Source organism: Carassius carassius, chromosome 12 (assembly GCF_963082965.1).
Source record: "Carassius carassius chromosome 12, fCarCar2.1, whole genome shotgun sequence".
Taxonomy (NCBI): domain Eukaryota; kingdom Metazoa; phylum Chordata; class Actinopteri; order Cypriniformes; family Cyprinidae; genus Carassius; species Carassius carassius.
In genome coordinates, this window is record NC_081766.1 from 30,527,738 (window position 1) to 30,599,826 (window position 72,089).

Sequence of the window (72,089 nt, forward strand, 5' to 3'; positions counted from 1 at the left end):
CTAGAGCAAGTAGCAGAGCGGTTTTGAGCGTTAGGGGCCGAAGGTCAGCTGACCGCAGCGGTTCAAAGGGAGGTCCTTTGAGTGCTCCAAGGACCGTGTCAAGGTCCCAAGTGGGAACGGTGAGAGGACGTGGGGGCTTCAACTGCCTAGAACCTCTCAGGAAACGCACAATGAGGCTGTTTCGACCCACTGATTGGCCAGCAATAGGAGCATGAAATGCTGCGATGGCTGCTACGTAAACCTTGAGCGTGGAAGGGGTGAGACCCTTGTCTAGACGCTCTTGGAGAAATGACAGTATCGGAGATACGTCACACTCAACAGGGTCTTTGTTTTGTGCTAAGCACCAGTCAACGAAGACTGACCATTTCTGGGCGTAGAGGCGTCTTGTAGACGGGGCTCTTGCCTAAACAATGGTGTGTAGCACATCCCCAGGGAGGCTCAGAGGCTCCCATCGAGGGACCATACATGCAGAGCCCAGAGTTCTGGCTGTGGATGCCAGATCGTCCTGTTCGCCTGAGAGAGGAGGTCCCGTCTCAGGGGGGTCGGCCATAGGGCTTTCATGGAAAGCCTGAATAGCTCCGAGGACCAAACTTGGCTCCTCCAGAGTGGGGCCACTAGGAGAACTCTGTGCCCGTCTTCCCTGACTCATCTGATGACCTGAGGGATCAGAGCGATCGGGGGAAAAACATAAAGAAGGAGGCTGGGCCAGTCGTGTTTCCTTTGAAAAATAAGCTGGGCAATGAGAGTTGCTTTCTGAGGCGAAGAGGTCGACCTCTGCCTTCCCGAAAATCTCCCAGATTTTGAGAACCGTCTGGGGATGGAGCATCCACTCGTCCGAGGGGACATTGCTCCGCGAAAGCATGTCTGCTCCCAGTTTCTTCTTGCCAGGTATGTGTGTCGCCTTGAGCGATCGCAATCTGGGTAATGCCCATTCCAAGAGGCGCTTTGCCACTGCGCAGAGGCGGCTGGACGAAAGGCCGCCTTGGTGATTTATGTAGGACACATGTAGGATGTGGCGCCCTTCCAGGATCGCCTGAAAGGATTGAAGGGCTCGTTCTACTGCCAGCATCTCGAGGCAGTTGATATGGAGATGGCTTTCCTCGTGCGACCACGAGCCAAAGGCTGGTCTGCCCTCACACAGAGCACCCCAACCCAGGTTGGACGCATCTGTTGAGAGCACTGTCCTTCTGGAAACCGCCTGTAAGGGTACTCCACGACTGAACCAATCCGGGTTCATCCAAGGCTTGGTGATTTGGCTTGGCTACTAGACAGGCCTGGTTGACCCTGATGCGAAAGCGGCCGTGCCGCCAAGCATGAGGTGGGACCCGGAGTTTCAGCCAGTATTGCAGGGGCCGCATTCGTAGGAGGCCGAGCTGTAAAACTGGGGAGGCGGAAGCCATCAGCCCTAGCATCCTCTGAAAGAACTTCAGAGGGAAACAGGCTTTGTTCCTGACAGAGTCCGTGAGCTGCTGAAGTCTCAGAGCGCGCTCTGGTGATATGACTGCCCTCATATTGACTGAGTCGAAAACTGCTCCCAGGAACGTAATACGTTGGCTGGGGAGCAGTGAGCTCTTGGCGAAATTGACCCTGAGTCCTAGGCACTCTAAGTAGCTCAGGAGCATGGATCTGTTGTGGTCTAGCTCGGTTCGTGACTGGGCTAGAATGAGCCAGTCGTCGAGATTCAGAATGCAGATTCCCATCTCTCTCAGAGGGGAAAGCGCCTCGTTCATGCACTTCGTGAATGTGCGGGGAGCTAGAGACAGCCCAAAGGGAAGGACTGTATATTGGTAAGCCACACCCTCGAACGCGAATCTCAAGAATCGTCTGTGATTGGGGGCTATCTGGATGTGAAAGTAAGCATCTTTCAGGTCCAGCGAGAAGAACCAGTCCTCGGGGCAAATCTGCGTGAGGATCTGCTTCAATGTCAACATCCTGAACTTCCGTTTCATGAGGGAGAGGTTCAGGTGTCTGAGGTCTAAGATGGGTCTGAGACCGCCATCTTTCTTGGGGACAAGAAAATAACAGCTGTAGAACCCCGATCCGCTTTCTGAAGGAGGAACTATCTCTATGGCTCCCTTCCTTAACAGCGTCATCACTTCGGTGCGGAGGACCTGAGCGTCGTCCGGCTTTACCAAGGTGGGAATCACCCCGCGAAAATGTGGGGGTCTTCGGGCGAACTGCAGTGAGTAGCTGCGTTTTATTATCCCCAACACCCACTTGGACACTCCGGGGATGGCCTGCCAGGCCTCGGCCCGCGTGACAAGAGGCTGGATGGTGTCGGATGGCAGGCCGCTGATTAGGGGCCTGAACACTGACGAGTGTGGAAGAGGAAAACTGCTCTCTCTTTGAAAATGTGAAATATTTATTGTGTTCGCCATAACAATGGCGCTTTGCGTGGACGCAACAACGGTGGGCCCAGGTCGCATAGCAGGCAGGTGAGAGAGCTTCTTGGGTGGTCTGGCCGTAGAAGGGACAGGTTTACTCTGGTGCTGAGTCGGCACAGTCCTGGGGCGACTCGGGGCAGAGGTGGAGCGCTTGGGCATGAAGTGTCGCATGGCTTGGGACGACTTCTGTGCTGCAGTGAAGCGCTCTGTAAACCCTTCTACGGCTGGCCCGAAGAGACCTGATGGAGAGACTGGGGCATCGAGAAAGGCCACTTTGTCGCTCTCTTTAACCTCTGTTAGGTTGAGCCAGAGGTGGCGCTCCAGCACAACCAGGTTGGCCATGGATCGTCCGATGGCCTGGGCCATGGCTTTCGTGGCGCGCAGGGCCAAATCTGTGGCACTGCGGAGGTCGCAAAAAGCAGGTTCACTAGGACTAGACTCATCCAGGGAACGGAGAAGCTTTGCCTGTAACACTTGTAATATGGCCATGGTGTGTAGTGCTGAAGCGGCTTGGCCCGCAGAAGTGTAGGCTCTGCCAGCCATGGCAGAGGTCGTCCTGCAGGGCTTGGAAGGAAGGGCTCTCTTATTTTTCCCCCCCACAGCCGCGGGGGGACAGAGGTGAGCAGCCACAGCCTCGTCCAGGGGCGGCAATTGCTCATAGCCCTTCTCCTGACAGCCATCTACTGAGCTGAGAGCTGCATAGGAAGTGCGTAGGCGGGTCGAGTAGGGGGCGCGCCACGACTTTGTCAGCTCATCATGAACCTCAGGGAAGAACGGGGCAGAGCGCTGGCGGGGGGCCTGGCGGCGTCCTGGCAGGTACCAATCGTCCAGCCTGCTGCGTGTCGGCTCTTCAGGGGGGGTCCACTCCAGTTGGAGTTCCTCAACGGCCTTTGTGAGGATGCGGAGAAGCTCGGCATCCATCCCAGCTCTGGCGTCGATGGGCTCTAGTGACGGCAAGTGGGCGGGGTCAGAATCACCGGCCCAGTCCTCTGTTTCAGAAGCCGGGAGGAAAAAGACGGGGGGGCGCGCAAGGAGCGGGATCGCTTTCATTAAGAAAGCAATTCGCGAGCGCAGAGAGGCGAGACTCATGCTCTCACAAAAGCAGCATGAAGTCTCAGTGAGTGCAGCCTCGGCATGGGGTCTTCCCAGGCAGAAAACACACTCACCATGGCCGTCGTCATCATGCAGAGGGGCTCTGCATGTGCCACAAATAAGGTTTGAGAGTGTCATGGGACAGAGCCAGCGGTGCAGGGATAGTCCCTCTTAAACGGGTCATGAACTGAGAAATTAAAATACCCTTGATCTTTTGACATATAAGAGGTCGTTTTACTATTAAAACTTCCTGTAAGCTTCAGAATTCCAGACTTTCTCATTCGTCTAAAAACAGTTTATATTGAATCCAATCAAACTTTATGACATAATAGTGAGGCTAAACCCCGCCTCCACAGGAGATCAACCCCTATATCTACATAACTGCCTGTTTAGCCCCGCCCACATTTGCACATGTGGTGTACATAAAGAGAGAGGCAAACGCATTCTTAAAATTTTAAGAAGTCCATCAATGTTAACTATTCCCTATGTAAAAAAAAAAAAAAAAATATATATATATATATATATATATATATATATATATATATATATATTTCCCTTGACCTGGCTTTCGCTACGCATACAGGATCAAAAACAACTTATTGAATTCCTGTTGCATGTCCAACAATTTCTTTTGACTTCATCATACACATTAAAGCACACAAAGCCCCCTGACACAGAATGCCGATCAGAAAGAAGCGGAAATCTTTTATGCAATTCCAAATCAGGCTGTTGGCCTTTAGTGTTTCCTCCGCGGATGTGAGTAGATTTTTTTCATAAACCCTTTGAAATGTCAATCCCCGTGATTTATCCATCTGTGTTGACTCAACAAACCTCCTTCATGTCTGTCCATATGTGAAACACTTCATCAGACATCAGATGGTTTGACAGAAGCTTCATCTAAAAATTAGCCACTCTTTTCACAGTAATCCTCCATTAAGGAAACATTTTCAGATTAATCTGAAATAGAAAAGCCGAACCATTCAGAGCTTAAATCCATCATAGTCATGACATGTAGAAATGGCCAAATGTAGGAAAAAAACAAACATTAAATGTTAGGGCAGCAGTGAAAAATGATCATAAACTTTTTATTTTGTATTCATATTCAGTGTATGTAAATATGTGTGTGTTGTAGATTGTCCAGCCTTCTCTGTGACAGGTTTTTAGTGTTATTGAGATGCTGTTACAGTTTGTATTAGTATTTTGAAATTGTTCAATTATTTTGATTTCAGGTTTAGGTATTTTTGTACAAATGTGCAAGGTAAACTAAATGAAATTGAGAAATCTTGCCATGTCAACTAGCTGAAATAAAATGTGTTTATATTATATTACTTATTTTATGTGGTTGTTATATTATTATTTCTATTAATAATAACTGTTATTAATGTCAAATTACAATGACTGTATTCCTGGTTCTGAACTGGTTCAAAAGAGCTAATTGTTTCTTAATTAGACATTAAGATTTTTTTAATGGCTATAATAACCCTGATCAGTAAAGCCCTAATTTGTTAATCTTGTATTCTTTTTTCAAGAAAAACTAAATATAACTGGGAATATGGGAATGCCCATGAAACTTCAAAACCTTCAGCTGACAGCTGGAAAAGCTGTGAATCTCCGTCTCTTAATGAACAGTGAAGATGTGTTTTTGGAGAGATGTTAGACTAGTAATTTCTGAATAGATATTTTTTGCTAAAATTGTATAAATGAAGTTGTTAACTATTACACTGTAACAGTGAGTCTGTTGGTTATTGCATAAACATAACTCCACAAAGAATACTGTATGTTACTAACATAAATGAAAGACAGAGGCAGAGCATGTCAAAAATGATCCTACGTAATAATAATATTATGATATATATAAAGATATCAAAGTAAAGTCGCCATTGTTTAGTTGTAGTTAGTACAGTAAATCACCACTTGAATCGTGCAGAGGAACATGGAGTCTGACCTCTCAATTATATAAAGTTAACTGTCCTATAATGAGCATCTAACTGACTAATATCAGTTTTATCATTACATTTCAAACTATGCCTGCAGAGGCTTATTTTGATCGTTTATATATAATTTGTAGTCAACTGAATTAAAATTAAAGCTGAGAGTAACAAACTTTGATTCAGAAATTTTCATTGAATCATCAAATGCTTTAAGAGCGTGCGTGTTGGTATATCGTCATTTCAAAGCATTTTTGTATTATTGTATATTATAACACATATTTCTTATAAATATTTAATTTACTTCAAAATATGCAGTCATTTCCTGGAATGTCTTTTTTATGTATTTACAATATTGTAATAATTACAATATAGACTCTGCACTGATAGAGTAGCTTTTGCATTCTCACTTTGCAACTAGTAAAACTTAACCATTTTCTTTCTTCTAGGTCATTCTTGAATAACAAAGAGTTGGTTTATTTGGAAGTGCACTTTATTTTCCATAAGCTGAATATGATTCATAACTCACCTGCTGAACTTTTATCCTGAAGCTGTCTGACCTACAGAAGCTGACTTTAAACTGTAACTGTTTATGGATACATCCTTCATCTTCATCTTCAGCCTTCATCAAGCAGGGTTTGAGCTGCTGTACTGTATGTGTCCATCTACCAACCTCCTGGCCTTCTCCTTCTGCTCATCTCTGCAGTCGTTCCTATGACACATCCACATGCTGCTGTTCTGCTCTACTGTCTGGATCTTAAGCAGTTAAACCACCAGTGGCCAGAATAATTACACCACACCTCTTACATACAGGCAGACAGGGGAATGAAATCTAACAAAATGAGCAAGTTTGTCTCCTGGCTGCTATTCTCGGTTATGAACATTTGTAATGCCATTACTTTCCATTGACCATATCATGGGGGAACTTTTAATAATAATTATTCTTCAAGTTAACCCACTGGATATATGGATCTACACAAACCTCAATAATATGAAATAAGGTGTACAGAGTGAGTCATGATTGAATGGAACTTCATTCAAATCACAATTATTACATTTTACATTTTTCATAAAAACAATCCATAAAAGTTCTGTAAGGCTTTGAGAGTGTGTGGCATGAAGTGTGAGTCCATAAAGCCCACTTCTGGCAAATTTCACAAAAGTTTGGGTTCAGGTTGACCCGGCATCTTTTAAACACTAGAAACCATTGTCCTGAAGAGTTACAGGTCTGGAAACTATTTTCATAAGAGCAAATCATTGATATTTAATTGTTATTTGATGTTACTAGATGTTAATATACAATCCAAACATTTGGGGTTGGTAACAGTTTCCCTCAGTTTTTTTCTCTCTGTTACTGAAATAGAGAACTTAAAACAGAGAAACCTTTAAAAAGAACATTTCTGAAGATAAAAAGAGAGAGATCTCAGCAGCACATGATGTACAACATACCAAAATAAAACAACACCTATTCCACAGACAAGCTCTCCATGAAGATCGTTGTTCTTCTCTCCTACGGATCACAGGGAAAAGACACAATGACAACAGCAATCTATCCCCAAACACTTCAGCAAGGAGCTCAGCCAACCAGGGGTAAATAGCATTCGGAAAATCCCCTTCACTTGTCCAAAGATTCACCAGCCCTGATCGCTTCAGCTTCCCGTCGTGAAATTCCCTACAAAGACATTCACATGCATTCAAAATCCAAAGCAGAGAAAGGAGAACGGCTCTTGGTCTGTGAAGGAGTCTAGACATTGGTCTCCAGACCGTTCATGTCAATGGTACAGTGGTCTTTGTCTTTATAGTCTTGTTTGTAATGGTGTGGAGACAGATGAGGGGACTTCGTCTTGTCAGGGGGCCTGATGCCCTCCTCCAGCTGCCTGAGACTGGCCACGTCGGGCGACAGGTGCTCGGGTTTCCTCGTGGGACCTGGCGGAGGGGGCTGGAAGCAGCCGTTTTTCTGATAGGACATCATCTGCTGGAGGCTGATCATGGGCTTGGTCTCACAGATAAGAGGAATCTGTAAATAGAAGAGACCAAATCTGAATATTATAGTGAAATGGACATTAGGGTCCACATGCAGCGCGTTATTATTTTGAAGAACCTGTACGTATAAATGCCTTCTCACCTCCTCGCCCTCCTTCACAAAGTCTTTTCTGCATATGTGTGCCATGATTCCTGTGGCCAGAGCATCACCCATCACGTTCACCATCGTCCTGAACCGATCCCTGAAAGAAACAAGTAAACGTTGTAATCAAAAAGTAAAAAAAAAAAATCAATCATAAATCTTTATGATTATCGAACATCAGTGTTGCCAAGTACCGTATTTTCCGGACTATAAGTCGCACTTTTTTTCATAGTTTGGCTGGTCCTGCGACTTATAGTCAGGTGCGACTTATTTATCAAAATTAATTTGACATGAACCGAGAGAAATGAACCAAGAAAAAACATTACCGTCTACAGCCGCGAGAGGGCGCTCTATGCTGCTCAGTGCTCCTGTAGTCTACCACTGAAGACATAGAGCACCCTCTCGCAGCTGTAGATGGTAATGTTTTCTCTTGGTGCTTGGTTCTAAATAAATGCAATTTATAGTCCAGTGCGACTTATATATGTTTTTTTCCGCGTCATGACGTATTTTTGGACTGATGTGACTTATACTCAGGTGCGACTTATAGTCCGAAAAATACGTTATGTGTTTTTCCCATGGAATTGGGCTGCTTTTATACTGTTGCTGCATGTCTCCCCACTGAAACACGAATTCAACCGAGGTAGGAATCACCCAGAAGGAGGTTTTGACCCCCCCAGAACACGATTTGGAGGGTTTCTGATTGCCAGTTTGCCCTGGAAGGTGATTAGGCTAGTTTGGGCCATGATCTGACTAGTTTTGAGTAGCTATTGGGCTGGTTTTATAATGCAGACCTGGCAAGCCTGTCAATCATAAACATACATCTACATTTACAATGGAAACACCTGAGAGAGACTTACAGGGCCCAATCCACAGCAATAATTAGAGTGATGTCATCTGTAGGAAGTCCCACTGACGTTAACACTATCACCATGGTTACCAGGCCAGCCTGCGGAATGCCAGCAGCACCGATACTGGCTGCTGTAGCTGTGATGCTGAAGAAAGAAAAAAAAAATATTCCAATAAAAAATAATATGAAATACAGAATGCCTGGAGTATATTATATAAATATTTTTTATGTTATATTTGAAATTAATCTTTATTATATGATCAGATTAATATATGTATTTTAACACGTGTAATAAAATTGAATATATTAATAAATTGAGTGATTTATATTTTAAATTATAATATATATAATATTAAATAAAGCTTTATTTACTATATAAATAAATTGAGTGAATTCCATTCAATTTGCTTTATGGATTATAATCATTAATAAAGATACTAAATATGTTAATATAAAATAAAATTTGAATAATTAATTATTAAATAATAGTAATAATAATTACAAACCATGTTAATACTAATATCCACCGGAAAAATTAATAAATAAATAAATAAAAAACTCTTTAGCTTGAATAACTCACAAACTCACAGATGTCTTTCCCTACCTGATTGTGATGATCTGTCCAAAGTCTAGCTCGTAGTTGTTGACTTGAGCTATAAAGATGGCTGCCACGGCCTCATATAGGGCAGTGCCGTCCATGTTGATAGTGGCACCAACAGGAAGTACAAAGCGAATGATGCGGCGGTCGATGTGGTTGTTCTCCAGGAGGCACTTAAATGTGATAGGCAGCGTGGCAGAGCTGGAGGAAAACACAAGAGTTTGTCGTCTACATTTGTGCTACTTTCAGTTCAAGGCAGGAATTAACCACTCAACTTGATTTTGATTTTTGCCCCAATTTGGAAGATTTCAGAATTTACATTTTGGACAGTCAGAGTTGACAGATTTCACAAGATGTTGCATAGAGTATGATATCGGCATGGACTCCAATATGTTATCTTCAGACTATGATTCCATCTGGTTGGAGCGTATTAAACACTTTGATATTTAGAGTCGATTTTAGAACATTTAGAACATTACAAATTGTTTTCAAATGTCATGCATCTTCTAGCAACGTCTGTTGTGTTTGGAACAACTTGAAAGTTTGGTAGTGTTTACTGTGTGATGCCCAGTTAGTAAGTGAATGATGCCACGTGTGTTGATTTGAAGTTGTGTAGTGTATTCCTATCTTTAGTTTGTTATCTTTTAGCAGGACTTATCTCAAAATATGAATTGCATAAAGGGGCTGTTACCTGGAAGCAGTAGCTAATGAGATGAGCAGGGCCTGTAAAATCCCTCGGATGTAGACGATGGGGCTCTTTTTTGTAATGAAGAAATACATGGAAGGCAGAATGAACAGGCCGTGAAGCACCAGCCCCATGACCACAGTGATAGCGTAGAAGCCCAGTTTTTTTCCCATAGCTGAAGGGTCGTCCATTTCCAAGATCTTTCCAGCCACCAGAAACACAATTCCAAACGGGAAGTACCTGTAGTGTTACACCAGAAATAAATGGCATTCTGAGGTGGGATTGACCAAACAGTTGCACACGGTATGTAGGTGCCAATACTGGGTGCAGTACGGATTTTATTTAAAAAAAGAATTGTGCTGAAACTGTGCTGCATATTCAGTATTTAAATTAAGTCATTGATATTACTTTGATATTCACAAACATGCATTTTTCGATGTACAATAGGCTCATTGGAGGCTAAAGATGTGCCTAGCACAATTTGCATCATGGTTTTACCACCAAATGAAACTACATGGTAAATTAACCTATATAAGTTCTATACAAAAGAGCCTGAGCACACATTCTATGTGAGTAAAAACATTATGAACAAGAATATCATAGTTTCACTTAAATGAGATTGAAATTATTCCATTTATACATTAGTGTCAATCTTAATTGGCCAGTGCAAACTGGCATTGGTGCTAATTTGATGTGTGTTTGCGTCATTGCCTAAACTACTATATTTGCTGTGAATTGGGTGCTAAATTAAGCAGTTAGCATATGCGGAAAAAACTTTGATTTTAGCACAATTACATAATTTTTTTTTTCGCTTTAAGTTTATCTACCCTTTAAAGTAGTTGCAACAGTGACCTTTAAAATCACAACAAATTAGCCTTTTGAAATATTTGTGGTCTTCTACTTTTAAATATTCAATGTCTACCATAAAAAAACAACAACATAAAATTAAATAAATTGTTTAAACAAAATATTTTCAATACTGAAAATATTTTCAGTTATCATTCAGTTAAAAAAAATCTAAAATGCTTAATGCATTTCTCAGAAATTAAATACTTTAAAAATTAAAAAAACTAAATCTAATTTAAGGCACAAACGGCACGGTTTGGTGAAAATGACTTAAACATGAAGAACATTGGAGAACTACAGCACATAACTCTCTGTGTAGTGATTTGGTTTACTGTCATTGTCTGACACATTAATTTTGGGTTTCAGTTACAAGATGACGCTTGTCTTTACCATATAACAATGGCCACAATTTTCAGCACAGCTTCATTCAGACTCTGGCAGAAGTTGACAAGAGCGCTGCCATTTGGTCCCATTCTTCCAAGCATGATTCCTTAATGACAAGAATACTTGAGTATTTATAAAACAGACTGGATAAAGCTGTGGAATTTCAGACACTGCTGCTACAACTCACCCATGGTAGCTGAGAAGATCATGATACCGAGGACGTTCATGCCCTCACTGGTGCCAGGAAGCGTTCTGAAGACCACATCCGGAGGTGGCGTCAGGTCAAGGGAGAAGCTCTGGATGTCTGTGCCATTGTCATCCTGGATTCCATAAATGAAGACCCGTCTGGTGCTGGTGTCTAGTACGTCCTGACCAATGGTGGGTTTCGACTTTATGATAGGGATGCTCTTTGTGCGATACTACAATTCATAATTAACATGGCATACATAAAACAAAATAACAACAAATTCATAGTAATGCGAAGTAATAAAAGCCAAAGGTACAGTACACAAAATTATGTATGCAACTTTGGCTGATATTAGCTGATAATTATTTCAATGTTATGGCCAATAATTGATAAACAGCTGATTTTGTCAAAATAAATGAAATAATACACTAAATGCTAAAATAAATCAAGTAAATTAAAGGGATCACAACATTGTGATGTGCAGTATGAAAAATGTATATTGATTTTGAGAACAGTAAAGATCATATTTAACAGTTTTTAATTTATTGGTGTTTAAAGGTTGACTTACAGTGCTGTACAATTAAATAGGCAATAATAATGAATACCAAAAAAAAAAAAAAAACCTTTCATACTGACCAGTTACATATCCTGCATCTTCAACTAAAATGACATTCTTATGTGGATGGTGTGTATAAAAGATAAATTTTCGGAAACTTTTCGAGTCAATATCAGTAAATGTCTTTAATATGACATTTTTCTGGTTTAACAGCTCAAGCATTGAAGGCAAACACTAATGGGAAAACATAAAAACTCACTTGCTGAAAAGTTGCTTGGACAAGGTTGGCTGGGAACATGTTGCTGATGGAGGAAAGAGAGTTTTTTTCATGAATATTATTATGAATATTAAAGTTTATTACACAGAATCAGTGGCTTTCCTAACCTGCTGAAAATACTAAACTGGTTTATTCTGATTATTTACTAATTTGGTGCTGGTCAGGCTGTTACGCCGGCAAAACTAAACTAATGAGGCGGGATAAACAAGAGGTTTTGTTGATTAAGCTAATTTTGTCAGTTATGGGACCAACTTCCAAAACAAAATTTGTTGTTGATCCACCATTTTTTTCATCTGTAAAAGATTTTACACCCCTTGCATAAAAGAAGAAGAGGTTTTGTATAAATTTGCTATAATAATATATATAATAATGTCAGCAAATCCTAATCCAAGTGTCTTGCTTTAGTTTGCTTATCAACAAACTGTCTGGTTAGCACAGAGGGCCCAAGAAATGCCAGTCCCACTAACCTCTCAATGAAGGTCACAAACATCATATGCAAATGTGGTACCTCTCTAATTCTACCTACCTAAGAGTTTCAACATGAAATGCACTCTTAACAAATTGAGATAAACTTGTGGATTTATGTAAATAGTCTCCTCTTTTTTCATCACTTCAATGAGGGCCATATGGTCTAAGGCTCAGATTAGTAATCAGTTTAGGCTCCAGTCTTCACCCTACACTCCAACGACACGGGGCCATGATCTGTCACGCACCACAGGTGACAGGTGGGGCAGGAATTCTCTATTCCTTAGTCCTCAGCCAACCTTAAACTGAGCCATGTCTAAGCTCTCCTGATCCCTCAACATCACAGCCATTGAACATCTCCCCGGAAATTCAGGCTGAAATAAAGTAATTATGTCTGGTAATCAACATTGGGCAGGTAAATGTGCAATGCACTTGCCTTTATGTATAATGTGATTTATGTTTAGATTTCTGAGGAATGACTATTAAGTAAGTAGATAAAAATAATTATGCTCATGATCAATAAACCCATAGACCAGTGATCCTCACTATTTTTTTCACAAGAGCCACATTGGCAGAGCAAAATCAAAAGGCGAGCCACTTTTACAACAACATACTAAGTCACCTTTGCACCTTTGCACCTTTGCATTTTCGTTTAAGAACAGATTTACTTTAATAGTGGGATGAGCGAAAGCTGGCATGCATGTCAAACAAAATGCCCCCAAAAGAAAAAAAAATCTCTATGTTTTCAGTGCTGATGCATTCATGTAACATTTAAGGGCACCTAAAAGCTGTCACAACGAACCGGCAAAATTAATGATTATGAATATGTTAAATATAGCAGAAGACAATTTTTTTTTTTTATGTCTGTCGGCTAGAAAGATGCTGACTCGTGATCTTCGCAGTAGTGAACGCGCCTGAGAGAAATGCACATTTCATACGGGAGGGAGACATGGGCGGATCTACAGGGGGGCACTCTAGAGCCTTGCCCCCCCAGCTGCCCCCCTAACTTTAATGATCCAAAAACTGTACTTACAAAAACAACCCACCACTATGTCCAATACATTTACCAAAAGTGAACAATTTAATTTTAAATTTTAAATGTATTATTCGCCCTTCCCCCTGCCCCTCAAATACTTAGTTACGTCCCTGATTCAAACGTGCAGAGCGGCGATCGCTCAGTCTGGCTCATACACACAGCGAGTCTGCTTCGGTGCGGTGGCCCTGCAACCAGAGACTGAACTGCCCCGGTCAGATCCTCTGAAGGTAAAGTGAGTTTCCCCAGGTGTAGTTTAAACACACGTTTAACTTAAAGTTACATTTGTAATGAATGTATTGTATGCTAAAGACGATTCAGCATCAGCAAAAACAGCGGTCAAATCGCTCCCTCGTGATTTGTAAGAGCACTCTTCTCTTTGATTAGCCTGATTTTGATTTTAGTAAAGACAAGAACAGCTTAATAAAAAATATAAAATATTGAGGGGCAGCTCTAGGGCTGGGCTAATGGGGCTTAAGCCCCGAAAGTTTTTAGTAAAGCCCCGAATATTTTGTTAAATTGTCTTTCTCACAGAGTAAAACAATTCATCAGAAAAACAAATGTGAATAAGATTACAGCGGCCGCGATTAACTAATCATGAACAGTGCATACTACATTTTTATTTATATTTTCCCCTTTGCATTAAAGGTACTTTTGACGTGCTTTTGCAACGTTGAGCATTGTAGCCAATCACAGACATGTCTGTTGATCACATCGGCCAATCAGAGGCGTTTAAATGAGTCGCTGTGCTGAAGATGTGTTTTGCGCGAGCTCACCGAGTTCACGTTCGCAAACCTGTCATTATTATTGGCAATAAACTTAAGATGCAGACAAGAGATTCACTTGATATTATTATTGATGCTGCTCTGATGCACTACATTACGCAACGCTCTGTTTGTTGTTAGGAAGACTAAAAGTTCAGCAGTCTAGCTCATCAATGTCAAAATTATTAAATAAGTTAACAAATGCCTGGTAAAATGTAAGTAGATAATTTAATATTTGACTGTTTTACAATAGAAAAGTTCAACTTTTTTTATTTATTTATTACATTTTGCCTTTTTGAATTGAAAATATGCTATAATTTCCTTGATTCATTTATGTAAATTAAAAATAAAATATTAGTTGCAAATAGCTACAATTATTTCACTAATACAACAAGCCTTTCTTTTTCTTTATTCCCTTAAATCGCTTTAATAATTAATTAATTACTTTAAATAAAAATACCCAATTTTAGTTTGGGCTGTTACGTTACAACACACAATACAGTGCCAGTTAGGAGATCTATCATTTGATTAGCTAAGCCTAAGCAGTCCTATTAAATCCAATTCCTCTCAGATATCACAGCAATGAAACCAGGTTACAACTGGGGAAATAACAAATACAATAGAATTAAGTAGTCTAAACATAACTGGTGTGTGTGTTGTGAATTAAAAAACGTTGTAGTGTGTAAGGGCATGATTAAACAATAACTACTGTAGTTTAAAAGTGTTTTTGTGTGTTTTTTTTTTAAAGCAATTCATATATAGGGATTCCATGTACCCCTGCCACCCTGCCAAGACCTCTTGCCACCCCTTTGCCCCCCCATGCAAAATTTTCTAGATCCGCCACTGGAGGGAGAGCAGTCTGTTTTCTTTCATTTTGAATTGTTTTGTTTAAAAGTAGACATTTCAATCTTTATATATAGCCTATTTGTCGTGTCTGTGAGGCAAGTAGGCTATACGCTGAGTTTCGGTTCATTCATGAGACAAACTCCAGGTTCACACCGGCTCCTTCGTATCGTGGTTATCTATTTTCTATTTACTTCTTATTAAATCCAGACAATTGGTTGATGAAACCTTGATTAAAATTAAGATACAATTAATACAAAACGAAATCAAATTTAAAGACAGGCTTTGTGCTTTCAGTTTGAGGTCTCAGTGAAAGTTTTAAAGCAGTCTTAGTGCCGCTGTCAGAGCGCTCACGTCCGTAACGGAGAACTGTCCCGTCCATAAGATTTTTTTTTTTTTTTTTTTTTTTATACATTTCTAAATAAATGCGACTTATAGTCCAGTGCGAGGCTAGGCCTATATGTTATTTCTTCTTCATGGCGCATTTTTTGACTGATTCGCCTGCTACTCCGGAGCGACTTATATTGATAGGCTACACCTGTATGAATTCTCATTTTACTTTTTGAACTCCATTATTGAGCCGAGTTTTGCTTGAAAATAGTCTACTGTTGATGACTGTGCAAGACGAATGGATTCAGGGTCAGGCTTGAATGAGCATGCTTCAGACTCGTGGTGTGAGCAGAGCGAAATTGGAGCGGGAAATGCGACGCTCCGTCCACCGTCCTTTTGAAATTGCCGCTCTGCGCTCTGTCCAAGATCCGCCCGCTCGCTTCCCGCTCGCTCCCGCCTCACATGCTCTGAAGGCAAGTGGCAGTGTGCTATGCGAGCCGCCAGTTATAGCTTGACGAGCCGCGCAATGAGTAACTGTGCCATAGACAGTACAACACATGCATCCTTGCATACAACTTGTGTGGCTCGTTTTTAAAGAACACTGTCCTCAATACCTATGCTTAACTAACTAACTAACTAACTAACTAACTAACTAAATAACTAACTAAATAACTAACTAGTATTCCCAACAGTCAACCCTGTCAATAGGAATGTTAAGGTTTGGGTTGTCTTGTATAACTCCATATGAATTAAAAACTAACCAACTAACTAACATTTGCAACAGTCAAGCCTGTCGATGGGAATGTCAAGGTTTGGGCTGTCTTGTATAACTCCATATGAATTAAAAACTAACTAACTAACTAACTAACTAACTAACTAACTAACTAACTAACTAGTATTTCCAACAGTCAACCTGTTGATAGGAAAATGTCAAGATTTGGGCTGTTTTGTATAACTCCTTTTGTATAAACGAACGAACTAACTAACTAACTAACATATTTAACTAACTAACTAACTAACTAAATAACTAACTATGTCCACCAGTCAAGCGTTATGGAATGAATGTCAAGACATGACTTTCCCTACACAAGGACTAACTGCCATTTATTCCCAATGGTCAAGCATGTTGATAGGAACGTCTAGATTTTTTCTCCTAAGGACTCCATATGAATATGTAAAACTAAATTAAAACTAAATTAAAACTAACCAACTAATCGTTTTCCAACAGTCAGGCGTGTTGATATGAATGTCAACATCTGTCTTTCCCCTTTAAATCACTCCATATGAACTTAGTCAAGCATAGTGGAAAAAAATGTATGAACTAAATGACTGATGGACTGACCGACCAACCTCAGTAGAACTAACTAAGCTCAATAGCCACGAATGGTGGAAGAAATGTATGAACTAACTAACTAATTGACTGACTGACCTCAGTAGTCGGAAAGAATAGTCAATCTATCAATCTATGCATGTCCTTTTTGATAATAACTGTGATAAGTTCCTGACTAAAGGTTCCACTAACCGACTGGAAGAGTGACACAGTGTCACTAAACTCTGGGCCACCTTTACTCCAGCAAACACTAACTGGCTTATAATGAGCTTTACTCACAAGGTTTAAAAGACAGTTCAAAGCCTTATCATGTGAGGTCTCTGGAACCCTTTATATTCCATCACTGAAAACATGAGGGAAGTAACTGCATATTTCTCTGCATGGGTTAACTGAAGCTAACGCAATAGCTATCTTAGCAGCAAACAGACTGATCACAGATACACAATAGAACAGACTTACCGGATAAGGTCAAGTAGAGCATCAGCTGAGCTCATGATGGGCTTCCCGCTGTCCTCTGAATCCTCCTTCTGGGCAGCTCCCCCCGGGTGGATGATGATGACCATGACGATGCCCACCACCACAGCCACAAACGTCGTCCACAGATAATAAGAAATTGTCATGATTCCCAGTCGACTAGAGCACTTAGCATCCAGTGCTGCCAAACCAGACATCAAACTGAGGAGAGAAAAACATTTTGATAAAATAATAAATACAATCTCGACAAATGGTCAATTGTGTCTTCATTGTTTAATATATAGACAGTTAATATACTTTATTTATATATATAGTAAATATATTAAGTATCTCCTGATATACAGTAGCTTAAAAAAACCCACATGCTTTGATATGAATTAATGGTGCATCACAGAATCTATCATCAATCACTGTGCATTCAATCCATTCCATACCAGTCACATGATGGCAGTTCAAAACAGAACAGGAAGAAATTAAGCTTTACATTGGAAGTTTAGCTTTACAGAGTCTACTATAGCCACTTCAAGTAGTTCTATGGCCATTATTGTCAATGAGTTCACAGGGAATGTCGCTCTATGCTGATCTCAACATAATACATTTTGGAACCAGATTGGTTAAGAGCCATCATTTTTTAGGTCAAGCAGGTGGTGGATTGATAATTTCTGATAATTAATCAGTTCAAGATCAAATTAATAAATAGCGAACATAGCATTTGATGAACGTTACGCTTTGTTTTTATTTAACAAAACGTAACTTTGTTATTTTGTTGTATTTTTCAGGTTTCCTTACATCACTCAGGTGGTTCCTCTGTACTAAATCATATACGCAAATGCACACTCTTCAAAAAAATTATTTAATAGTCTTAACAAATTAAAAGACATGGAATGAAATTTATACTGCATGTCAGCTTGCTTATTTTGCCCAAATGAATGCTAACAAAAAACTCTGCACTCTCATAAAAAAAGGTAAAAAAGCTGTCACCGGGGCGCTGTACCTTTTCAAAAGGTATACATTTTTTACCTTTTAGGTACTAATATGTACACTTTAGGTACTAATATGTACCTTTAAGGTACCAGTATGGACTCTTTAGGGACAAAGGTGTGCCTTTTGAAAAGGTATTGCCCCAGTGACAGCTTTTGTACTTTTTTTCTGAGAGTGTGCTTCTAACCACAGGTCGAGAGCTGTAGTTCCTAACACAAATTTTTGTATTACTATTTGGGTATATTCATTGGAATGTGGATTCAAGAAACAATCTCTAAACTTCACAATGTGCACTGATAAATCATTTGCAGTAAGTACAGGAACGTGTAAGATCATTCAACAGCATTTCTGGTATAATGTTGTTGCAAAGAGTAAGTGAACAGGGCCAATTTTTTGGCTAATTTAAAATAAATATAAAGCTCATAGTTTCATTAAAGCACTGAAATTAATTCCTCTGTTCAAAGTTGCATATTATTTGAGCTGTAAAATAGTTGTAGGGTTTTAGGTGTTATGTTGTCATAATAAAGTTACAACCCGAATTCCGGAAAAGTTGGAACGTTTTTTAAATTTTAATAAAATGAAAACTAAAAGACTTTCAAATCACATGAGCCAATATTTTATTCACAATAGAACATAGATAACATAGCAAATGTTTAAACTGAGAAAGTTTACAATTTTATGCACAAAATGAGCTCATTTCAATTTTGATTTCTGCTACAGGTCTCAAAATAGTTGGGACGGGGCATGTTTACCATGGTGTAGCATCTCCTTTTCTTTTCAAAACAGTTTGAAGACGTCTGGGCATTGAGGCTATGAGTTGCTGGAGTTTTGCTGTTGGAATTTGGTCCCATTCTTGCCTTATATAGATTTCCAGCTGCTGAAGAGTTCGTGGTTGTCTTTGACGTATTTTTCGTTTAATGATGCGCCAAATGTTCTCTATAGGTGAAAGATCTGGACTGCAGGCAGGCCAGGTTAGCACCCGGACTCTTCTACGACGAAGCCATGCTGTTGTTATAGCTGCAGTATGTGGTTTTGCATTGTCCTGCTGAAATAAACAAGGCCTTCCCTGAAATAGACGTTGTTTGGAGGGAAGCATATGTTGCTCTAAAACCTTTATATACCTTTCAGCATTCACAGAGCCTTCCAAAACATGCAAGCTGCCCATACCGTATGCACTTATGCACCCCCATACCATCAGAGATGCTGGCTTTTGAACTGAACGCTGATAACATGCTGGAAGGTCTCGCTCCTCTTTAGCCCGGAGGACACGGCGTCCGTGATTTCCAACAAGAATGTCAAATTTGGACTCGTCTGACCTTAAAACACTATTCCACTTTGAAATAGTCCATTTTAAATGAGCCTTGGCCCACAGGACACGACGGCGCTTCTGGACCATGTTCACATATGGCTTCCTTTTTGCATGATAGAGCTTTAGTTGGCATCTGCTGATGGCACGGCGGATTGTGTTTACCGACAGTGGTTTCTGAAAGTATTCCTGGGCCCATTTAGTAATGTCATTGACACAATCATGCCGATGAGTGATGCAGTGTCGTCTGAGAGCCCGAAGACCACGGGCATCCAATAAAGGTCTCCGGCCTTGTCCCTTACGCACAGAGATTTCTCCAGTTTCTCTGAATCTTTTGATGATGTTATGCACTGTAGATGATGAGATTTGCAAAGCCTTTGCAATTTGACGTTGAGGAACATTGTTTTTAAAGTTTTCCACAATTTTTTTACGCAGTCTTTCACAGATTGGAGAGCCTCTGCCCATCTTTACTTCTGAGAGACTCTGCTTCTCTAAGACAAAGCTTTTGTTCTCCCAGCTGAATCTTTTCAAAACTGCTTGCTTTTTTAGCCATTTGTTGCCCCCGTGCCAACTTTTTTGAGACCTGTAGCAGGCATTACATTTTAAATGAGCTAATTAAGTGGATAAAAGTGTAAAATTTCTCAGTTTAAACATTTGCTACGTTATCTATGTTCTATTGTGAATAAAATATTGGCTCATGTGATTTGAAATTCCTTTAGTTTTCATTTTATTAAAATTTAAAAAACGTCCCAACTTTTCCGGAATTCGGGTTGTATATAAACAGAAAGTTTTTTTTTACTAAAATCATGTTCACATATCTTGTAGCTACTGAAACAGTGACTACTTTAATGTTTACATGCACTTCCACTCAAAGTGAAAAATAAAGGTCAAATTGTTTTGCTAATCAATATTAGTGCTGTCAATTGAACCTAAACTAAACTATATAAATATATAAAAAATTTGTTATTTACAAAAAAAAAATAATAAAAATCTGCCAATGTGGTAAGAAAAATATTCTTAATTCAAAGGGAAACCAAGAATCCCTTTCAGTCGGTCACTCTCAATGTGATGTCAGATGTCGGATGACCAACGAATTGGGATCTCGCTTAGAGAGACCAATCTACTTTGAGTGTAAACTAAACGAGTGAAAGGGAAACAGGTCAATTGAGCTCAAAGGGAATCATTTAAGATTTTAAAGGGAATTTGAACAGAATCACTGTTTCACGGCTGATCACTGAGACGCCCTGCGATTCACTGAATGAGCCGTTTAACATCAAATCTGCACTGGATGTTAATATCCAAACTATAGTGAAAACACTATTAATTAGCACAGTAACTGGATCGGCACTTTAAGACATTAACTTGTAAGCACAAAACACAAGATACTTCTCTTTTCAATATGAATAAGGCTTTATTAGATAAATCTAAGACATATAAACTAATCAAACACATAAGCACACGCACTCACACATTCACACAAGTTGCAGGAAGAGAGAAAGTTAGGGAAGAATGAGTTTAAGAGAATGAAAATGTGGAATCCCAAGGTTACAGCAATACGTGAAATTGCATAGACATGAACAGCCATCAATCACTTAATTAACCCTCGCATTGAGTTCCTCAATGAGGTTAAAATTATATTAGATACACCAGTACAAATGTCTGGAGGTTACTTGCGTTGCCTGTGTAAAGGCTGTGTTTGTCATCACTGAAAAGGGGGTTTCCCGAGGTCGCTGATTGGCTGGAAGTTAAGTAGTCATTGAAGTGACGTCTTGGGAAGCCCGTGGTTGGGCGTCCTCTGAAGATGCAGAGTTGTGGGCTGGTTGAAGTTGAACTGGCACTCAAGGTCAGACTCTGAGACACAGCGTTACAAAACTTAACTCAGAACACGAAACTCTCAACGGAAAAGAAAAGAAACTAAAGTAAAAGAACAGAAGTGAAGTTTGACGAGACTAGGTGGTGTTTCTTCTCATCGTGGCTAAGTAGCAGCAGACGTGCAGGGCGAAGCATGCTGGAACCGCGCTCAAAGAATGCTAAAAGTGATGACTAAGAGCATGAATAGGAGCAAAAGCTAAAAGCAAGCTAAAAGAAGGCTAAAACTAAAAGCAAGGTAAGCACAAAATTTGATGGTGTCCTGAGTATTTAAACTGGCCTTTTGGCCACACCTCAAATGTTGTCTTGACCAATTAGATATTGTCTTTGCTCGGGGTATCATAAATCATATGTTATCATATCAAGCACGTGGTCCGAATTTTCCCGCTCTTGCAGGGTATAATTTTGGACATGATTCCTATAACAAGAATATGATATATTTGACAAATAACTGATGGTCAGAAACGTTTCAAGCATACAAAGACATAAAAAGACATACACAATAAGTGATTAGAAACATGATAGTCAAATGTGTGGGTTACATATAAATGAATATAGAGTTAAGCAATGGACTGATATTCATTTATAAGTCCTTTTGAGTTCATTTTGGTGCATCTACATTTATTAAAGACAGTTCTTGTGCCATTCTCTGACATAAGGATGTTCTGTGGAGACCAGAGGTTAAAAGGTCCCCTTAGGAATTTCAGTCTGGTTCTGCTAGGTGGGGGGGAAGTCAATCAAAGGATCTTATGGCTTTACATGTGAGGGTCAGACTGTGCATCTCTTTGATTACTTGCCCCAAATTTGACAATCTCTTTTCCAAATTGAAATTGTCAATAATTGTTCTAATAGTGTTAATGTTGAAAGCTGTGAAAGTGATGTTTGGTTAGTTATCTTGCTTCTGACTTTTGGCACTAGGAATTGATTTACAACATCCTGTTGCCTTTCTGAGGAATTCGGTTCATGTTTCAACCATGGTCCTGATCGACTCTTTAATTCTTCTGGTTCAGGTCTGATATGCTACACGAGCCAATGCACATTGGCATGTGATTATTGCATCTAGCTGTTGCTGATCACAGCGTTAGTATAAGTAGGAAACTGGTGCAGCAAATATTCAGCTTTTTGCTTCGGAGCTGAGTGACTACATCGCTACCTCTGGCATAGTGTGGACTTAACTTAAGGTGAAAGTGAGGAATTTCCCTCTGAGGAACCAACCTCCCGGGCCTGTAGGTACTCGTCAGGCCTGACTGGCAGTGCTTATGCGGCCCTTGGAGAGGCTGCCTCTGTCGTACACGCCATGGCATTGTTGCAGATTCATCAGGCCAAGGCACTGAAGGACCTGCACGAGGGTGGTCATGACCCAGAAGAACTCAACACCATTACAGACCTCGCGCTACAAGCGACAAAGGTCACTGCGTGGTCTTTGGGCTGTGCGATGTCCACTATAGTGGTCCAAGAGTGCCATCTCTGGCTGTGTCTGGCTGACATGCGCAAGATGGACATGACATGTTTCTTAAACGTCCAAACCAATTTAAGAGTAACAATTTAATTGATGTTCAACAAATAAAAAACAGATGTAATATGGATAAACAAATGATAAAGCTTGGCTTATTGAATATCAGGTCCCTTTCTACGAAAGCACTGTTTGTAAACGATATGATCACTGATCATAACCTATGTGCTCTGTTTGACAGAAACCTGGTTAAAACAAGATGATTACATTATTTTAAATTAGTCTACCCCCCAAGATTACTGTTGTAAACATGAGCCTCATCCAGAAGGCAAAGGGGGAGGTGTTGCTATCATTTATAAAAAAATATTTTCTGTATTTCTCAGAGGGCGGGCTTCAATTATAACTCGTTTTAAGTAATGGTGCTTCATATAACATTATCCAGAGAAACAAGTGTTAATGATAAATCCCCTGTGATGTTTGTAATGGCTACTGTATACAGGTCACCAGAGCACCATACAGACTTCATTAAAGAATTTGCTGATTTTATATATGAGTTAGTGCTGGCTGCAGATAAAGTTTTAATTGTTTTTTTTTTTTTTTTAATATCCATGTTGATATTAAAAAGATGCATTGGGATAAGCATTCATAGACATTTTGAACTCTATTGGGACCTCTGCAATGTTCCTGTTCCAAGTGAAACGGGTATTTTCCCAGTGTTATCCTATCCTACTGAGTGGGTAGTGCCATTGTAGCAGGAGCTGGTCTTCTTGAGGTAAGCTCTGGTCTGCGCCAAAAAGTAGGGGCACTGGTGGCTTCCGCAGGTCACTGGAAGGGGCAGTAGCTATGTCCCTTTGGTAGGGATCCCAATTAATCAGTCATCTGACGTTATGTTGAGAGTGACCGAAAGGGAACGTCTTGGTTACGAATGGTGACCCTCATACCCTAAAGGAGGGAACGTAGACCTCATATTTTCATAGCTCTGGACCACCTCATAGCAGCCGGCCTTTCCGGCTCGGCTCCTCAGTGAAAACATGAATATGCGCTGCACCAGCTGCCTACTTATACTCACGTTGTGATCAGCGACAGCTGGATGCAATAATCACATGCCAATGTCCATTGGCTAGTTTAGTTTACACTCTAAGAAGATTCTTTAAGATCTCTCTAAGATCTCTCTAAGCGAGGTCCCAATTCATCGGTCATCTGACGTGACGTCACTGTTCCTTCCTTCAGGGAACGAGGGTTACATTTGTAACTGAGATGTTATTTTTCTTCTCCCATTGGCAGATAGTTTTTCATTTTAAACAGAAACTCACTTTATTTTGATACATTCTGATACAAAGCAAAACTTTATATCTTCGGTCATTATGCTTCTCAAGTACATGTATCTTGATAAAGGATATTTGTAATGGAAAACAAGACAAAAAAACTAAGTCTGAAAAAGATTTTTTGCAGTGCTGAATATTCCTTTAGCAGAGTAAACCGTGTTTATCATTATTTTCAAGTCAACTCTAACGACTTCATTCTATTTAATTTACTTTAATCACTCAATAGTTCATGTCTAATATTCCATTCTTGTTTTCTTTTCTAGCAATATAGTATACTGACTGTTGGTTGTGCGTCAGCAGGTGCTCATGTATGCTAATAGTGTATGTACATGTGTGTTAAGCCACTTGCTGTCTGACCCTGCATGTGTTTCTGCTACAGGCGGCCAGCAGGACTTCCAGACCATCTGGAGCTTTCTGTGAAGCACCTCTGTTTGACAAGAGCATTACCCTAATCCTGCCCGGAGATGGGAAAGGCCAGATAAAGTCTCAACAGTATATAGTAGAAACACTCACACAAATACATGTGTGGGAATTGCTTGAAAACATGTTCAGCACACATTTGAGCCAAAATAATAAAAGGAAATGTAAACGGTGTAACAATTTATATAACATTATTTTTAAGATAACGCCTTATGGGGACAGTGACTCGCTGACGCACTGAAGGAGAAAAACTCTTAAGAAACAAAGATATTATTTATATCAACTTAAACTAAATATTCACAGTATTATCAAATACTTTGTAGTTTAAACTTTTTTACTTTACAATCATGAAAATGAGTTGTTTTTGTGCTTGACTTATTAAAGTGCATATTATTGGTCCTAAAGTCCATTTCCCATAAGCAAAACATGTTTTACTTTTTGGTGAACTATGGCCTGGACATGTTCTTGATCTTGGTTTTGCGAGACTCTTCTTATGAAATTCAAATATAACGGCAATTAAATATTACTATCTAGTTTAAAGAACAATTTTTAGTAATTTTGAAAGTAATTGACAGTACAAAAATAAAACTAAATACTACTACATATAATGATAAAACTTGTCTAAAAAATATAAAAAATAAAACATCTGTTGACTAATGATCAAGTTATTAATAATTCACTACAGGGGTCAAGCAACAGTTTGTAGTAATAAAATTACTGACTAGTAGAACTAATTACTGTAGATATTTTTAATCCTAAAAAAATATTTACTAATGCATAAAAACTTGATGAGACTTTAGTGCTCCTTAGCTGGAGTCGTACAAAAATATTTGGTCACATTTTAGTGAGGGGACCAGTTCTTACGATTAACTAACAATTAACTATGACATTTGCATCAATAAACTTCAAATTTGCTGCTTATTAATAGTTAGTTAGTAGTAATGTTGGATTAAGGGATCTAAAATAAGGCATTAACATGTGTTTTATAAGTGCTAATAAACAGCCAATATGCTTGTAATATGCATGCTATATATGCAAATGGAATTTAACCTGAAAACCATTCAAATATCAAATAGATTTGGATCATAGTTTTACAAACCAATACAACAAACACAAAGAGGGCACCTTGTCTCCGCATTTCAGAAGTCCTCCACACACCAAAACAAAACAAAAAATCACAGACTTTAAAGAAATTAATTCCATATGGTTCATCAATCTGCCGTCAGAGATGCAGCTGAGCTGAAAAAAAGGCAAATGTTTGATTGTTTTTCTCTATGTAGATGCAATCATTTCAGCAGCCAAAATGAAAAATGAAAAGATGTCTTAAAGCAGACTTTTTTAACATATGAGAGGATTATGTGTCCTGCATCATGCTCTGTACAGATCCACATTCTGCACATCTATGCATTCAAATGTAAACTATGTATTAAAATGTAAAGAGAAAATGAAGATTTGGATATGATTGGGGCTCCGATAGTGCCATGTTATCAAATGCATTACATCTAAATCATCCTATAGACCAATGAAAAAAAAAAAAGCCTGGCTGCTATGGTCAAAGCTGATTTTTATGGATTATGTGGCAGGAAAATTTACATTTTTTAATTTGCTGTAAAAAAAAATGTATAAACTCACATTAACTGATATAATGTTATAATATCAACATTCTAAAGTACTAAATTCTGTTTTGTACCTTTTAATATACTGACAACCACCAAAAAACACAGGTGAAAATGAGAAAGTCTCATGATGAATTAAAGCTCGTCACAAGCAGCTTTTCCACAAGCTGAGGAGGTAAATACTAATATGTATGCAGTGTCATGCACACAAATACAAAACAACACCACACAACTATAAAATAATGCGAAAACATTAGTTTAACATCGTAAGATGGTACATAAAACTTGTACTAAAATATAGATAAATGCTAAAAAAAGGAAAAAAACTAAGAAAACAGATATTTAAATGAAAACCCATCAAATGTGAAGTGTCACAAAATGGGAACATTTGGAAAAAAATTCGTAAAATATATTTATTTACATATAATTTATAAAAATAAATTGTCCATTTGTGATATATATATATATATATATATATATATATATATATATATATACACACACACAAACACACACACACACACACACACACACACACTGGCCACTTTATTAGGTACACCTTGCTAGTACCGGGTTGGACCCACTTTTGCCTTCAGAACTGCCTTAATTCTTCATGGCATAGATTCAACAAGGTATTGGAAACATTCCTCAGATTTTGGTCCACTTTAACATGATAGCATCACGCAGTTGCTACATCCATGATGCAAATCTCCTGTTCCACCATATCCCAAGGCTGCTCTAATGGATTGAGATCTGGTGACTGTGGAGGCCATTTGAGTAAAGTGAACTCATTGTCATGTTCAAGAAACCAGTCTGAGATGATTTGAGCTTTGTGACATGTTGCATTATCCTGCTGGAAATAGCTATCAGAAGATGGGTGAACTGTAGTCATAAAGGAATGGACATGGTCAGCAACAATACTCAGGTAGGCTGTGGCGTTTAAACAATGCTCAGTTGGTACTAAGGGTCCCAAAGTGTGCCAAGAAAACATCCCCCACACCATTACATCACCATCACCAGCCTGAACCATTGAGGCAAGGCAGGATGGATCCATGCTTTCATGCTCTTTACGCCAAGTTCTGACCTTCCATCTGAATGTACCATCAGGTGTGCCTTAGGCTGGCCACAATAAAAGGCCACACTAAAATGTGCAATTTTATCATACAGCACAATGCCACAGATGTTGCAAGTTTTGAGGGAGCGTGCAATTGGGATGCTGACTGAATGAATTTCCACCAGAGCTGTTGCCCTTGAACTGAATGTTCATCTCTCTACCATAAGCCGTCTTCAAAGGAGTTTCAGAGAATTTGGCAGTGCATCCAACTGGACTCACAACCGCAGACCACGTGTAACCACACCAGCCCAGGACCTCCACATCCAGCATCTTCACCTCCAAGATCATCTGAGACCAGCCACTCGGACAGCTGCTGCAACAATCGGTTTGCTTAACCAAAGAATTTCTGCACAAACTGTCAAAAACAGTCTCAGGGAAGCTCATCTGTATGCTCATCATCCTCATCGGGGTCTCGACCTGACTGCAGTTTGTCATCATAAATGACTTGAGTGGGCAAATGTTCACATTTGATGGCGTCTGGCACTTTGGAGAGGTGTTCTCTTCACAGATGAATCCCGGTTTTCACTGTACAGGGCAGATGGCAGACAGCGTGTGTGGCATCATGTGGGTGAGCGGTTTGCTGATGTCAATGTTGCGGATAGAGTGGCCCATGGTGGTGGTGGGTTTATGGTATGGGCATGCATATGTTATGGACAACGAACACAGGTGCATTCTATTGCTGGCATTTTGAATGCATAGAGATACCGTGACGAGATCCTGAGGCCCATTGTTGTGCCATTCATCCACGACCATCACCTCATGTTGCAGCATGATAATGCATGGCCCCATGTTGCAAGGATTTGTACACAATTCCTGAGAACTGAATACAACCCAGTTCTTTCATGGCCAGCATACTCACCAGACATGTCACCCATTGAGCATGTTTGGGATGCTCTGGATCGGCATATACGACCGCGTGTTCCAGTTCCAGCCAATGTCCAGCAACTTCGCACAGCCATTGAAGAGGAGTGGAGCAACATTTCACATGCCACAATCAACAACCTGATCAACTCTATGTGAAGGAGATGTGTTGCACTGCGTGAGGCAAATGGTGCTCACACCAGATACTGACTGGATTTCGGACGCAACCCACCTCCCCCCAGACCCCTAATACAGTAAAACTGCACATTTTAGAGTGGCCTTTTATTGTGGTCAGCCTAAGGCACACTTGTGCAATAATCATGCTGTCTAATCAGCATCTTGATATGTCACACTTGTGAGGTGGATGGGTTATCTCGACAAAGTGGTGAGAGAAGTGCTCACCAACACAGATTTAGACAGATTTGTGAACAATATTTCAGAGAAATATGCCTTTTGTGTACATAGAAGCTCATGAAAAATGGGGGCAAAATCTATCTATCTATCTATCTATCTATCTATCTATCTATCTATCTATATATCTATCTATCTATCTATCTATCTATCTATCTATCTATCTATCTATCTATCTATCTATCTATCTATCTGTCTGTCTGTCTGTCTGTCTGTCTGTCTGTCTGTCTATCTATCTAATATAATTTACATGAATCAATCATTAAAAATCTAGGCTATTCCATTCATATTTGAATTTAGACAAAATATAGTATACTGTAATATTGGAAATGTATTCTCTTGCCCCTGATATTCATTTTGAAATATATTTTGGTATTTGATTGAATTTTACTTCATTGTTACAACTTATATTAAACATATATATTATATAATTATATAATATAATTATATATATAATTTTTTTTAATGGCTAGAAAAAAATATATTTCTGCTGTATGGTTTTTCACTTCCAAAAACTGTAAATCCAACTGTATCTAAAATTACATGAATTGTCATGTTAGATTTACTGTAATAATTTCTTTCAGTGTAAACTAGATTCAGAATAAAGTGCATGCCATAATCTCATGGAATTCCATATAGGTGACCTTTTAAAACTGTTCTGCGTCAGTATGGCTGCGTGTCTGCTCGGCCATTGGTTAAAGATCAGCATTGTACTGAAATACACACAGGGATAAGAAAGTGCCTTTGATTGTGGTGGGTGCATTCATCAGATAATCTGGTTTCTCTTGATAAGAGAGCCACTACTTTTGGAAATGTGAATTTCTGACTTCCTAATTCAGTTTACCGCTTGCTACTACAGTACAAGCACTAACATTTAGGTCAACACAGGCCTAAATGTTTTATATTTAGTCACTGGATGTTATATTTGGAAGCACTACTTTGGTGTCTGACGAGATATCTACTGTGCATATTTGATCCTTAGCTTCCTCAGATTAGAGGTAATTAACCACCCTGACCCTGCGTAATGACTTCCTAGTGTGTGTGTTTGTGTTTGCTGGGCATCTGGAACACTGACCCAGGAAGAAGTGTGTGTGTGGAGTGACTATCAACTTCCTTTTAAAACACTGCTGCATCATAGGAGGCAAGTAGCACATCCAGCATGTGATCATTGGTGTGGATAATTTTATTCAATCTTTGTGGTTGTAAATTATAGATCTTTCACAAGCTGCATGGCTGTTAAATCCTTAACCAATACTAGCAGTTCACCAAATTTCATGTTTTAGAGGGTTAGTTCAGAAAACATTAATATTCTGTAATAATTTACTCAATCTCTGTTTTGTTTTGTTTTGTTTTTTTTTTGTGCAGAATTTCTGAACTGCTCTTTTCTTCCTCATTTATTAGAGATATTAGAGATTGGAGAAAAGAGTTAGACAACCATAAAAGTAGTCCACGTGACTAATTCTAAGACTTCTGAAGCCAAGCGATAACTTTGTTTAAGAATATGTATACAAAAATTTATAATTTATCAATTATTTAAGAAGCAATGATTTTACTGACATCTGGGGGTACCATGTTTGAAAGGATAATAATTGTAATTTTACTCTGTTGTTTGCATTAATATATCATAAGTATTTAAAAGACGTGAATACAGTGCACAAGTCACTTTATGGTTTTAACATTATTTTTGCCGGTTGCCAATAAAAAAATCACCATGAGCTTTCATGGATGAAAATACATAAAAATACATTCTAAAAAATATTATTTTGTGTTCCACAAAAGAAAGAAAATAATTTGAAGGACAGCATTTCTAAAGCTTAAACAGCAGAGCATGGCACTAGCAATGCCAAGATCATGTGTTCAGTTCCCAAGGAATGCATTAACTGATAAAATGCGAATGCAATGTACTTGTGTCACTTTGCATAAATGTAAACATATATAGAGTGTGATGTGCTATTTTCATACAAATGCATATTGAAAAAAATGATCATAAGTGTTAGTAAAGATTGCTGGCGATTTAATTCAGCATCCAAATTAATATCTATCAGGTGCTCTAATTAACGACAAACCTGTTCGTGACATTCATTGTAATGGATTTGTTGTAAGTCTGTTAAAATTTGTATTGGTTAAATTTATCATGTTCCACAACTGCAGGTGCCTGATTAAGCATATTAAATGTTAAAAAGAATGGCTTTCAAATATAATGTTAAATGACTATAATTGCCATTTTTATCCTCAGAAATATTCTATTTAAAATAAGTATCTGTACTGGTATGGCAATATTGGCTTTGATGGTATTTGGTAAATGTGGTTTTGAAAAAGCAATAAGTAACTGATGACAAAAGTAATAGCCCTTATAAACTCTCTCTTTCTTAAAACAAACTCGGGAATATCTACACTTAATAACAGAAAGCATACATTTGTTTGTAAGTATTTCATGTTTTCTCTCATTGTAGCAGATTCATAGTGGTTCAGATTCAGTGTAAGTTATTAAGATTCTCACAAACAGGGATCTCAAGGATGAGTAAACGTTGTCCCCTCTTACCTGGAAACCACTAGAGGCAGGATGAGCATCTTCAACATCCGCATCAGCAACTCGCCCGGGAACTGGAAGTACTTCACCTCCTTCAGGAGAAACAGAACCAACAGCATATAAATACAGTACCTTTAGCTGTTTGTTATTAAAGCTAAAGAAATAACAAAACACATCTGTGGCAGGGGAGGTGTGGTTTAGCGAGGTCTGCGACGGGAGAGAGAGTGAGGAGATCAGCGGTGGTAAGTGAGTTAAGTGAGAGACAAGTGACACCTGCTTCTCATTGCAGTGATTGGCGTGGGGAAGCAGTATTTAAGCCAGCTGGGAACCAGAGACAAGGGAGAGACCTGAGGACTCGTGGGAGGAAACGACCGACAGAAAGCGAGAGCCTGAAAGTATCAATGTTATGATTTATGCGCATGTGGCGCGACTTTGTTTTCCGTTCTTGGATTCAGTGTAATAAAGTTCCCACGAGCCTCAGTACGCCGACCCTGGTCTCCTTCCTTCTCTGCCATACGAACTTTATCACACTGGTGCCGAAACCCGGGAAGGAAGGAGAACGACGCCGCCATGCAAACCCCCGTCAGGATAATCGGGAACGCCGTTTGCGGAGCTCATTACATCGCTCGCGGGCCTGCATCAGGAACAACATCAAGCCCTGCTGGAGCTGCGAGCCGACCACGAACATCGGTTTCAGGCAATGATGCAGGTCCAGCGGGAGGACCGCGAGCTGTTCCGGAGCATGCTGGACCGGGAGGTTCGGACGAGGTCGGCCTCCCCCAGTTCCAGCCCTGCTGCCCACATGCCTCTTACGAAGATGGGGCCAACAGATGATCCGGAAGCGTTCCTCGATTTGTTTGAGAGGACGGCCGAGGCGTGTGGGTGGCCGGAGGACAGCTGGCCGGTCCGGATAATTCCGCTGCTGTCAGGGGAGGCCCAGAAGGCTGCTCAACAACTGCCCGTCCAGAACCTCCTGGTATATGCAGACTTAAAAAGAGCAGTGCTCCAAAGGGTCGGCCTCAGCCCCGAGCAGCACCGTCAACTCTTCCGGGCGCTAGAACTGACCGAAGCGGGCCGGCCCTTTGTCTTAGCCCAGCAGCTCCGGGACTCCTGCCGCAAATGGCTGTTGGCCGGAGGAAGCGACGCCGAGACCATTATCAACACCGTGGTGCTGGAGCAGTTCATCTCACGACTCCCGAAGAGGACTGCTAAGTGGGTCCAGTGCCACTGGCCGGCGTCGCTGGATCTGGCCATCCAACTGGCGGAGGATCAGCTGGCGGCATTTTCCGGGGTCGGCGAACCCCTTCCATCTGTCTCTCTCTCTCTCTCTTCCCCCCCCCCTCTCTCTCCTCTTCCTCCAAAGCCTGTCCCTTTACCCAGGTCTCGGTACACGGGGCCACCGAGGGCCGCACCCCGTTGGAGAGCAGGGACGGAGCCGGCCGCCATGTCACGGGGTCCGGCCAGGGGAATGGGGCCGCCGCACGGGGAGGGACTGGCTGAGCTACCAGCTGCTTCCCCACGTCAATCACCTGACCCACTTCCAACCACTAGGGTGGCGGGGAGGCCTGGGCCGGCCATCTGGCGTTGCGGGGATCCGGGCCATTTCGTGGACCGGTGCCCGGTTATGGAGGTGGGGACGTGGGTCCGGATCCCGGACGACCCGCAGGCTGCCCCCGATCAAGCCGGGTTGTACCAAATACCCGTGAGTATTAAGGGGGGTACCTATCAGGCTTTGGTGGATTCAGGTTGTAACCAGACCTCCATCCATCAAAGCCTGATACAATCCGGGGCATTGGATACGGGCCGCGTGGTTAAGGTGAGGTGTGTGCACGGGGATATAGTGGAATACCCCATAAAAACCATAGGCATCAAATTTAGGGGACAAAAGCATTATGTGGAGGTGGCCGTTAGTCCGCGCCTCCGGCATCCACTAATCTTGGGTACCAATTGGCCAGCTTTTGAACAATTATTGGGGTGTTTAACAGTGGATGCCTCTGGGAAAAAGAGAGGCCCGGTTGGCGGGGCGTGCGCTCAGGTGGGAGAATCTGTACCCGGACCCAGTGGGGAAGCTTCAGGGGAACCGAGCGAGTTGGCGAGGCTAAACCTTTCCAGTCGCGATGACTTTCCCCTGGAGCAGTCCCAGGATGAGACCCTTAAATATGCATTCGAGCAGGTCCGTTCCATCGATGGGCAGGTCCTCCATCCTGACCGCGCGCTCTCTTATCCGTATTTTGCCGTTATTAAGGACCGGTTGTATCGAGTGACCCATGACGCTCAGACAAAGGAAGATACGGCCCAATTATTAGTACCTAAGAGCCGTCGGGAAATGCTTTTCCAGGCGGCACATTGCAATCCAATGGCGGGGCATTTAGGTATGACAGCCACGCTAAATTGTCTAATGACCCGATTTTTTTGGCCGGGCATTCACGAGAACGGCAGATGGTGCGCGTCGTGTCGGGAATGTCAGTTGGTGAACCCACCGGCCACCCCAAAAGCGCCGTTGCGCCCTCTACCTCTAGTGCAGGTCCCCTTCGAACGAATTGGTATGGACCTCATCGGGCCATTAGAACGATCCGCACGGGGACATCGTTTTGCGTTAGTCATAGTGGATTATGCAACACGATATCACGAAGCAGTGGCGCTCTGCAATATCTCGGCGAAGAGTGTGGCGGACGCCCTGTTTCGTTTAATCTCCCGCGTGGGAATCCCAAAAGAGATTCTCACGGACCAAGGCACCGCGTTTATGTCACGCACGTTACGCGAATTATACGAATTATTGGGCATTAAAGCGGTACGGACCAGCGTCTATCACCCACAAACAGACGGACTGGTCGAACGATTTAATCGCACTTTGAAAACAATGATTCGTAAATTCGTACAAGAAGACGCAAAAAATTGGGATAGATGGCTAGAGCCCCTCTTATTCGTTGTGCGTGAGGTCCCCCAAGCCTCCACGGGGTTTTCCCCCTTCGAGCTTCTTTACGGACGCCAGCCCCGCGGGGTGCTGGACGTCCTGAAAGAAACTTGGGAGGACGGACATTCGGATAACAAAAATGAAATTCAGTATGTCATGGACCTGAGAGCAAAACTCCATACACTGGGGCGGCTCTCAATGGAGAATTTGCTTCAGGCCCAGGGCAGACAAAGCCAGCTGTATAACAGGGGAACTAAGCTCCGAGAATTTGCACCGGGAGATAAAGTGCTCGTATTACTGCCAACCTCCAGCTCCAAATTATTATATTAGTGGCAAGGACCCTTTGAGGTCACACAGCGAATAGGCGATCTCAATTATGAAGTAGTACGAACAGACAGAGGCGACTCCAGGCAAATTTACCACCTCAACCTCCTTAAAAAATGGAGCGAAGAGGAGTCAGTGTTGCTAGCGACGGCAGTGAGCAGAGAGGAGGATCTCGGGCCAGAGGCGATCATTAAAGAAAAATCCCTCGCCCTGGCCCCGGGAGGGCATCACGCAGCTCACTGACATTGGACAGTTACAGTCCGAATTTGCAGACGTGTTTTCGCCTCTACCTGGTCGTACTAATCTGATTCAGCACCATATTGAGACAGAGCCGGACGTGGTGGTTCGCAGCCGGCCATATAGATTACCTGAACACAAGAAAAAGGTGGTTCAGACAGAATTAGAGGCGATGCTGGGGTTAGGAGTAATCGAGGAGTCCCACAGTAATTGGGCGAGCCCGATTGTTTTGGTCCCTAAAACGGACGGCTCGGTGCGATTTTGTGTGGACTATCGCAGGGTGAACGCAGTGTCAAAATTTGATGCTTATCCAATGCCACGGATTGACGAGTTGCTCGATCGGTTAGGTACGGCTCGCTTTTATTCGACATTGGACTTGACAAAAGGATATTGGCAGATCCCCTTATCTCCCATGTCTAGAGAAAAAACAGCCTTCACCACGCCGTTTGGTTTACACCAATTTGTGATGCTTCCGTTCGGCTGGTTCGGGGCCCCCGCTACGTTCCAGCGTCTCATGGATCGAGTGCTGCGCCCGCATGCTGCATATGCCGCCGCCTACCTGGATGATATTATCATTTATAGTGGCGACTGGCGGCGGCATATGGAGCATGTGAGGGCTGTCCTCGAGGCGCTGAGACGGGCGGGGCTAACGGCCAACCCGAAGAAGTGCGCGGTTGGGCGGGTGGAGGTAAGGTATCTGGGCTTCCACTCGGGTCATGGGCAAGTGCGTCCCCAAATTGACAAGACGGCAGCAATTGCGACTTGCCCCAGACCCAAGACCAAAAAGTAGGTGAGGCAGTTCCTGGGGCTGGCGGGATATTATAGGAGATTTATTCCTGGTTATTCGGACCTCACTAGCCCCCTGACTGACCTCACTAAAAAGGAGGTACCAGATACGGTTCAATGGACGGAGCGGTGCCAACAGGCCTTTACCCGAGTTAAGGCTGCCCTGTGTGGTGGACCGCTCCTGCACTCTCCTAACTTTTCTCTCCCCTTTTTGTTGCAGACTGACGCGTCGGACAGGGGGCTGGGCGCGGTCCTGTCCCAGGAGGTGGGTGGGGGAGGATCGCCCGGTGCTGTACATTAGCCGGAAGCTCTCTAAGAGAGAGGCTAAGTACAGCACCATAGAAAAGGAGTGTTTGGCCATCAGGTGGGCGGTCCTCACCCTTCGTTACTACCTCCTGGGCCGGGAGTTCTCCCTCTGCTCGGACCACGCGCCCCTCCAGTGGCTCCACCGCATGAAGGATACCAACGCGCGAATCACCCGTTGGTATCTAGCTTTACAGCCATTTAAGTTCAAGGTGATTCACAGGCCGGGGGCGCAGATGGCTGTGGCCGACTTCCTCTCCAGGAATGGGGGGGGGGGCTGCAGGCCGGATGGCTCCCCAGCCTGAGTCGGGCGGTGGGGGTATGTGGCAGGGGAGGTGTGGTTTAGCGAGGTCTGCGACGGAAGAGAGAGTGAGGAGATCAGCGGTGGTAAGTGAGTTAAGTGGGAGACAAGTGACACCTGCTTCTCATTGCAGTGATTGGCGTGGGGAAGCAGTATTTAAGCCAGCTGGGAACCAGAGACAAGGGAGAGACCTGAGGACTCGTGGGAGGAAACGACCGACAGAAAGAGAGTGCCTGAAAGTATCAATGTTATGATTTATGCGCATGTGGCGCGACTTTGTTTTCCGTTCTTGGATTCAGTGTAATAAAGTTCCCACGAGCCTCAGTACGCCGACCCTGGTCTCCTTCCTTCTCTGCCATACGAACTTTATCACAACATCTTTCACAAAGATCAATCTATATTCAATTTATACAGTGAGGACTTTGCAGTATTATTTTACACATAATTACTGTTAGACCTGTTATTTTTATTTTATTTTTGCCGAGGTACTGAAGAAGTACTTAAAGTGTGCTTTAAGTAGTAAATGGAAAGCAACTTTTTTCTTTCTTTCTTGTTGATACAAAAAAATGATCTGATCTGTGTCTCAAAATTTGCACTAAAATCCAAACCGTGAGTTCTGTGAGCACTAATTATCAATGTAAAACATATAGAAATGTCTCTTTTAAACAACTTTCTGTGGATCATGTGGACTTATTTTGTTGATAAGTCACAATCTATAATATGCTTAATTTACATAAAAACAGGTGTTTTATTTTAAACAGGATGACAGTGGCTGTTTAATGACTTTTGATAATACAGTCCTTTCAATTTCATTATTAGTTCATAAAAAAAAAACTGTTCTACTATAATCCAAATTGTCCAATATCATCATGTCTCTTCAGTTTAAGATAGCACTACATACAAATACTGCAGCCCAAGAGTGTTGCTGAAAAAGAGCCTTTAAGCAAGAGAAAGACTTACTGAAGACCATACTGTGTTTGAAGGGAGCTGAGAGACATGGTGCTGGTGTTAATGCGCTTATAAGCCTGCATTAAGGAGGGGGCAGGGACACGTGAAGCTCAGATCAGGGCCACTGTCCAAGTAGCATCATGATCAGTGCTGATAAATGGCTTCTTGCTAATGCTAACATAAAAACATCTGCCACTGGCATCCCTGACTCGGGTCATGTAAAGTCTGTAAAGCTGCCATGTGGCGTAATCTGAACGAACAGGGATGCCAGAGCTCGTTGGTAAATATTAATATCTGACTGAAAATATAGTGACAAACTTCAACTCAATTAAGTAATCAATTTTCAATATTGATTATCAACTGATCACATGTGTCATTTTTGTCTATTAACAGAGTCTGAACAAGTTCATGCAATTAATTATTATTATTATCGTGGATGATTTATGCAGTTAAGCAGTCACTCATCTCCGCATCTAACCAGCAGCACTGTTGTACATCTGAATTTTGACCAGAATAATCTGGATGTGGACAAGACTTAAAGCTCATAGATAAAATTATTAACAAACTAAACAAGCGTAAGGCAACATTTTTTTTTCATTTTTTTTTTTTATTAATATCTTCTATACCTGACTATAATAATACATAATAAACAAACAAACAAACAAACACTTTGGACCGACTTTAAAACAAAACTCTAAATCCAAATGTATTAGCTTTTATTTTTTAAATATATATTTTTAAACAATTTTAATAGTGCATTATGTCAATAATAATACTACCTATCTCCAACTGCTATCTACCTATCTCACTTCAGCTAATTAATCCTTGCCAATAACTAATGTCAGATGAAAGGAAAGTTGAGACACTGCAGGAAAGATGGAAACAATAACTATTATTGGTTCAGGAGGTGCAGGAAATCAAAACTAACCTGCTCAGAGAGGTGTTTGGAGCGCAAAAAGAAGCCCAGCAAGCATCCAATAACCACGGCCAATACTGACAAGATGAGGAGGCCGTTCTGTTTGCACACATTTTTAATGCGGCTCCACACCGCACCCAACGCCATGGTGAGACGTCCACGTCTGCTGCTGGCTCAATCAGCCATATGTTTAAACACCCTGACCTGAGAGCAAAGATGTCCCGAGGGGGCAAAAAGAAACAGACATGCAGAGAATGAAGAAGTAAATTAGGAAGGTAGTAATGGTGGTAATGAAGGTCCCTCCAAGAAAAAGCATTTGTCAATCCACTGTTGGTCACTACTAAATCCCATCACCCTTTCCATTTACTAACACACTGCCATTCTCTCTCTCTCTCAGTCTCTCTTCGTTCTGCCCCATCACACCCCCTTACCCTGTACTTCAGCTTGGCCAATAGGGGGCTCTGGGACAGCTGGCAGTTTTGTCTCAGAAGTTAATACCAGCGATCCTATTAGAGCCGCACTGCATAAAGCAGATCTGAAGATCTCTGAACAATTGGAAAGGGGATGTTTCATGTACGTGTATTAAAAAAAAAAAAAGATGAAGGAAGTGACATGAGTCAATGTAGATGTTACACAGCAGGGGGTTTAGACAGAGTTTGCAAATGTGGACAAAGGTTGTGGTGGCTCTATCAGTGGCTGCAGGTACTGTATGTGTTTGACAGTGGGATTCTGCACCCTCCAGTGGATGATGGGAAACAGTGTCTAAGCCCATATACACTATAAAGGTACAAGAGCTGTCACTGTGGTGCGCTTTCAAAAGTACATTTTAGGTACTAATATGTACACTTTAGGTAATAATTTGTACCTTTAAGCAGTGTTGGGAACGTTAATGTAATTAGTTATAGTTACTCACTACTTGTTCCAAAAAGTTACTGAGTTAGTAACTGAATTACTCTATAATAAAAGTAACTCGTTACCAGGGAAAGTAACTATTTGCGTTTCTGTAAAAAAAAAAAAAAAGTTGCTATATGTCAAAGAATTTTTTTTTTAGCAGTTTTCACAGGTAGTTTAAATAAGTAGAACAGACAGGTGTTCGTACATAACTTTCGAGATTTATTGCACGTCAACAGACAGCAAGAGTTTTATCCTGCACTCTTTGTAAGAAAAGTGTTTTTGGCCACTAGCTTTGTAGATGCGTGTGTCACACATTACATGCACGTTCTTGCCTTTGACTACAATGAATTTGAAGTAGTGCTTATATCTCCACCTTGAAAATGCCAACTTTTCATCGCCATTTCTCCTGCTGCTGCGAATCTCTGTGTAGATGTTGCGTGTGTGTGACTGTGTGTGTTTGGCGCCGCTGGCGCGTGTGTGTAAAAACACTGGCTCTGATTGGCTACCATGAAACAAATGCCTCTGCCTTAGCCAATCATAATCGCTTATCTCGTTATTAACCCACCTGCTCACTCGCTGTGTGAGCCAGGGGTGCGTTCGGATTGCATATTAAATCAATGCATAGTAACGCGCCGCATTTAACGTTCAGTAACATTAACGGCGTTGTAACGACGGGAAAAGTAATTAGTTAGATTACCCCGTTACTGAAAAAATAACGTCGTTACCTAACGCCGTTCTTTTAAACGCCGTTATTCCAAACACTGCCTTTAAGGTACCAATATAGACTCTTTAGGTACAAAGGTGTAGCCTTTTGAAAAGGTACTGCCCCAGTGACATCTTTAGTAGGTTTTTTTTTTGTATTAACTCAGTTTGTATGCAAGTTCAAGACAGCAAATGTTGGGATCATTTATAATGCAAATCTCATCTCGTGATCACGATTCGGGGGAAACATATTTAAAGAGTTGTTAATCAAATAATTAACTCCACAACTATGGGCATTCAAAGAATTATACAATATGTGTTGCACACACAAAAAATAAGTAAATCAATCAATTAATGAATACAAATAAAAAATAATTAAAATAAAAAACAGCTATTTTTTGCATTGTGACATTATTTACAGCTCATTTTCATAAACATAATGAAAAAAGAAAAGAATATGTAATTGAATGAACTAAATTTATGATACATTGTTCAAATTGCAAAGTATATAGACACTTAAAAAAAAACAAAGTTAATAAAAATGGGTTCCAATGTGCTGTTAGTATGAAAAAACTTTCAATATTTATTTATCACAGGTGTTTTATTTGAATTACACATTGTATAGAGTTTAGGGTTAAAGGAATCATCTGTAAATCTAACAGATAATGTACTGGCAGAAAATCATCAGTACATTTTCATTTTTTCCTTAAAGTGTGTGTATGAATATATATATATATATATATATATATAATTATGTATAATTATGTATAATTATGTATAATGATGTTTAATTGTTTTAAGAATACAAATAATTTAATAATCCCAAAAGTTTAATGAGCTCAAAAAATTGACTTGTCTCCCATAAAACTATGATATTTTCAGTGACTACTCCTTCTGCTTGAACAACACGGGTAGAATAGCATGGGTATTATATGTTCAGAAAAAGGCAAGATTACTAAGATTACTCTTAGGACCACACAAAAGGCCATGGAGAACATACAAATGCTCAGTCTATCCAATCAAATATGTGTTTCTATTTGATATCACTAATTTAGGCACGAAATGGTACCACTTCTGATCCCTGATTAATTTCTAGTGGATTTCTAGAGGTCCATCTGCTCTCTTAGAAGATCATTAATACTGTGCTTTTTCTACCATTTACTTTATTTTGCTTAATCAGATGGTCTGACCCTATCCCATCTCAATGACCTTCAAGTAAAATTATATGCTTATATTTGTGAATGTTTTAATGCTTTATATAGTTTTCTTTAGCTTGATCTTGTGATAAATAATTAAGACATATGTATTTTATTGGTTTATCTCTATTTTACCTAATCATGTGCTACATTCCTCTTCCATTTGTGGTAGTGATATCAGATTGAGACACAACATACACCTACCGATGTATGTGTATCCTGATGACATCGCTATAGGCTATCATTTGATATTAGAAAAGCGTTGAAAACGTGGCTGGAACTGCACTGAATTGAAATCTGCAAAGGATATTATTTGCTAGCGATGGAGATCCTTATTAGATAAACACCGCGTGTGCTGTCTACTGTTTAACAGGTAATAACTTGGGCTACATTCGATTACAGTACACGATACCACTGTGACATTAGTTTGTTGTACGTGTGTGGCTTATAACAGAGGGGAGTCAAGTTGAATGCAGCTTCTAAAAGACAAAAAATAGCCGATTAAGATTTTATTAATTTTAATACAATCACACTGGTGCAAGTCAGCTGCTAAATTCAGATCTGTGATCGCTTGCTGGCGCTGAGCCAGAGATAGATGCGTTTATACAGCGCTGCGCATTATAACAAATCACACATGATTCTTTTGAGCTTATTAAAGCATTTGGCCAATCAGAGGCGTTCAGATGAGTCATCGCTAAAATGCCGGTGCTTCCTTCACTCGCTCACTGACTGAATACCTCTTTCTGGTGAATTCTCTCGTCAGAAACAACAAAGTGCAGATGTGTGTACGAATCTTTAATTAAGATATTGATTTCAGAGTGTTAACAGTTTCAGTGATTTTAATGGGAGTTTCTGAGAGTGATTGAAATCTAGACTGTCAGTGAAAATTATCTTTAATAATGTAAATGTTATTTGCTCTCTTTCTGAACAATGAAAGATTAGTAGCAATATTTAAATCACATTAACTTTCAATGTTAAATTCACATTTAATATAAAGTCAGTCGTATTAAAAATATGTTATGGCATGACACCTATATCTGTTACTTAAGTAAACAGACAAGCTTTTATAATAAATTACATAAATTGGAGTAAAGGATGATGAAATATATACATTTATACACACACACATACATTACATACATTTTATCTATATATCTAAATAAAAATAGGCTCAGTATATATGACCCAAAGTAACTAACTAACTACTTGAGTAGATTTTTTATCCGATACTCTTTTACTCTTACTCAAGTAACTATTCAAGACTAGTACTTTTACTTTTACTTGAGTAAATATTTCTAGAAGTACTTTTACTTTTACTTGAGTACAGTTTTTGGATACTCTACCCACCTCTGTTAAGAGCCAAAGAAGAGATAGCCTGATCGCGCATACTTTCAGAGTTGTTTGAACAGTTAAAAGACCAGCTTCAGAAAAGCGTAGAGCACGTGGTTAAGCACGTGCAGGAAGTTAAAAGTTTGCACAAATATTGAGGAGCCAAAATATTTAAGACCTTATAAGTGAGCATGATAATTTTTAAATCAATACGAAAACTAACAGGAAGCCAGTGCTATTTTTATTTTAATTTTTTCTATAGGAGAAGGAAGAATTGTATAAACTTATTGTTAAATCATCTAAACCAACAACATGTATGTTAGACCCTATTCCATATAAGTTCCTAAAAGAGGTACTTCCAGAAGTCATAGATCCTCTTCTGACTATTATTAATTTGTCACTGTCATTAGGATATGTCCCCAAAACCTTGAAACTTGCTGTTATTAAGCCTCTCATCAAAGAACAAAAACAAAAAAACACAACTAGACCCCACCCTTTAGGGTGGCTCGAGCCCCAGTCCCTTTGAGGTCAGATGCGTAAGTGCCCTTGCGGTTCGTTCTGCCCCTGCTCCGCAATTTCTGACAAGGGTAGGGGTGTGCGATATAAAGATTTTTAATCATAAATGATACAAAATGTCTCCACAATCTGCTTTTGAAGAAATATCATTGTATTGTGCTGCAGCGCACATTCTATCAGCTGCAATTCTGGCGCCGCCGAATTAATATACAGCGACATACATTAACATCAGTGTTAACTCAGCGGTAGAGTTACTCTCACGGGACACTGCATTTAATCACAAAAGTTTTTTTTGTTTTTTTTTTGCTTTGCATCTGCTTTAAAGCCTTAGTGGTTATTTAAACGTTTAATTCGTTTCATTTGCATCCGTGCGAAAGAAAATGAAAAAGCCTGTCAAAGTGTGCCTGATTACTAAAAGTTATGTTTTGTAGTAATGCTTTCAAAACACACAAGGTTTATGTATAGACTCAGTAGGTTATGTCTAAAATGAAAGTAAACAACTGAAATAAACAGACGCATATCTGTATATTAGATGAGTGTACTGTAGGCAACATGCTGTCGACTGTAATTAAAGGGATAGTTCACCCCCAAACTGTAATTTCTGTCATTGTTTATTTACTCACGTTATCCCAAACCTATATTAATTTATTTATTGTGCTGAACATTGAAGACATTTTGAAGAATCTGGATAACCAAACAGTTGCATGGTCCACATTGACTTTGATGGAGAAAAAAGAAACTGTTGAAACTGTTAGGCGTTTCACCTTCTTAAACAGAGTTTATGTTTAGCAGAAGAAGGAAACTCATTCAGGTTTAAAACAACTTTTGAGTACATGAAGTTCTAAAAATAAAACACTAGCCTATTTTATTTTTTGAGTAATTCATTATTTTAATGTTAATAACACCAAACACAAAGAGAAAAATTACTCAAGACTCTTGAATGAAAACTTTAATACAGTTGTTTTCAAAGGATCAATGTATATAGTGTTTTTTTTTTTGTATTTGTTCATTACATTTTTTTATTGCTCCTGCTTAATACACCTATTGTACCTGAAAATATAATTGATAAAACCTGGAACATTTCATAATTTTTCTTAAAAAATTAAACCTAAAAATGAAAATTTTGTTATCTTGAAAGTCCCATATTGTCAAATTTGAAATTTCCTGGCTTTTTTCATAACTGTGGTTTAGGGGCTATTTAACTACCATATACATTTCAAAATAGTGAGTCCACAATAAAATGCACACAGCTTGCATAAAGAGTTATGATTTTTCATGAACTGCTGTGACTTCTGTAAAGTTGTCAGAATAACACAATCACCTCCTCGCAGTGGCAGCAGATATGTGATCAAATTTAAAATTTTAGGCTGCATTACCTCGATTCTGGCACCCAACGTCACAAGATGATATTTTAAGCTCCTTACGTAGCCGAATCTACACTAGTTTGAGTGTGCTGCCTCCAGCTAGCGCTGTGGTCTCGGCTGACCCTAGTGACCTGTGGTTGGCCTGACCGTGCATCACTCAGGAAACAACAGGACAATCAGAAGAGAGGCTCATGAATATTAGGCTAAAATTGCCCTGAGTTTATAAAAAGTTTCGTAAGCCCAAGAAGTTCATAGAAATGATCGTATGACTGATTGTAACATTACCATCTGTTTCCCAAAAGCATTGTAACTTAAGTAGCACTTGAAAATCATTGTAGATCTACGAGTGCTCTGGAGTAATCATAAAGCCCTAAGTGCATCGGAAGAAAACAGATTTATGTGGTCACCTGCAGGACAATCGGCAGATTACACATTTACCTCGATTCAAGTGCAATGTGATCACAATATCGTCAGGGATCTAGGAAGGAGGACCCAATTGCAGGGAGATATAACAAGAGTTTATTGACAAAAGACTGATACAAGAGGGTGCTGAAGTGCACAAGATACCACAACAGCTAGGGAAGGCTTCAGGAAACAACTGGCAGAATACTTTGGCAACAGAGGGGGCAGCAAGAGAAAAGGGTGGTGTTGGCGCAGTGGATAAGACACATGCCTTTGGTGTGAGAGACCCAGGTTCAAATCCGCTGAGAGACACCAATGTGTCCCTGAGCAAGACACTTAACCCCTAGTTGCTCCAGAGGTGTGCGACCTCTGACATATATAGCAATTGTAAGTCACTTTGGATAAAAGCGCCAGCTAAATGAATAAAATGTAAGTGTAAAACTAGGCTGATAGAGAAGACCACACAAGGCACCATAGAGCAGAGCTCAGAAACTTGTTGACCACAGACTCTGAGACGGACCAAATGCCAGGCAGGCAGAACCAGGGCAGGACACATGGGGACAGGTCAGGAACTCGAACACAAGACTAGACAGGACAAAGCTCCACAAAAAACAAATTAAACTCAATACAAAGAAAAATCCAGTGAACTAATAAAAAGGTTAAGTAGCAAAATAAGAAATTACCAATTTAACCAACTCTGAATCAAACAAAACCAAGAATCAAGACTATAAGAACTAAAAAAAAAAAAAAAAAAAAAAAAAAAAAACACATGCATTTAGCAGACGCTTTTATCCAAAGCCACGTACAGTGCATTCAGGCTATCAATTTTTACCGGTGTTCCCGGGGAATCGAACCCCCAACCTAAATTACAAATAAAAGCAAGAACAAACAAATTGCTAAAACAAGGAGCAAGACAAGAACATGAAATTACAAGGACTACACAAAACAAGGGCACAAGACCAACCAGACAGGGAGACACAGACACATATTCAGCCAGATACAGAGGGTGTGAGAATGACCACAGACCAGCAAACACAAAAGGGAAAGGTGCACTATAAATAGGGAGAAAAATACATGAGGGACAGGTGAGCACAATTAGACCAACTAGGCTAACAAGACGGTGTGGTAAAGAGGAAACAAGGAGGAGGGGCTAAGGAAGCACACGGACAAGGAAAACAAGGCCATGTGCTCGAACAAGACATAGACACAAGAAAGAAAAACACAAGACAAACAGTGTCAGTGCAAAACCCTGACAAATATAAGGATTTGATTGTACTTTATTGTACATTTTGTTACTCGTTTTTGTTGTTGTTTTAAATGAATTTATGAATGAAAAATATTTAAAAAGGGCAGAAAAAAATAGAAATACACATCTAAATTAAATTATTGAACAAAATAATAATAATAATAATAATTATAATATAGGAAATATACTTCAAAATTATACATTGATAATCTGTCATTGACTCAATGACAATGACTTGCACAGAAACCAGCAACCTATTGGACCCTGAAATAACGTCTCTCTCTCTCTCTCTTTCTCTCTCTCTCTCTCTCTCTCTCTCTCTCTCTCTCTCTCTCTCTATATATATATATATATATATATATATATATATATATAAAGTATATAATATATATAATATGGTTTTTGGTAATTATACCGCAAATATATATTTTTAAGGACATCAAAACCTAAAATAAAACTCCAGAAAAGTGTACAATATGCAGACCTTTAAAATGTTTTGTCTTTATAATAGGGAAATTAGTTTTGGATGTAATGCTCAAATACAAAATTAGAAAAACCAACATGACAAAGAATCGTGATAAAATCATGGTATTTCTAAAAACAAAATCTAGATTTTTTGCAATGTCGCCCACCCCTAGCCGAGGGGGAACAAACCCATTCAACACAAACCAATCCCCCCCCCCCCCACCTGTCCGTGTGCCGCTGTCACGCCATTTCGCCCGGTCCCTCCGGTGGTCTGTGCACGCCACTGCTTCAAAGACTATTGATAAGAGACACGTGACCGCATCTTAATAGACACATAAAATTGCCAGGAAATAAGTTTTAATTACATCTCTGAGTTTATGCATGACACTGTTGTAGGCTACATCAAATGTGTTTTTCTTAGATATCAAATGTCAGAAAGAAATACATTCTATATGATAGCTATAGGCTATAATATATAATGTAATAATTAGAATTGTTTATATAATTTTTGAATATGTGTTATGCTGTAGTGGACAAAAGTTTAAATGAAAACCCCTTTTTGTATGCTGGGTCTCAGGCTTTTTCAGGAAATTTAGGCTACACATAGGCTAGCCCCTCGAGTCGGCGGGACTTAATTTAAATTTATTTGCACATGTTCAGTGTGTGTTATAATTATTGGCTCTCTGTCAGTCCTTTCTTACAGCCATGGCTGGACTGGCCATTGGGCATACCGGGCATTTGCCCGGTGGGCCGACGTGCTTTTTGGGCCGATATCTCATACTCATACTTTTTTTTTTTTTTTTTTAAACGGCCCATAAAATTTGTACATCGGCGGCCCATTTGTTTTGTTTTGTTTTGCTTAATTGGCGGCGCTGGATTTGTGCCGGTGTAATGCATTGGTCAAAGTCAGTGTTAGTTTTTTTTTCTGACAGACCAGCCCATGAAACACGTAGATCAGCGGCCCATTGGCTCTTTTCTTGATTGACACTGGGCTGGCCCAATCACAACTTTAAACGAGTGAGCGAGCGGCAGCAGTGTCAGTGTGTATCTGTAAAAAAAGTTGGAGAAGAAACGCAAGGAATGTGCAGATAAATAGCGTGAAAAAATAGAACCAGGCCCTTAAAGCAGACACTGTAAACTGTGTCAAAATATATGTTTTCTGACCTTCATCAGCTCCTGTGGCAGATGATGATAGTGAGGACGGAGGATCAGGAGAGAGATGAGAAAGTGTAGAGCCTGCGGTAAGCATAACTACTTTCAAAACACTGAGGCCATGTCATGAGTGTAGATTATTTCCACATCTGCATAGTTGACGATTACCGCAATTCACTAGAAATTTAATAAGAGGCGTTTGTAAACCATGTTTTCCGCCAAAATAAAAGCTTGATGCAGTTTGTCAAAATAAAAGATCATGTGCTTATCTCTTTCAAGTATAGAAATTGGTACAACTAATTAAGAAAGTTTCCTTTATTTTTTTGTGCATTTGTTTTACAAAATATGGCTATTACTGTCATTGGATTAATATTATAACTATTATTATTAGTAATGTAAATAGACACTGTAACTAAAAGAGGTTTGAATTTTTCTTTGTTTAATTTGCACACTGAATATGGGTTGGAGCTTTTAATTTTGAACTCTCAAAGTGCATCAGATTAATGAATTTAACATTAAAATGCACAAAATTTTCTCACGGGGGGCATGCCCCGAACCCCCCTAGAAGGACCGACGACACACCACCATAGTTTTAATAAAAATCCTGTAAGAAACACTGGTATTGCTATGCCAGAGCCGCTTATAGCTTGTTTTAGGATTCACCGCTGTGGAGTGTAGTTCAACTGTATTAATAAATATACAATTTTGACTTATTTCATCTGTTAACTCTCACTCGTTCCTATACTCACTCATTACATGGCATTAGTGGTTTTAATGAATAGGAGTTGGTATGCATATATGTAGGGCGTGCAAAGATGGGTGGTGTTTATGATCATATAGTGGGCCGGTCTGGGCAAAAATGCCCGGGCCGATTTTTTGTCCCAGTCCAGCCCTGCTTACAGCAGCCTCAAAATACTGGACTAGAAACTGCAGCGCCTGATTATAGTCGTCTAAGTGTCAGCTATGACTTTATAATTTCCAGATCATGCAATATATATATATATATATATATATATATATATATATATATATATATATGCAATCAATATGTGAAGTTTTTCTTTCATGCTTAACATGGAAATGAAGTCCAGTTATTTCAACAAGGAGTGTTAGTTTTGCTTTGTTAGAAGTAGCCGTATTTGCCACATGTAAGACAGTTGTTCCGGAGATTTCGGCATCATTATGAGCTCGATATGCACAAGTTACAATAGCGGAGAAAAAGGTTTTGTGAAGGGCTTTTCCTGTCCCACCGCGGACAGCAGCATTCAAGCTGTTTTCTGCTGTGGAATTAATGATATGAAGTATTGCTGTGATGATCCCAACACCTTTTCCCTTATGAATATGGATATATGTGGTGGCTCAGGTAAGAGATCCACTATTATCAGTTACAAAGATGTTTTAGATTTTATCAACCACACTCCTGTAGCATTTCAAAATTTCGATGATTTTTCCCTCTTCTTTTTCTGACGCAAGTAGTTAAAATAGTCCATTTATATGGGTGGCTATATAAAACAGTACATCAGTTTATGATTTTACACTGCTTTATCTGCTTTCAACACTCGTTATTGAACTAATCCATTTAATATTTAGACTACTGTATACAGAGAAAACAGATCAATTTAAAGATATAAATACAAAACAGTATTCCAAGTTCTTATTTCTTAATACCTGGATGCACCATGTCATTTTATTCAATCTAATATTAATACACATGAAAAGGAATGTCTTTTAGACGAAAAATAGATTTTTGTTTTTGAATTTTAGATTTTTGCATATGTTTTTTGGGTTACACAGTTTTAACATAAACCTTCTGTCATGCATATTTGTCAATCATACATAAATGAAAAATGTAAGGAAGGTAAAAATGATGCACTCAAACTTATCATGGTAAAGTTAATTAAGAACTATTTCAGTATATTTGATTTGATTTAAATAATCAGGTTTTCAGAATGTACAGTAATAAAATTTTTTTTTTAAATGGCATGAATCGGTTTATTTTGAAAACATCTGAATTCATTCAGTTAAACCTGTTAACTGTGGCCAAACGTTATTGTGTGAAAATGCACGTATGGTTATCCAAAAGTAAATGATTGTAATTTATGAATGCTTTGGAATACAGACTCTCTTTTTAAAGATGACCCTCATTAAAAGATGAAAACACTTCAAAAATAAAGAGATATATATTTTGCTAAATAATTTAGACTCCAGAAAATCAAAGCTATGTGCCTTAACAAAGCATTTCAAATTTGAAGTTTATATCACAAAAATTGAGATTCCTGAGAGATTTAGATTAGGAGCTATACCAAAAACTACTGGGGTTTGAAAGATTCTCATGTCACAAATTGGTAAATTTCTGTCACAATGACTTTCACATCACTTCTATCATAAAATAGGTGCCAAATATAGAACATAGAGTTTCATACCTTTCCAATGATATGTGTTATGCCAAGATTAGAAAACGATTTAATTATAAAATTGTGCAGTAAATACAAAAAAAAAAAAAAAATGACACAAACTAGAGGATGAGCCGCCAAAAGGTTTTAAAGTACCATTGTCATTGTAACACAATATCCATTTTCAAAGCATTTTTCACAGATTAAATTGAAGTGTTTAAGCTTTTGAATAACGTTTCATTTAGTGTATTAATAAAATATGTGATAGAGAAGAAAGGGGTAAATGTAGAGTGCGCCAAGCGTCATGCTATGCTCTCATCAGTGGTTTGATGATTGTATCTTCAGTTTTGGAGCTCTGGTTGGTCTCTCCATAGCTGCTGTGGTCCTGTTGGTCTTTGTCATAACTGTGTGCATCCTCTGCTACCTTTTCATAGTCACCAAACCCAGTGGCAGAGACAACGGCCTCAACCTTAGTGTGCCAGGTCAGTATATCCAAATCTACAGAGGCACAGACTATTAATAATGAATGAAGCAGGAATAATAGCTTTAATGTGACACACTGTACCATAATGGATCTATGAATGGCAAAAATCAGGGATGCAGACACTGAAAAGGATATAGTGATACATGCTGGATGTTAGATTATACATGATGTTCCTCCATCTCTGTGACACATTATGTGAAAATTACATACTGAATGAACATGATGTGCTAGATATATCAAAGACTTTGATGAACATGTTAATGTTCTGCTGAACCATAAATGACATGAATTTCCTTTACTACTATGAAATTAAAGGGGGGAATGCACTACACGACTTTTAAAATCTTAACAGATTTTAAAACACTAGGCATCTTACACTTATCAACACAGAGGAAAACTGGCCATCACACACTTTTTGAAGAATTTAAAAGCAGAAATGTGAAGCCCGTAATTTTATTATATTAAAAAGTGTATTTTGTTGGAGCTGTAAAACCGTGTAATTCATGCAAACAAAGTTGTAAATTTGGAAAAAACAATTCATAAAAAAAGGTTAGTAGTTGATTTTGTCTCACTAAAATCTTGTTAACATTGTTGGCTATACAATTGAAGAAGTGAATATTGAAATGTTTACAGACTGCCCCCACTGACTTGAACTTCAGCCTGTTTCTGCAGTTGCTTGTATACAAAGCTCTGACCATAAAGTTTCCTCTCAAGATATTAAGTCTTTATTCTGTTTAGGATCTGACCCAACATCTGAGCCCAACCTTTCTACTGGATCTCAGGGTCTCAAACATTTCCTTAACCGCAAACTGGAGTGTGAAAACTGTCCCATAGACCCTGAGCGGCTCTTTCAGCACTGCTTTACCACAGCTGTCAACAGAGTCAGTGTGGAAGGACCCGCATAAAGAGCCCTTCACATTCTGTGCACAGCTAATGCTTAGGAAATAGTGCAGAGGTTTATGGTTTTGATTGAGATTTTAGTGGTGAAATGTTTTGTTTCTTGTTGATCCAGAAACAATATTCTAATCAACCAATCAGAATAGAGATATAATATCTGTTTTATAAGGGGTTAGGTGCTTCTAAACTCTTGTTAATCAGCTATCATTTCCCACTGATTTTAGCAATAAATTATTGGTAGGGTTAGGTTTAGGGGTAGGAATTAGGTTAATTCTATATTTTTGGACATTAATGTTGATCCAGGATCATGAAAAGATGTTGATCCAGGAACATGTCTTACTTGGCAAAATCACGGTGACCGTGGTATGACTACGACACAAAATGGCAGAAGTGTACTGGTAATTTTTTAGTACAACCTCGGTTAAGGTTCCAAGTGAACCATACTGTTACCAAAATGTGACATGTAGGCTCTGCTGGTCACGGATTGGCCAGAGTATTCGGTAATGCGATATATCACGGTAATGAATATCCATGATATTGTTATGGTGGGTGCTTCCAAATACTGTGAATAATTATTTTATATATAACAAATTATTCAGAAATTGGGATGCATTTTAAGAATACTTTTCCCATCAACTGGTCAAAATGCACAACACCTCTGTATGCTGCTTGAAAGACGTGTGTGCTCTGATGTAAACAAGCACACATGAGAAGCACATGGAGGAGCACGTGAGAGACGCTGAAAGCACATACACTCTCTGACAGCAGATGGCGCTAAACTGCAGAAAATGCAGCCGTTACCCTAGAAACCTCATGAATAAAGCAACTGCTACTTTCTGAAACATATTTAAATAATTCTAATAAGTCATTCAGATTTGTGCATTTGCTATGGTGTTAATCACAGCGACAAATACTTAAGTATTTAGACTTAATAGGCTATTTATTTTCAAACTTTTTTTTTCATTTTAATCTGGACTACAACATGCCCTAGATATTGTTTGAAAGTGTTTTGATTCTTAATTGTTAATTCACACTTTACAATAGGGATTCATTAGTTAACGTCACCGGCGGCGCCAGGGGGGGTCTTGGGGGGTCTCAGGACCCTGTCAAAAAACGCCTTAACCCCCCATTTGACTCCCCACCCTCTTCCTGATTAAGAAAAATATATATATCCGGGATAAATATTAAAAATGTTCCTCTTTAAACTATGCAGAACAATAATAAATAATAATTATTTCGACATTTATTCGTACACTGAACCGAGAACCGTTTCTGTCGGAAAGAAAGAAATGGACACAGCGACCCCATTGGAATCAACGGAGACAAGTGAAGTCAATTAGAAGCACACACTTCCTGGGGGTCGGGCGTACTGCGTAGACTCAAACTGAGCTTGAGGACGTAGATGTCACGTGAGCAACCTGTAAATCTTCTAAAGAAAATCTGCCAAAGAAATCTGAATCACCCACCGAATCTTCCAGAGAAGGCGAGCATGAACAGGAACAAATTTTGGTAAGTATTCTAATTAATTATCTCCCTTGACTTCATGCCTCCACGTCCCCCCGATAGCCTCATAGACAGTAAAAGATTGCCTGCGAGCTTCTCCTCCTGTCCATATGGTAATTTCTGTACTGTGCGACAGAGAGTTGCTGGTTATGACGCAATCGTTAGCCTATTTTTTACAAAAACTGCTTCTACGGGATCATAACGTAAGATACAAGGTAATGGAGCCTTTTATACATTTTCGTGTTTCTTTAGAAATAATGAATGGGCAAATGGAGTCTTTAAACGCCTCAGATGTAAAGTTATTCGCTGTTAAAGTGACGCCAAAATGAATGGGAGTCAATGGAATGCTAACAGCAGGTGGGGGTCCGCTTGCCAATGGCGGCGCACAAGGGTGCTTCAGTAAAATATGAAACCCTGCCCCCCTGATGATACTGCGCATGTGTGACACACAGAGCGTCTGAACCGAACTGATTCTTTTGGTGATTGATTCTGAAATGATTCTGTGCTAATGTTATGAGCACGGGTAAACCGAAGGCTTGAATGAAGGGCAGTCATCGCCAATGATATTACATCGAGCGTTTTTTTGAACTGGTTTATTTGATCGAACTGTCCGAAAGAACCGGTTCACTTGAGCACCTGCTCCTTTGCCCCTTAAGTGCCCTTTTGTCAAAGAAAATTTCCTCAAATTTTTTTTGTAATAATATTCTTTTTTGTGAATGCCTGCCCACGCCCAATCATAATATTACTACAATTTATTAATAATAATTTAGCCGTAAATAAAATGACCAACATGATTACCTTTCACCTGACGATGACAACCTCCAACCGGGAGGATTCCTCACGTCGCACGTGCATTTTTTAATTGTTAGAGGATATTTACAACACCGTGGCAGCTGGTAAGTGGTGTTTCATTCTCAGCGAAGTGATTTTGATGTTTTTTTGCTTATTATTATTTTACAAGAACGATGTGATGTGAGAACATGCAAATATGTTGCTGTGTGTAGCCTGTAGTGTAGAAGTAACGTTAGCGTGCTGTTTTAGGGAGAAAAGTTTCACAGGCATCGAAGGGTCTGGTCTTTTTTATGTTATTTGACTAAACTATTATTATATTAGTCAAGTCAAGTCAAGTCTGCTTTATAGTCAATTTCCACATGTACAGTACAGAGAACAGAGAATCGAAATTGCGTTACTCTCAGAGTGTGCGCCGTTATCCGCTGTGTTTGACGTCAGATTGTGCGCTGCTGACTGCTTCTGATTGGCCAAGGTGACTGTACGATTTGGGTTATATCGCCGCATGCTGGTGTGGCATGCTCTTGACAGCGCTTGATAGCATGTTTTTGCGTTTTCATGTGGACGGGATTTTTTTTTTTTTAAACGCAGGAGGAAAAACTCTGGTTATAAAAATACCCGTGTCCGTGTGGACTAGGCCTTTACCATGCAATTAAGCACCAGAAAGAATTACGTGCATCAATATTAATTTAAAGTATAGGCCTGTTATTTCCATAATAATACTCTTTTTTTAAGTATGCTAAAGTGTACTTCTTCACAAGGTAAGGTAAGATGTTGCACGGGGTGAAACAAAACAGTTCACAAACTGCATTTAAACGTCTAGTGTGGACCTGCTTATACAAAGACACAAGGAAATGAGTTAAGAAGATGTAATAAAAATTACCTATTAACCCGGCTGAAGAGTTACACCTCTTTCGACCTTTGCTCAAGACGCTTCCATTGTGATCCACTCCGCACTGTAAACATGACAATCAAAAATAATCAAAAACTTTGAAATATTGGATTATACCACGTAACAGGCATGTATAAAACATTACTATTTATTCTACTGTTATTTCAGTGGGCTTTTAGCTGTATGATAATGCATTTTTCTTTTCAAATGATCACATGAACGGTCATATGACTTGCATCACTTCACATTGACTTTGACTATGATTTTCATCATGTTAGTTCACACCAGAAAACTATCTGCTTTTTAATCATGACTGTGATATGACAGGCTAAGGGTGGTTTACAGATGGAAAAATCAAAAAATATAACAAAAAATTTCTCTCTTATAGTCAGGCCATCATGGGGAATAAAGACCACAGAGTTAATATGGTTCTGATTACATATTTGGTTGTGGTAATGTCTTCACATGAATGTTTGACTTTTCAAGAAGACCAACTTGTTAGACTGGAAAGAACTTCACATGAAAAAAATGGTTAGTGCATCATTTTTATTTCTTTTAGCATTTATGAAATAGGAAATGTAAATTAATTTAAAACTCATGTGAACATTATCTAATTAATCATTTTAGTCCTATCAAACATAAATCATGCGTCACAAATTCTTGTCAGTTCATTTGCAAGAAAGAGTGGGAAATTTCATATAAAACTTATGATTGACAAACAATAATTGTGAATGGTCCTTCATTTTGTAAATATATATAATATTATTAATAACATAAAATAGTATATTATGTTATTAGTTTTGCTATAATAATTTGTCCATGCGTGTTTTGTAGCTATTCTTAAGTTACACATTACCAATGTAATTCCCTTTGGATAAAGCATCAGTTATAGGAACAGTTCACCCCCAAATTAAAATTTGCTCTGGTCATCCATGAAATTTACATCCCTTGCTCATCAGTGGATGCTCTGCAGTGAATGGGTGCCGTCAGAATGTGAGTCCAAACAGCTGATAAAAGATCACAATAATCCACAAGTAATCACCACACCAGTCCATCAAGTAATGTCTTGTGAAGTGAAAAGCTGTGTGATTTTAAGAAACGAATTAAGACATTTTTAACTTTAATCTGTTGCTTCTCGACAAAATATTAGTCCATAGTTAATAACATAACATAATTAATAACATAAAATAACATAACTCAAAATCTACCAACATATTTTTTTAGAAGTGTTCTGAAGAACTATTTTTGTTTTTTAAACTGTGCTTGACCTGTGCATTGTTCTGGACTGAATTTGTGTGGATTATTGGGATGTTTTTATCAGCTGTTTGGACTCTCATTCTGACGGCACCCATTTACTGCAGAGGATCCACTGGTGAGCAAGTGATGCGATGTTAAATTTCTCAAAACCTGTTCTGATGCAGAAACAAACTCTACACCTTGGATGGCCTGAGAGTCTGAAAACATTCAGAAATGTTTCAGTTTGGGGTGAACTATTCCTTTAATGACTATACCATTATTTCTTTGAAGATCTGGTAATTTTGCACTTATAGTTTTGTTTTGAAAGTTTTCTGAAAGAAACTGAACCTGAAACAATAATAAATGGCTACTCATTTCTCAGTTTATTTTTTTGGTTCTGTGTCATAGAGACACACGCTACTACTTTTTGTATTTTCATCAGAAACAATATATAAGTCTTATTAAGTCTCTTTTGTCAGCCACAGAACTGACTGTCCACTCCGCTTGGCCCATTGTGCTCAGCGTTTTGACAGCGGTGCTTTCTGTGGGCCTCCTGATAGCACTGGCTGTGAGGTACCGTTTCTTCAGATGGTGCTTGACCAGAAACAGTCACGCTTTATTAGTGGAAGGAGAAACGGCCAGTCAGTGCGGCCAAGCTGGAGATCTGGAGGGAGAGATTCCAGTGCGTGGCATGAGGGGTAGAATGATCAGGAGTGGAGAAAGTTCAGATGATGATGATGATGGCTTCATCGAGGACAACTACATCCAGGCAAACGAGAGAGAGGAAGCCAAGGAAGAGGAAATCCAGCAGGAAGATGCTGAGGACAGTGATGATGAACTGGTCATTCAATATGGGAACTGATTTTCCCCATGGAGTGTATGAATATAAAATTTGGAATCATTTTTATTTCTAATAGATTGAAGAGAAATTCATCAAAGAATCCTCCACATTTATGCATTCTAGCAGTTAACAAACGTTCAGTTCAATCAGCAGCATTTGTGCAAAAAGTATATTGCCTCTTACTTTCTTTTCTTAAAAGAAAGAACGAGAAGTAAAAAAAAAAAAACTTCTGGGTTACAGAATCGCTTAAAATGGAAGTAAATAGGGCAAGTCTATAAATGTTAAAATACTGTTTCAACTGTAAAGACACAAATGAACATGGATCAAGTTAACATGATTTGTTTTTGCCTGAAACCCTAAAATTACTGTAAAAACCATGGTTTAAACAGTGAGCTTTTAACAGAAGAATGAAAATAAACTTACAAAAACACTTTACATATCTTTTAAATCCTCCAAAAATGGGCTCAATACACTTCCATTGTACGTATCTCACTGTAACCTCAATTGTTTTAAATAATGATCTTTTTTTTCAAATAAACATCTTGCCACAAATGCTGATGATTGAGGAGAATGCTTTTTTGATTACATATCTTTAGTTTGCACAACAGCTCGAAAATTCCAGCTTATAAAAATGAATCCACCCATAATAATTGTTAACCATACAATCTTTATGATATGTTGCCTGTACTTCCCTGTTCTTCTCATTTGCAAATGTGGCTTTTTCTTTGAATAGCTTGCTAAACATTTAAAGAAAAAAATCGAATGCAATTGAAGTGTATTGAGTGCTTTAGCAAATAAAATAAAAAAAAAATACCACACTTAAATTGGACATTTATTGTGCATTTAGCATGACATTTATTTTGTTTCGGTGAATTGATACAGTTATGAAGAGCTCATGCCAGTTTACTGCAGTACACAAATACTACTTATATTTAATGCAGCTGCATTAACCCTAACATAGATTTATTCTGCAAAGTGTGCATGCGTAATGTATTGATCATTCAACAAATATGAGCCTCTTGGTTAAATAACTATTCTGGAATGTGTATAGACATAGAAAAAAGCTAACTTTAGAATAGCATCCTAGCATGGTATGCTTACGTTTTTGCCACATAAACAGTGCAAGTAGTAGGCCAGTGTGCTAGAACTTTCTGTACATTCATCAGATGGAAATGCATGATGATGTCAAACACATTGCATTCTGGGATATAATATTCAAAGGAGTGAACTTTGTTGTACATGGCACATTGTTTCAAACCCAGGTATTCAATTCAGAATAAATTTCCATACAGATATGGAATATTACTTGGTCATTTTGACTTCCAACCAAGTTTTATTGCCTGGTGCTCATATACAACACATAAGACAAGAAATTGCAAAGCAAGCATTTGATTGTCAAAAAAGATGTCTCCCAGCCAGAATGCAGAAAGCAGGTGTAACCGGTGTAAATGAACACAAAAGAAGCTCATTTATTGTTCTTTACATATCAGTATGTGCAAATAGGTCTTATTATCATGTAGGAATCATTGCCAGATGGAATTCTCCATTCTTCTCTCATAACAATTTTACTAGACTGGATCTTGAATCCCTCAATGGTTTGTTCCTTTGCCTTGTCACTGTAAATATTCTCACCCTTTGTTGGCTGCATCCGAAAACTGAATTTAATGTTAGCTTCTTTCCTGTCTCCTGAGATGCCTTCATCTGGCCGGTTTTTGAAGGCAGCATATATGTATCCTTCGGTGCCTTTGATATTTCACAATCCTGTGCGTTCCATTCTGTGAGAGTTAAGCCAAAAAATAAAGATGGCGTCTGAAAGTTGTGGTCGGTGGTCAGTTTGTGTGTAAATGTATGTTTCTGATCAACGTTTTTATTTACACTTTTTATGTCATTTCTAGCGAGAAATTAATATTGCAGTAATGAAATATCCACTTAGTTATCACCAAAGCTCTCTATATTTTGACGTAGATCATTAAACCGTTGCACTGCCTCAGAAGCCTGTCCGAAATCCGTTTAATGAGGTGCCTTCGTGCAAAGACGCTGCCTGCAAAGGCCGTCTCATGTTTCTCCTTCCCTGAATATAAACCATCATTCCATATGCCATCACACTTAGCACTACAGTGCCCCCACTGGCCAGGAGGGTCACGCCAGAAAGCAGCATGTCCAGCAGAGTGAGACTGAGCAGCATACTCCCACACACCACCAGTGCCAAACCAATGAAGAGCAACTGCACAGGATCCACTGTTCCTCTAAATTAACTGTTTTTATAAAAAAAAAAAAAAAATTATATATATATATATATATATATATATATATATATATATATATATATATATATATATATATATATATATATAAGAAGGTGCAGTTCCTGCACGATCTTCACTAAAATCACAAGCTTGTGAAGTGACACTGTCAGTCACATCTCAGCCTATTTTTTAACTTTAGCAAAACATATCAATGCTAAATTAATGCTTAAAGGTACAATTTGTAAGATATTTGCAGTAAAATATCCAAAAACCACTAGGCTAGTGTTATATATTTTGTCCAGCTGATTACTAACAATATTTGTAATGTTTTCAAAAACTTGTAAATCATGAGAAAATTCCCATTCTAAACAGTGACATGGGGCAGTGCAGTCGCCTGTCAATGACGTTAGTTCCCCTTTGTTACCGCCTTTACTGACGTAGAAACCACATGACAACAGTGTCGTGGACAAATGCCGAAGTAGCTTCGCCACAAACTTCAACTAGAAAGAGATGCCGATCTCGCTTGTATTTTACTCGACAGGTTGTTGTTTTGATTCGTATCTTTACAGAAAACATATGCTATTATCAACATTTACGATCATTTATGATCAACAAGATTAGTATTATGGGGCATATACGCCAAATGCGGGGCATCGGGTCACTAGACCCGCGCGAGGACACGTCTGATCAATAGTCTAATCGCGTCTTTGCATTGACTTTGTATGTACTCACGCTAATCGTTGAACTCGCGTTAAATCCATGATTTATCTTTCGGTCTGATTGATGGCCGTCAGTTGTTAGGTAGAAGGCAACAAATCCCATCATTCCACACTCCTTCTTAGCGTCATCAAACCACGTGATTGTTACTGTTTAGGTAGTATGCCCTCTAGTGGCAGGTCCTACAACCGGTACCTTTAAGTGCGTGCAACCCAACCTTTATTAAACAAATTCACCTATGCCTAAATTCCTTAGTTTATACTACTAAAATAGTTTTTCAACATAATAGGGGAGATGATGAAATCCAATTAAAGCTTCATTGCAATCATTATATAAACCACAGAGATAATTGTAACGAATGCAGAGCTTCCTCATCTTTCGTCAGTGCATGTTTCCAATTCTTGATTCAGATTCGGACTTCAAAATCATGAAATTTCCATGAATGGGATCATGTGCCCTGGACAGCAGTCATTCGTTCATGTGGAGAAGATGGTCCTGATTTAGAAAGCTTAATTTTAACAAACACACCTACCATCCTCAAACTGTTTACTGTCACATCTCTTTCTTTTTGTTTAACTGTCTCTCTCATGCTGTGGTGTGTCATGGTGCAAGCTGAATGGACATTGGTGCCAAACACTCGGGACAATGACATACTCCCCATTGTCTTCTCCTATCACATTCCACCAGGACAATAAAAGGTTTCTCAATGTCTCCTTTGTGACAATAAACAGCATGTCTGCTCACTCTCACACATGTGCTCGCCTAGCAGGCAGAATGATTGACACAGAAAAGCAAGGATGTCCTTCAAGGCATTGTGGGAAAGACAAAAGACCAACTGGAGGGACTTACAGAGGGACATCCCACAAAGTGAATCTCTGATGTCACGCTTGCAGCATAATGGGCATTTTGTGACTGTAAGGATGGTGTCATTCACATAACATACGTTTACTTCGCTTCTGCAACAATAGAGCTTCTCTTCTCAGTGTTTATTTGTGTTGATTGTCCAGAACAGCATATGCCACATGTTATTTTTTTTTAAAACTCCTTCGTACAGGATTTTATAGGAAACTGATATAGAGTAAGATTAATAAATACCAACTCATGTCAGAAGTTGACAGTCATAGTCAATCTACAAATATTCTGCACATTAAAAACAGGATAGGAAATGATTTTCATGAATGAGAGAGTAGCCTAATTGTTTTTGTTTTCTTGGACTATACAGACATTTTATTCTGCATAAACTGGCTCATGATGTTTGTCACCACAATTCAGTTTTGCTAAAGTTGAGTATTTATATAACTTGAAGAAAGTGTAGGGTTTGGTCAGGTTTTCAGAATTTTCAAAAAATGTGAAATAATTAGACATGCTAAAACACAGAATATGGGAACAATAAAACTTAATTTAATTTAATTTAAAAATAAATTAATTAATAAATTAAAAAAAAGATTTCATAGGTTTCAATAAAGTGTGTAAGTTTCATGATTTTAATTATTTAAACATGCTTTTTGATTAAACTGATAATAGCATTCTCTATTATTTTTCTATTATATATACTTTTTTTATTTATTATAAAACAATTAATAAAACATGCACTGCGTTAGACTATCCAAGACACACTTGTCACAACACTTACATGTTATTGCTCTTTTGTTATTTTGATTGCTTCTATGTGTTCCCTACATTATACTGTGGTCCAAATGTGTGTGTGCATGTATGTATGTTTATATTTTGAATGACAGTGTATATGTGTATTGGTGCTGTCCGACTGGACTGATTCTGATCATAGTGGTGAGCTGTTTGTACCAAAAAAAATTCCAAGGCCAGTCCAGCCCTGATCCAAATCACACTGCAGTGCTTTAGTCACCATTCTACACATCACCCACACAGCATTAGCACTGCCAACCCTTGCCGGGTTCTCAGAATCATGGACCTTGTCTTATAAGTCTGTGAGGTGGTTCACTTCTGCACATAGCTGTTCTGCCTCAGATTGAAGTTTGGCATCGGAAATGTGTATGAGAGAGCGCTATGTCTGTCCAGGCTGAGTTATGTTGGTTTGAATACCCTAAATGGTAACCTGAGTTTTTGATTCAAAGCGTAGTTCAACTTTGACTCTAACATAGCAAGTTAAATAAGACATGAGGTCAATATTGTTAAATATTGCATGTGATTTAGGTTTTGGACTAAAAAGTTGAGTTACCTTGCCAGTTTTGCCACATGACCTTTTTTGCAATTTTCCATTGTGTGTCATGTAGATGAAGAAAGTCAAGCATGAAAAGAAACACAGAAGACCAGTATCAGACACAGTGATATTTCCATGTGCCCATGATGACATCATTAAATGTCCTGCATAGCGTGCACAATGTTAATTAAAATCATTTCAAATAAGTGTTTACAACTTATGTTAAAATAAATAGTAATAATGACCTTTTATTTGTTTGCGGTCACATGACTCTTCTTTCACATTAAGCCATTGTTGTCCAGCAGGTCAAACAGTGTCATTCACAGAAATTAACAGTAGACCAGTGATTTTTCAAAGGATTTATGCTGCACTTTAACATGATTTAATAAAAGTTTCTTGTGTATTTATATGTAACATTCAGATTAATGAATAAAAATGCGGGTTACTGAACTTACTGTGTTCTTTAATTGCTGTTCAATTAACTTTTTCCAAACAGCAGCATGTAGAGGGAAAGCATCATGCACAACCAGGAAGAGAGAAGACCAGTATTAGATATTTTTTTTAAATATGTTTTTGTAATATTCACTTTAACATAAGTTAATGGTTATTTAATGTATTTCTGTAAAGATTTACCTTCATGAGAAGATGGATACTTTGTTCGTCATTGCACAAAAATTACAGATTACAACAGCACTACTGTATTCTTTTTTTTTTTTTTTTTTTTTTACATTTATGCATTTAGCATAAGATTTTATTCAAAGCGACTTACAGTGCATTCATGCTACAGGCCTACATTTTCTATTTATTTATTTACTAGTATGTGTATTTCCTGGGAATTGAAACCAAGACCTTTTGCGCTGCAAATGCAATGCTCTACCACTAAGCCACAGGAACACTTTTTGGCTTTATGACAGTAGTAGAAGGTAAAGGCACTAATAAACATGAACATAGGCCTACTGCAGCTCAACCTGTCCATCATGACGCCATTAGAATGTTATATGGTCTATTTTTGTTCAGAGCAACCAAGAAGCTAAAATAGTTTAAATAACGCGCATGTAAGGTGTTATTAATTAAAAGAATTGCAAAAGTATAGATTCAGTATGGAAATAACACAAATAATCTTACACATACAAGACTTGTGCTGACTTTAAATCTCAATTTAAATGTTTAGAACTGGATTAAAAAAGCAGCTAAATATAATAAAACCAAATGCAAACATTTCTCCATTATTAGTCTGTTCATAAACGCATGCTATAGGATCACTTTAACACGAGTTAAATAGCCTATTAGTCAAAATTAACATACCCTATTTATTTAATTTCGATTTTGTGTATGTATAACATATATACACACAATTCACAATTACTTTGCTTATTTGCATCACACTAGTTAAAATCGTGTAAGTTTATTATTTGTTAAGCTATTTAAACAAAAACATACAGGCTAAATATTTGGATCCAAACGCAAGAGGGCAGCAGAGCATCACTTACTGCCTTCCTCACTGAGAACAGAAAGACGGAGTTCCCTTTAATAGGTCACTTCGATGCTGCGGTGACGTCACCACGTATGGGAACACCTTCGGTGTGACGAATGTCTGAAGCCCTATACCATCCCGCCAATCCTATTGGCCAAATAGCGCTTGGCACCGCCCCACGCATGCGTACGCATATATACCTGGTGCCGCGCGCCATTTCACTCAGATTTCATTCCTTCAGTAAATGAAGCGAATCTTCTGTGACCTTAAAATTCATCTCGCGTTCTCCAGCGATTCTTAAGAGAAGTCTACTACTCTCCGCGGACGCGATGAGTCAACGAAAGCTAAGAGCCATATAATGGGTTTATCACGAGGAGGCACTCATGAGAGGTTCGTTAGCAGCCTCTCTACACATTCTCTCTATGATAGCCTACGGCTACAGTAAAAAATATAATAATAAAGAAAGAATCCGCGCTCTGGAGTGTATTTCTTAAGTCGCCTCGCGTCTAACCCCCACCGTTTCACTTCTGCGGTCGCCGAGGCCCCGCACGAGGTGTTGGTTAGGGGCGATATGTGCGGCTTGACTATGAATACAGTGATGCACTGGAGTTTCCACTTGCTCGCTCTCCCCCACTCGAGTGTGTTAATCAGTAGATTTGCTTTTTCAAACTATGTTTGTCCAACTGCCGCTTCGAACTCAGAGTAGGCTCTGGCTGGCATACGCGGTTCTCTCCCTCCGAGCGGACAGGAGAAATGCGCCTCTCCTTCCTCAGTGAGCTATTATGTGGCTACCCGCGTGGTGGATAAACGTGTTGGAAGCCTCTCGTCCTCAACCCCCACGCTCTAACATTGACTGTCTCGCAGCGAAGGCACCTCGAGCGTCATTGAACTGAGCTATCGTTTGAGCACCCCCTCAGACACTCTGCACAATCCAGCCTTCAGAGTTTGAGGGACGGCGCAAGAGGCTGGCAAAGATGGCCAGTGTATTACAGATCACACAGCTGCCGCGTTCTCGCTAGCGGCGTGGCCCGATGTTTGTCTTGTTGGATTAAATCCTGCCGTGGATACGCTTCAGGATTATAAACAACGAAACGCAGCGAGTTTGACGCATGCGCTTTTCTTCATGTTTGCCAGGGACTGTGCCCTCCACTAGAGAGTGCTGTTGTACTGCTAATGCACATCCAACCCTCTCACTGCAGTCCCCACACTCTAACATTGACTGCAAACAGCGCTTCGAGCAGCATTGGATTGAGCTGTAACGCCAAACGTTCCCTCAGACACTCTGCGCAATCCAGCTTTCAGAATTCGAGGGGTGATTCAAGGGTCCTGCACAGATGACCCATTTACGACGGCTCGCACAGCCGCCGCTTTTTCGCTAGCGGCGTGTCCCGATGTTTATCTTGTTGTATTAAATCCTGCCGTGGACACGTTTCAGGATTATACACAACGAGACGCAACGGCTCTCATGCATACACTTCCCCTGTGCACGAACGGCACGAGCTTTTCGTGCCCGGACATTTTAACATGTATGACAGCGTTGCAGGAAGCGGAAATTTTGAGACCGCTAGTATGGTTTCGGGCCGTGTGGGAAAGCTTGCCCGACATTTCTCAATGGGTGTAACGCACAATTTGTCACGGATACACCATTCAGTTTCAATAAGGCCCGCCTCCTTTCCACAGAATTCTTTCCACAGTGGTGAAATCGATGGAAATATCGGTGCTGCGACAGGAGATGTCAACTCTGCTGAGCAAAGGGGCTATAGAGGAAGTACACCCCTCTCAGATGGAGGCAGGGTTTTACAGCCATTATTTTGTGGTACCAAAAAATAAATAAAAAATACAAAGACGGCGGATTACGACCCATTCTGGATTTACGCCGTCTGAATCTTGCACTCAGGCTGAGCAAATTCAAGATGTTGATGGTAAAGTATTTTGTCTCAGATTCAACCAAATGATTGGTTTGTCACGATCGATCTGAAGGATGCATATTTTCATGTTCAGATCATCAAGAGACTCAGGAAGTTCCTCAGATTCGCTTTAGAGGGCATAGCGTATCAGTACTTTCTCAAAGTGCATGGACGGAGCTCTGGCCCCGTTGCGGCTCCAGGGCGTTTGTGTTTGAACTATTTAGGCGATTGGCTGCTGTTAGCGCAATCGCAGACTCAAGCACACTCTCATTGGGATATTGTGCTGAATCATTTAAACAGCCTGGGCTTACGCACGAAACTCCAGAGAAGTGTTTTAATCCCCTCTCAACGGATAACCTTCTGGGAATAGAGTTGGACTCTCGCGCGATGACAGCGAAGCTTTCTCTCCCGTGTGCTCAGTCGATTGCGTCATGCGTGCGGCGCTTCAAAGCGGGTCGCACAGTGACAGCAAGATTGTGCCTCAGACTTTAGGTCTTATGGCAGCGGCATTCCCTGTAATTTGTCTGGGATTACTTCACATGCGCCCTTTTCAGTGGTGGACGAAAAGACGGAATATTTCACCCTGTTGTCTTCCGCATCGGACGATTCCGGTGACACGGCGGTGTGTGATGTCGTTAAAACTATGAATGTCAACCGAATTTCTCCTGACAAGGGTTCGGCTGGAGATTTGTGCTTTCCGAGAGACTGTCACGACGGATGCGTCTTTGACCGGTTGGGGAGCTGTTTGTCAAGGGCGCCCAGCCCACGGAGTGTGGACAGCGGCACAATGCAGCTGGCACCTAAACAGGTTGGAATTACTGGCGGTTTTTCTGGCTCTCCAGTATTTCTCGAATCTGCTGATCGGCGGTTGTGTCATATCTGAATCATCAGGGAGGATTACGCTCTCGCCCCCTGTGCAGGCTGGCGAGACATGTTCTTTTTAGTTTCCGAACAAATTTCTGTCGATCCGAGCTGTTCATGTCCCCGGACGTTTGAACTTCGGAGGGGATTTGCTATCCAGACAGACTCTGGAGCAAGCGGAATGGAGATTGCACCCCCAAACGGTGAATCTCCTATGGCAGATTTTCGGAGAAGCGAAAGTGGATTTATTCGCGTCAAACACGACTACGCATTGCCCGCTTTGGTTCTCCCTATGCCCTCCAGCACCCCTGGGCTTGGATGCGTTAGCCCACAACTGGCCCAGGACCAGTTTGTATGCGTTTCCCCCAATCCGTCTGATCCCGGCGGTATTATGCAGAATACGGCTGGACAGAGTGGAACAGCTGCTGCTGGTGGCTCCGCGGTGGCACACACAGCCGTGGTTTGCGGATCTGATCAATCTGTTAGCGGGCTCTCCATGGGAGATTCCCCTCAGACAGGATTTTATTATCGCAAGCACGGGGACTGATTTGGCACCCGAGGCCAGATCTATGGAAACTGTGGGCGTGGCCTCTGAACGGAGTTAATATATCCTGGTCTTTCTGCTGAAACTACCGAGACTATACTGAATTCTAGAGCAGCTTCTACGAGACGCTTATATGCTTTCAAGTGGAGACTGTTTACGACCTGGTGTGAAACTCATAACATGGATCCAGTTTACTGCCCAGTGGCTTCAGTACTGGAGTTCCTTCAGGACCGTTTTTCGGATGGTGTGACACCAGCCACCCTAAAGGTTTACGTGGCAGCCATTTCAGCTTACCACGAATATATAGATGGTGCCTCAGTGGGCCGTCATCCACTGGTTTCTCGTTTCATACAGGGTGCGCGACGGCTGAGGCCTTTCCGCCCCGTGCGAGTTCCTTCATGGGATTTATCCATTGTGTTGCATGGCTTATCAGGGCATCTGTTTGAGCCCTTGGAAACTGTACCTTGAAGACACTTCTTCTTATGGCTTTATCCTCCCTCAAGAGAGTTGGGGATTTACAGGCTCTTTCTGTCTCACCCTCGTGCATGGAGTTTACACCGGGCTCTGTGAAAGTGTTGCTTTTCTCAGTGGATCTTCTATGGATGATATCTGTGCTGCGGCAGGATGGTCCTCACCGAGCACTTTTATCAAGGCTTACAGTCTGGATGTGAGGATGGCTCCTGGCTCCCGGGTTCTCTCCGCTTGAGCAGATGCTTCCTTGGATCCCAGCTATCAGGTACGTCAGGCGTTATGGTATAGCGTTCCCATACATGGTGACGTCACCGCAGCATCGAAGTGACCTATGAAAGGGAACATCTCGGTTACGTATGTAACCATGGTTCCCTGAATAGGGAATGAGATGCTGCGGTCCTGGCCGTGCCTTACCTTGATAGCATTCTTCTTCTTCAGTCATGAAATCTGAGTGAAATGGCGCGTGGCACCAGGTATATATGCGTACGCATGCGTGGGGCGGTGCCAAGCACTATTTGGCCATTAGGAATGGCGGGATGGTATAGGGCTTCAGACATTCGTCACACCGAAGGTGTTCCCATACGTGGTGACGTCACCGCAGCATCTCGTTCCCTATTCAGGGAACCATGGTTACATACATAACCGAGATGTTACAGTTCATTTTAATGACGTGTTTGTAAATGAAGATCAGCGCAGACAAAGGCTGCAGACAGCACACCTTGTTTGCTATCTTTATTTTATAAGTGCACAAAATGTTGTTGTTATTATGTCTGTATCCAAAAAAAAGTAGACCCTTTACAGATTCGATTGATGTATTGCTCTTATCTGTACGATTAAAACTGAAAGTGTAATTTAAGTTCTTTTCGGGGTTATCAGGAGAAAATGACTCAAAACGCGTATCCGCGTTAATCGACTCCAGAGGGTTAACTCTAACATTCCTGTAAAAGATAGTGTTACATACTTAGGAATCATTATAGATAAAGACCAGCTGAAAATATGTTCTCTCAATTTTAATCCCATAATTGATAAAACTAGGCTTAAGGTATAACCCGACAGACATATGCCTCCTTATCTTTGCAATCTTCATATCAATACTAGTAAAAATATTGTTAAGATAATATTTGATTTCCTATGGAGGAATCAAACACACTATATTAAAAAGACTGTGATTATGAATATATATGAGAATGGTGGCCTTAATTTCTTAGATTTCACCACTATGAACAACACCTTTAAGATTAATTGGATTAAGCAGAATTTAAAAAACTTTGTCTGGAATTTTATCCTTCATAATGTTTTTTTCAAATATTGGTGGCCTTAGTTTCCTTTCGAACGTTCACTCTCGTTATGTATGGGAAAACTCCTTTTTTTCCATTCTGCTGAAGCCTGATTTGTTCACGTTTGTGTAGCTGCACAAACCAATGGCACTTCAGCCTGCTAGAAGGAGCGGGGTCGACCGCTATATAAGTCGGCCCGTATCACCATTCATCGGATTATTCTCCTTCAGCGATGAGGATCATCTCTTCGCTGAGTCCTCTGCAAGAAGAATATGTCATAGGCTCCCAGCAAGAGTAAGTAACACCACTCTTGAGGCAAGGGCACTGTCTACGAGAAGGGTCTTTGGCCAGAAATGTTTAGTATTCCACAATTGGTGCTCTGCATAGCAGTTGGACCCGGTTTCATGTGACATGTCCTGCGTGCTGGCCTTTCTGCAAGAGCTGCTGGATAGGGAGCGTGCCCCATCCACACTCAAAGTACATGTGGCAGTCATCGCGGAATCATTCTCTCGAGGCCGGCCATTCATAGGCAGAAATAACTTGGTCGTTAAATTTGTTTGGCTGACTTACGGCCCTTATCACATAAAATGGCCCTTCTCCTTGCTTTGAAGAAGCCTGATGGAGCCAGAGGGACGAGGCGAAGCCAGAGGAGTGGAGTCCGGAGATGCAGAATGGTCGACGCCAGACCAAGTCGGAGCCGGAGGGACGAGGGAGCCAGGTGGATCTTGTGGACTGTCGGGCCATGGCGGAGAGGAGGGAGCTAGGAGCCATGGTGGAATAGATGGTTCAACAGGCCGAGGCGGAGTCCAGGCCTCAGAGGAAGAAGGCGGAGGTCAGGGAGACTCAGACCACAGCGACGCAGGAAGATGGCAGTCCCACGGAGCGGCGAGCGACTTCTGAGGGCGAGCAGCAGTGCTGCCATAAGACAGGGTGGGCATTTTGGAGGAGCTGCCACAGCAGGGCACATTCTAGGAGCTGGCACTGGAGGACACATTCTAGGAGCAGGCACTGGAGGGCACATTCTAGGAGCAGGCACTGGAGGACACATTCTAGGAGCAGGCACTGGAGAGCACATTCTAGGAGCTGGCACTGGAGGACACATTCTAGGAGCAGGCACTGGAGGACACATTCTAGGAGCAGGCACTGGAGAACTGGAAGCCCCAGGATGAAGGAGGTCTGGACGGGACCAGCAGAGATGATGGAGCGAGAAGAGGGGGCAGTTCAACTCCACGTTTTGGCCCTTTCCGCCATTACTCCATCCTTGGCTCTGCGGTGGGCACTGTTACTGGCTCTCGCACCTGGTCAGATGGATTGGGCTCTGGCTCTCCGTCATCGGTTGGCCCGGGCATGTGCTCCTTACATCAGGGAGATGATGGGCTGGGCTCTGGGTCCGGAGTGGACCTGGCGAGATCCTCCATCGGGGAGACGGTGAGATGTGACCCATTTCTTGCCAGAGTCCACTCCACGAATGCAGCGATTTAACCCCTGAGGACCATCTTTGGACAACAATGATCTGCACTCTGTATACGGGCTGGCATTATATGTATATTTAGGGCCCCCTTCTTCTCCCGAATGAATAGCATTTTTGAGGGCTTAAACATGCTCAAAAAGTCATGAAACTTTGCACACACATCAAACCTGGTGAAAATTTTCGTCTGATATAGGATTCAGAAGAGGATGTGGCAAAATGGCTCGACAGCGCCACCTATACTAAAAAAATCAACAGCCTTCCAGCGATGTTTCACGTACATGCACAAAAATTGGCACACACATCTAACACACCAATACCTACAAAAAGCTTGGAGCAAAATTCTAATCCCAACAGGAAGTCGGTTATTTTTAATATTATGAGCAAATTTTGTGTAATTTTTGTCATTTCCATGAGTTATATTTTAACAAACTCCTCCTAGATATTTATTCAGATCAACACCAAATTTGGCCTGCCTAATCTAAAGGCCTTTGCGATTTTAAATTGCGAAGATCTTGAGTTTTTGTTGAAGGGCGTGTCCGTGGCGGCCTGGCAAATTTCGATGATTCGCCATGAAAAATTAAGTTGCTATAACTCAGACATACAATGTCCAATCAGCCCCAAACTTCTCATGTTTGATAAGACTCCTGACCTGAACAGATTGACATGCCCATATTCAGCTATAGTCATAGCGCCACCTATTGGCAACAGGAAGTGACATATTTTACACTGTGATGAACTACTTCTAGAAATTTTATGACATCAATGTCTTTTTTGTGGTCAGTCTAATCTAAAGGCCTGTGCGATGTACAGTTGTGAAGATCTTGAGTTTTCGTTTAAAGGCGTGTCCATGGCGCTGTGACAAAGTTCGATGTCTCACCATGGGAATAAAAGATGTTATAACTAAGGCATAAAATGTCCGATCTTCGCCAAACTTCACATGTGTGATAAGAGTCCTGGCCTGAACAGATCTGAAGGCCAATATTCCATTGGGTGTGGCAAAATGGCTCGATAGCGCCACCTATACACTTTCAATGGAGTGCACCTCGAGCTATGTTTCACGTTGCGTACATGTACAAACATCGGTACACACATTGGCACATATATGGAATATACTTTGATATATTCCACTTATATTTATGACTTTAAATGCATATTTCTCACCATTCACCTTTTTGCCAAAAAGCCACTCACTGCCGGTGAGCCCAGGTGCAAGGGCCCGTTCATCGCTGCTTGTAGCTTTAAATGTTATTTATTTTTTTTATTTTTTTTTTTAAGTACAAAGAAAAGTTCTATAAATGTATATCAATTTGACTACTTACAATTATTATTTTAGTATAAGGGTTATTAAAGCTTTTATTATAAGATATTATGATACACTTCTGTTACAGTAGATTCTTAATTTTTGACAAGAGGTATGCAATTTCAACAACACAGTCCATGCCTTTATATCTTATGCATCCACTGAGAAAAGAAAACTCCTTTACATTTATCCAATAGTGTGTGAAGAAAAACGTACAGCTTCTCATATGTTTACTTTAAAAAAAATGATTTAGAGAGAAGTATTATTTTTACACAGAATAGGGTGCTGTGAACATTAGGGAGCGCGATAAACACATGCAATTTATGTTAAAGTTATATTGGAAGTTGAAGGGCACCTTTGTGCAGAAAGCCCATATATGAAAAATATTTAACAGGTAATATAAGCAAGCAACATTTACACAAAATTCCTGAATTGATACCAGTTTTATACTATTTTAAATATTTGGAGACAGAGTCTTGTGCTTCAGTATTGTTTCATATGTTAACTGGTGTATTTCAGCTACCGACAGGCCCAAGCAGCTGCTTTATGGGTGCTGCCAAAACTGCTGAAGTTTCCTACCAAGAGACCTGGGGATTACTTTGCAGAGCTGGTGAAGAGCGATCAGCACATGCAGAAGGTGAGATAATGATATGACAACCAAGTTTTATAGAAAGCATTTTTTTCAGTACACAGTCAAAGTAAGAGTGCCAATGACCTCTAAAGACTACCCTACTGGGGTAATGATGCTGAAAATTCATCTGTACCTCACAGGAATAGATTCAATTTTAAAATGTAATAAAATAGAAAACAGTTATGTTAAATTGAAGTTATATTTCACAATTATACCGTTTGTACTGTTTATTTCTGATCAAATAAAAGCATCCTCAGTAAGCATAAGAGGCAATAAAACATGCATATATAAAAAATGGCAAAAAATGTTTTATTAGAGGAGTTTAATTTCACTGTCAGTGTCAATTAAAAATCATAATTTTCCACTTTAATTTTTTATTTTTATTTTTAATGATTTAGGAGAAAGTAAGCTGCAATGGAGAAGTCAGAAAAGGCCAAGAAGCTCTGAGAACAGAGGAAATATGTCAAAAAGGTCCGTTTTGAATCGGTTCCCAGATTGTCCCAGAATGAATGGTGTTTTTGGGTCTTAACAGACATGGTTTTAAATCTCTGGCTCTACAGGTTCAAACAGGTGATTCAGAACAGACAGAAACAGAAGGAAGCAATGCTGTCAGCTGTTAAGAAGTATCAGAAAAGTACATTTTCACTTGTGCACTTTGATGTGTTTTACCAAGATTATGCAGTTAAAGTTTTATATTCCTTATTCGTGGAGCAAATTTGGACTTGGACCACTGGAATGACAGATAAATTGGACTTCCTGGAAGGAGATCAAGATCAGAGACTGAAAGGATCAGATGCAAAAAAGCAAATAAACAGAAAAGGGTAAGCAATGATGCCACATTCACTGTGTTTAATAACTTTGCAGAAGTATTCAAATATAATACATTTATTTTTCGACAGGATGTGTTGTGAATGATTTAAACAACAATTCACAGTCTCTGATTTTAG

At 40.0% G+C, this 72,089-nt stretch overlaps 1 protein-coding gene and 1 pseudogene across 1 annotated transcript; one reads left to right on the forward strand and one right to left on the reverse strand.

The window, feature by feature from the left end:
• Positions 1-7,036: 7,036 nt before the first annotated feature.
• On the reverse strand, positions 7,037-38,154 carry LOC132155210 (excitatory amino acid transporter 5-like). The gene is made up of 11 exons (XM_059564073.1): positions 37,776-38,154; positions 31,047-31,126; positions 17,134-17,349; positions 11,892-11,934; positions 11,077-11,308; positions 10,896-10,995; positions 9,666-9,899; positions 8,981-9,175; positions 8,387-8,521; positions 7,530-7,629; positions 7,037-7,421 (listed from the first exon to the last, which is right to left on the reverse strand). The coding sequence occupies exons 1-11, from the start codon at positions 37,908-37,910 to the stop codon at positions 7,149-7,151; spliced, it is 1,743 nt and encodes a 580-aa protein (XP_059420056.1). The 5' UTR covers positions 37,911-38,154; the 3' UTR covers positions 7,037-7,148.
• A 10,057-nt stretch (positions 38,155-48,211) lies between these two features.
• LOC132154309 (protein shisa-like-2A) lies at positions 48,212-50,811 on the forward strand (annotated as a pseudogene).
• Positions 50,812-72,089: the final 21,278 nt, after the last annotated feature.

What these genes read in the sequence shown, in the direction of transcription:
- LOC132155210 (XM_059564073.1), bottom strand. Translation starts at nt 37,910, where the DNA reads ATGGCGTTGGGTGCGGTGTGGAGCCGCATTAAAAATGTGTGCAAACAG. An exon ending in CCAAACACCTCTCTGAGCAG is followed by an intron (nt 31,127 to 37,775) that starts GTTAGTTTTGAT and finishes TTTCTCCTGAAG; the next exon opens with GAGGTGAAGTACTTCCAGTT. An exon ending in GATCTTCTCAGCTACCATGG is followed by an intron (nt 10,996 to 11,076) that starts GTGAGTTGTAGC and finishes CTTGTCATTAAG; the next exon opens with GAATCATGCTTGGAAGAATG.